At 43.5% G+C, this 71,367-nt stretch overlaps 6 protein-coding genes across 6 annotated transcripts; 3 read left to right on the plus strand and 3 right to left on the minus strand.

Annotated features, from left to right (window-relative positions):
• LOC8069366 ((R)-mandelonitrile lyase-like) lies at positions 6,090–9,902 on the plus strand. Its single transcript, XM_002437347.2, has 5 exons — positions 6,090–6,482; positions 6,583–6,965; positions 7,076–7,391; positions 8,161–9,067; positions 9,498–9,902. The coding sequence occupies exons 1-5, from the start codon at positions 6,374–6,376 to the stop codon at positions 9,556–9,558; spliced, it is 1,776 nt and encodes a 591-aa protein (XP_002437392.2). The 5' UTR covers positions 6,090–6,373; the 3' UTR covers positions 9,559–9,902.
• On the plus strand, positions 19,600–23,976 carry LOC8058451 (CASP-like protein 2C1). The gene is made up of 3 exons (XM_002437348.2): positions 19,600–19,936; positions 20,012–20,162; positions 23,415–23,976. Exons 1-3 carry the CDS (start codon positions 19,773–19,775, stop codon positions 23,655–23,657), a joined length of 558 nt encoding a protein of 185 aa, XP_002437393.1. The 5' UTR covers positions 19,600–19,772; the 3' UTR covers positions 23,658–23,976.
• On the minus strand, positions 24,295–31,436 carry LOC8058452 (probable 4-coumarate--CoA ligase 4). Its single transcript, XM_002438738.2, has 6 exons — positions 30,643–31,436; positions 29,744–30,097; positions 28,860–29,058; positions 25,111–25,324; positions 24,904–25,006; positions 24,295–24,674 (listed from the first exon to the last, which is right to left on the minus strand). The coding sequence occupies exons 1-6, from the start codon at positions 31,300–31,302 to the stop codon at positions 24,531–24,533; spliced, it is 1,674 nt and encodes a 557-aa protein (XP_002438783.1). The 5' UTR covers positions 31,303–31,436; the 3' UTR covers positions 24,295–24,530.
• LOC8069367 (fasciclin-like arabinogalactan protein 14) lies at positions 38,597–39,716 on the minus strand. The gene has a single exon (XM_002438739.2). It carries the CDS (start codon positions 39,661–39,663, stop codon positions 38,797–38,799), a length of 867 nt encoding a protein of 288 aa, XP_002438784.1. The 5' UTR covers positions 39,664–39,716; the 3' UTR covers positions 38,597–38,796.
• Positions 46,801–50,015, plus strand: LOC8069368 (AP2-like ethylene-responsive transcription factor AIL5). Its single transcript, XM_002437349.2, has 9 exons — positions 46,801–47,088; positions 47,221–47,524; positions 47,867–47,949; positions 48,097–48,105; positions 48,205–48,293; positions 48,423–48,496; positions 48,712–48,762; positions 48,928–49,004; positions 49,176–50,015. Exons 1-9 carry the CDS (start codon positions 46,971–46,973, stop codon positions 49,793–49,795), a joined length of 1,425 nt encoding a protein of 474 aa, XP_002437394.1. The 5' UTR covers positions 46,801–46,970; the 3' UTR covers positions 49,796–50,015.
• On the minus strand, positions 65,517–67,535 carry LOC8058453 (cyclin-dependent kinase B2-1). Its single transcript, XM_002438740.2, has 6 exons — positions 66,957–67,535; positions 66,637–66,810; positions 66,457–66,550; positions 66,292–66,361; positions 66,057–66,195; positions 65,517–65,940 (listed from the first exon to the last, which is right to left on the minus strand). The coding sequence occupies exons 1-6, from the start codon at positions 67,362–67,364 to the stop codon at positions 65,848–65,850; spliced, it is 978 nt and encodes a 325-aa protein (XP_002438785.1). The 5' UTR covers positions 67,365–67,535; the 3' UTR covers positions 65,517–65,847.

A 71,367-nucleotide genomic window follows, 5' to 3' on the forward strand; every position in this document is an offset into this window, starting at 1 on the left:
TGAACGCAGAGGGAGCTCACTCCAGGCTCTGTTGTGGTCAGTTTTCTGAAGCCAGAGCCACTTGGTCTCAAAGGCCAATGCCGCGAGCCGCATGTTCGTGATCCCGAGACCCCCCAGCGGCTTCGGCCTTGTGCACACCGGCCATGCCACCATGCATTTGCCTCTGACGTCGCCATCTTTGCCAGTCCAGAGAAATCGTCGACAGAGCGCGTCGATCTCCGCACGAGCCCACGGTGGAAAGCCGTCCGCGATCATGCCGTAAACTGGGATGGCCGACAGCACCGACCTCACCCAGACAAGCCTTCCACTTTTGGCCATGAGCAGACCGTGGGTTGGTGGTAGCCTCCTGGCGACTGCATCGACAGTCTTCCTGATCTCATGCCGTGGGAGCTTTGTCGTGGACAGTGGAAGTCCAAGGTATCTGATGGGGAAGGATTCGATTTTGCAGCCTAGGATGAGCTGCAGTTGATTCAACTGATCCGAAGCCCCGTAGATTTCTGTGATAGAGCACTTGGCCAGATTGGTCCGCAAGCCGGACGCGTCGCCGAAGATCTGCAGGATCCGCTTGATGGCGTTTGCCTCATGGCTGCTTGGGTGCACGAAGAGGATCACGTCGTCTGCGTAGATGCTGCACTGGTGCCGAATCGCCGGGTGTCCAATCCCTCTGATGACCCCGCCCTCCTGAGCCTTGCTGAACAGGCGGCTGAGCACCTCCATGCCCAGGATGAAGAGCAGCGGCGAGAGTGAGTCACCCTGCCGCACGCCACGCATGTGGACAATTGGATTTCCAGGGTGGCCATTCAGTAGGATCCTTGATGTTGCAGTTGCTAGCAGTGTAGAGATCCAACGATGCCAAGAGTCCTCGAACCCGAACGCCCTCAGGACCTCTAGGAGGAATATAAATTATGGTTTTGTTGCAAGAAAAAAAATACTGTTAAATAGTTAACTGATTTGACTGATAAACAGTGGCGGATCCAAAAGAGGGGCTGGGTGGGCTCCAGCCCCCCTATAAGTATGATTTGTCCATTAGATTAGGGTTAATTAGCCTTAAATTTTTATTGATCTCTAGCTTTAACCCTATAAGTTTATTGTTTAGCCCCCTTAGTCTTCATCCTGGATCCGCCACTGCTGATAAGCAATAGCTGATATGGAAAAAATAATAAAAGTATATTTATAGGTTTAAGGGTATAAATTGTAATTTCTAAATGTATGTTTATATTTTTGATAACGCCTATAACTCTCACATAGAGATACAAGCCTATTGTTCTGAAAAAGACGCTATGTTCTGCCGCTAGCAAAACAAAAGAAAAAAAATCACCGTCGTGGCATCCTCCGCCACTAGGATGCAGAGCGCTGGCCAACTCAATTGTCATCACAGACTGTTGGAGTTCGCCGACGCATATTGTGGACTTGTGCTGCTACTCATGGACGTATCTTGCGGTGTAGGCGAGAGCTCAAGTTCTCCTACCGTTGTTGATCCTATGAGGCTATGAGCCCCTAGAGCTTCTCTAAAAAATTTTTCTATGTAAGGAAGAGAGAGACTAGAGATTGAAGAACTTTTAGCCTCCCTGAACTTCCATCCTATATCTGTTACTGTTCCTACTGACACCTCCATCGCCACACGACGATGATTCAAAGAGCAATTGGGAACTCCAGCAGAGCCCCTACTCAAGTCCCAATAGCTAAATATGGATGTCTAAGCTAAAAACATTACTTCAACAGCGCCCTTACTACAGACCCCATATTTGGTTGGGCACCCATATTTCTCCTCCAGATCTCATTCTTGTTGGCCCAACAGGACAACCCCCATCCTCCATCGTGTGTCCTAGCCCCAGCGCATACTCCCTCTCTCTCTCCCCTTGCATGTGCATGACACCCTACGGTAACCGGCTCGATGTTCTAATTGTGTCCCTGTGCAAAGGAAGAAGAAAGAGAAAGAATAAAAAGACAATGACGAGTGGGTCCCTTCTGTCATTCTCTCTAGAAAGGTTTGGGGGGCCCAAATTTGGATGCTACTGTTGGAGTTGAAGCAAAAAGTTGAGCCCTAAAAAGTAGGGGGAGCATCCAAATTAAAAATAGAGGCCTAATTTTGGGGGCTACTGCTGTCTGCTGGAGTTGCTCGGGGTGCCGTTCTTCATGGAGGTCATCATTTTAATATGCTGGACCATTTGGAAGGCAAGAAATGACAAGATCTTCCGCCAGATTTATGAGAATCTTCAAATATCAAAGCAAAACTTTAGAGATGAGCTCCAGTTTTTACTGCTGCGAACAAAAAGAAGCTACCATCCAGGAATTGATCAATCAATTGCAGATTTAACTTAGCCTTTCGGTGGTAGCTTTGCTTTTTCTTATTTCTTTTTTCGTGTCTTAACTCTCCCTCCTCCCTTGCTCTCAGTTTTCTTTTGTTTTGTATCTTGTTTTTTTTCAATAAATATGCTATAGGGGTGCAAACCCTTCCAATTTTCCTAAAAAAAAAGATGATTTGGCTAGGGGCTTTTCAGGTGACCATTTTTTTTGACGTTTCAAACCTCTTTGGCATAGATTTATTTCACAGGATCTGTGCTTGAAACCCAGAGTTGCATGGATCGCAGTGTTGTGGAGATAAGAACAACGATACGAGCTTTTAGCATGAATGCATATATCGTTCAGATGGCGTGGTTGTACTTTCTACGCTTTTGCCCGTAGGCTCCCGAGAAATCTTGGGCAGTAACAACTTTTGGAGTGTTGGACACATGACACAGACGCGGAACCAACGACTTTGATCAGAAGAGGCCAAATAGATGTGATCATATTTTTTAGTGTAATAAAATATACATAATTATATATTTAAATAATTTTTAAAAAAATTACGCTATTTCTAACCAAAATTATAATATTTTAATAAAAATAGCCAAAATTGATATTTTTGTGCTATAAATTCAAATATTTATAGCTCCGACTCTGGTCACACATTGAGATCATAAGGAATCATAATTATTATGATCTAGGAGGACAAGTATATATAAATAAATAACGTACTCAGCCTTTTTCCTGTCCCTTCTGTTCTTTTGTGGTAATCTTAGAATAAAATATATATCTTTCCATGTACAGTCCGTTAGTTGTTGGTTAGATGGAGAAGAAGCTTCTATTTTATCTACAAGAAAAAGAAATACTTGTACGTTGTCATGAGACGCATAGTTTGTAATCCAGTCACCTCGACGATGTGCAGCTTGGAAAACTTATTAAGCAATCGTTCTCATTCATTTTTCAAACTCAATCTGTAACATGTCTGAACGTGCTCTACTTGAATTCATATAGAGTTTGATTCCATAGATAATTCTCCGAGTGTCCTTTGTCCACAGCTACGGAACTTCCGCGTATATGGCGATTTTTCTTTTCTTTGACTAACAACACGCGGTAGATGCACAGTCAATCCTAGTGGATTAGGAGTTCATGAAGGGTTATATCCAGTGCTATTGTTCTGTTTTCAAGGTAAGCGTTGTACTGTGAACTCTGACAATGCCACAGATAGAGTCTATTCGTTTGTCTAAAAGTTATAACTAAAAATACTGTTAAATGACTAAAAGATTTAGTAGATAAACTCGAACGAACAGATCCCTAAGCTCCGTTGCCATGCACAGCGACCGTACCACTCTTACATCACATGGAAGAAGTAACCAAAGCCAGATAAAAAGCCTCGCTCATGGCATGGCATGGCATGGCATGGCTCGCAAGCCCCAATAGTATATTAGTACATAATAATTGCAACAAAAGGGAGTAGGAGTAGTTGTACCAGAAAGGCGGGTGAGAATGGAGACAGGATCATGCATGAGGAATGAGAGCACTGCTGAGTGCTGACCAGATCTGGATCACCGATCAGGCGATCACGTAGACACGTACAAGTCGCGATCTATCACACACAGGAGTGCTACTGCTCCAGTTGCGACATCTCATCTTGACGCGAGAATAATCGCATCTAAAATAATCTGTGACTCGGAGAAATGACGATGAGTGCAGTAGCAGTGTGGCCGTGCCCGCGACAGGTGGACAGCCTGCCAAGGCATATATACGGTCACGCATCATCATCCTCCTCCGCTCCACAAGATTCAGACAGGCATAAAAGGGAGGCAATGCAATAATTGAGGAGGGGAGAGCTCACGATCCCTGGCTTCCAAGTCACATGCGTGCGTCGACTGAGACATGCCGACTGATTGATAATAAACGGCTCCTGACTGCACCCAAGAGCCGTTTTTGTTGTGTGATGAGTATGACCAGGTGGCTCACAATTTTGCCCTTGCATTGGCGATAAGTGATACTGTAACAACAATGACCAGGTCGGCATCAGCATGCATGTCTTTGTCTGTCCAATTCATCCATAGCTGCTCCAAATGGATTAGGCAGGGCATATCATGCCAACAGGTAATCTGATCTGGCATAAGTAAAACGAGGGTTCACACAAAACCATTCATGGTGTGTTACCCCTATAGGTAGAGATGAAAATGGATTGGATACGGACAGATATTGTCAATATTATATTTGGTTTTATATTTCGGATCGAATTCAGATTTGAATACGGATAATAATGTCAATTATATCGGATAAGATACGATTGGATGTGAACATTATAAATGCATGATTTTAATATTCGGATATCGTATGTTGAATATTTGAACTCGAATATGAACGGATCTGAATCTCGGTTTTAAATACAATCACAAAAATATGCATAACATTTTCATCGCTAGCACACCCATGCTTCGGCCGGCAAAACAAACAGGCAGAGCTTACAAGCAGCGTTGCATTGCACGAGGTGGGCTAGACCAGGTTATTGGGCCGTTAGATGGGCACAAGCACCGTGTTTGCACGCGTGTCAGCTCCATTGAGCAAGCCGGCCCCTGGCCGTTTTGTTTATACGGGCCAAATTCGACTTAGCTTTTATTTTATCAGCAAAGTTGACTACAGATTTTAAAGTATATCTAGTAAATATTGCCTAAATAAAAGTGCTTCATTCCCTATCCAAACAAACTTTACATTCCAAGTTTTTTTCCTTCAGTTTTAAAGTTGTTTAAGCATGATTTAGGATTTATTTAGCTAGGAATATTTAAGTCTTTGGTTATAACTTGTTACATTGCGGCCTTAAATTTTCAGTTATTCTCTTAGTGTTTTTAATAAGTTTTATTAATGCTTACACAATGTTCATATAAGCCTTAATTCTGTGGTCTTATCGAAGTTCCTGGATAAACTATTTTATTTTTCTATATTGGCACTTAATTATTGATCATTTTATTATTTTTCTGAGCTAATTGCTTCTTTAAGCACTATTCTCAGTAAGTGGTATATCCTTGGGTTAATTTCCATCATACTTATGAATGGTTTCAGTTACACTATTTAAAAGCCAAAAATGGGTCAAGTATGCTTACAAGAGGAGCACCACACCATGGTCCTAGTGTTGCCGCTGCAGTTCTTCGTTGAGTTCTTCATCACTAGAAGTGGCAAGTCCCAATCCGATGCCGACAAAAATCTACTTCATTTACATCGACTCCTACATCAAGTACACATAAAATTCTTATCAAATCATTTCATCTACATCGACTCCTATAAGCTTTGGTCAATACCTAATAATCTAATTCCGTATAATATTGAATTACTGATTATGTTTAAGCTAAGATAAAATTCTTTTACACTAAGTGCAGTTCAACGAGGAAATATATTGTTGCACTTCCAATATTTGTGACCATTTCGTCAAGGATCCTTCCTTACATGACATCTAAATATCACGCAGAGCGATGTAGTCTATTAAAATAATAAAATATTGTGTGAACATAAACCCACGATACTTTTTTTCTTAACTGACCATGAGAGCAGAATCCAATAGCTAGATGCATGAACATAGTTGAATTTGTAGGTAGAACCTACCTCAGTACATGACTACATGTAGCCTGTTGAGGCAGATATAAAGGTATTGTTTATTTTGGATAGAGTTAAATGTATGAGTAGTCTCTAAACTTGTCGAGGGATAGAGTGAATTTAAATCATTTTAAATCAGGGCATAGAGTGAATTTAAACAAGCCTCGGTAGAATAGTTCTTGTTTGCGGGTCCCTTTCTTTGCTCCACAAGAGAGCTTTTGGGTTGGGTGGTCTCAGTGTCTCACACACTACTACTTTGTTTGCTGTGGATCGGAGGCAAACGAAACACAATGCCCCCCAAATGGAGCTTCCACCTTCCAGCAAGATTGGAACGCAACAAGCGAGCCAACACGTCCGCAATGCCGCCCTCCTTCCTCCTCGCGCCAGCGCCACTCGCATTTCCTCCCACTGCCCAAGCCCCACCTCGTCTTCTCCGCTCCGGCGCTAACCCCACCCACCTTCTCCACAGACACTACGTCACCGCTCCATGGCCGCCATCCCGGCGCGGCTCCACTACCACCTCGTCGTCGTCGTCGTCTTCTTCATCCTCCTCCTCGTGCCGTCCCTCACCGCCGCTCAGTCCCGCGCTTTCGGAGGTACCACTACCACCTCGCACCCAATCTGTACGTCTATGTATGTAATCGGCGCTATCCGTCTGCGGCGGCTGACCTGGTGTGGTTGGTTCGGTTTTCGCAGGGCCGCCGCCGCCGCCGTACGCGCGGTACCTGGTCGATGCGGCGGCGACGCCGGCGGTGGAGATGTACGACTACATCGTCGTGGGCGGCGGCACGGCGGGGTGCCCGCTCGCGGCGACGCTGGCGGGGCCCGGCGGCGGGCGGGTGCTCCTGCTCGAGCGCGGCGGCGCGCCCAGCGAGTTCCCCGCGCTCGCCACGGCCGGCGGGTTCGTGAGGACGCTCGCCATGGCGGACCCGGCCCCGGACTCCGACGCGCCGGCGCAGGCGTTCACGTCGGAGGACGGCGTCCCTAACGTGCGCGCGCGGGTGCTCGGCGGCGGCACGGCCATCAACGCCGGGTTCTACTCGCGCGCGCACCCGGAATGGTTTCGCGGCCACGCCCAGGTCGGTTTCTGGCATTGGCGTTTCGTGTACATCCCCGGCGATTGTTCAGTTTGTTTCGTTCGGAGACTCGATGATTTTTTTTTTGGGTCCATTGTTGCTGGAGGTTTTAGGATGCTGAGGCGACGAATTGGGATATGCCGCTGGTGAACGCGTCATACGAGTGGGTGGAGAGGCTGATGACGTTCCAGCCGGCGGTGCACGGGTGGCAGGCGGCGGTGAGGGCGGCGCTGCTGGAAGCAAATGTGACGCCGTGGAACGGCTTCACGGTGGACCACGTCACTGGCACAAAGGTCGGCGCCACGACCTTTGATGCATCAGGCCGACGGCGCAGCGCCGCGGACCTCCTTGCGTTTGCGCGTCCTAGCCGTCTCCGTGTTGCCGTCCGAGCTACAGTTACGCGCATCATGACCAACCCGATTGACCCTGGTAAGACATTTGTTTGTTACTTCTTGGGCCTTGTGGTAATTTGGATGAAGGTGTCTGTGATGACTGCGCATCATCACATTGCAGAATTGTAACTGAATCAACTAAGGCCTTGTTTAGTTCCAATTTTTTTTGGCAAAATGAGCACTGTAGCAATTTCGTTTGTATTTGACAAATATTGTTCAATCATGGACTAACTAGGCTCAAAAGATTCGTCTCGTCAATTCCGACTAAACTGTGCAATTAGTTTTTTTTTATCTATATTTAATACTCCATGCATACGTCTAAAGATTCGATGTGACGGGGAATCTGAAAAATTGAACTAAACAAGGCCTAAGATAGCCAACTAGAGTCATTGTATCTTTCACAAACAGAATTTTCAAGTCAATTGCATATACCAGAATCATTGCCTAAAGTTCTTTTAAACCTTTAGTAGTAAACTCTGAATCGACAATAACGTCTTGTTTCTGATTCGGCCCCTATTTCTGTGCTAGATTTGAACCGAAATAAACACAATAATGCTAAAACTTTTTCCTGATTTAGTTGCTGTTCATTCAATTCTCCTAAAAAATAGGTTCTGGTGAATAAGACTCTAGGTTTACTTGGGAGAATGCATCCATTTTTCGTCATTGGACTCATTCAAAAATTTTCGTCATTGGACTGTTTTGTACAAGTATACTATTTTAGCTCTATGGGGTTTAGCTTTTTTTCTTTTCCTTTTTCTTGCGAGACTTCAACTGAACAAACTGCTTCCATTTTGTTGTATTGTCAGCTGCGCGCCGTGGAAGGTTTCCGCAACCAACAATAGCAGCAATTGGTGTTGTTTATCAGGACCATCTCCTTGATCAGCACCAAGCCCTTCTGCGCCCAGGTGGGGAGGTTATACTTTCAGCAGGTTCCCTGGGGAGTCCCCAATTGCTGCTTCTCAGTGGCATCGGCCCTGCTCCTGATCTTTCCAACCTTGGTATCCCTGTTTCTGCTGACATCCCCGATGTTGGCAAACATATGTACGACAACCCTCGCAATGGCATCTCCTTCATCCCGTCAGTTCCTATTGATCACTCTCTTATTCAGGTCGTTGGCATCCCGTCAGCTAATGGAACTGCCTCATACCTTGAGGCAGCATCATACATTGTCCCACTTGCTCCAGAGTTGAGATCTTCTAGTCCTTTCCTTGGCTCGTCTTCTCCACTCTATGTTACTGTTGCAACTATCATGGAAAAGGTTCCGGGACCATTATCTGAGGGTTCACTATGGCTTTCATCAACGAATCCATTGGAGAGTCCTGCTCTGCGCTTCAACTACTTGAGCCGTCCTGAGGACTTGGCACGATGTATCCTGGGTGTGCGTCATGTGGCAGAAATACTCGAGGGCAGATCATTGGACGGATTTCGTTCGGCAGTTGGATCGACAAATAGAAGAGGGTCAGTTAGGAGGGATTTCAGGATTGTTGGGACAGCACTGCCAGTTGACTGGAGAACAAACGATATAGCTCTAGCAAATTACTGTCAGCAGACTGTTGCAACGTTATGGCATTATCATGGAGGGTGTGTCGCTGGGAAGGTGGTTGATAGGAATTTCCGGGTAATTGGTGCTCGTGCAATTCGTGTGGTAGATGCATCAACGTTCAGTGAGACGCCTGGGACAAATCCTCAGGCTACAATTTTGATGATGGGCAGGTATGATTTTTAATCATTCTTCGTCCATTTCCAGGTGAAATATGAAATGCTGTTGTTTTAAAACTGTTGAACAATGTTATATAGCGCTGTGAAGTAAATCACTGGATCATCATATTCGTCAACTATCAAGATGTTACCATGTTATATTTGAAATTCCAGTTAGCTCTTTAATCTTACTAGTTCATCAACCCATGCACCCACACATGCTATCAATTTTCGGAGATATAAATATTATTATTATTGTGGGGAAATATTAGAATACAAATTGATGATCGGATGCTTCCTTTGTGAAAATTTTTAGGAGTTCTAGGATAATGGAAAGACTTCAAAAGAAAATTTAGTGGTTGTATACACAACAATGTAGCTGTTTTGTTAACCATGTTATAGTAGAAGTTAACATGGTAACTGTTTTTTTATATATATTAAACAGGTATGTGGGCCTGAAGATGATTGAGGAGAGACACAGTAGAAGGCCAGTTATACCGCCATAGCCCCCAACACATGAAAGATTCATCCACCAGCAAACATTTCAATTAACATGTGTGGAGCGCATCATACTTTTCCTGTAACACATACTTTTAGGGTTTTGACTGAGATTGCTGTATAGATTAATACTAGCATGGGCATCTTTTGCGTGTGTGTGCATAGTGATGTGAAGAGGGGAAGCAGAAACCGAGACTTGCGTAGATATTGCATTTTTTTTTTGCTAGAAGAGATAGTTACCGCAAGACATGTCTTTTCGGATGTTCTTATGGGTCATGGGTGTAAAGACTAGGAATTACATGCTTTTACGAGCAATGATAATCCATTATATTGGTATTTGACCGGTAAAGAAGTCTCCACGCTTATTCCCAGTGCTTATAAATTATCAAATTAATAAAATCAAAGTGGCTATATAATTGTTGATAAATTACCCACACTGCTGGTACACACAAAAAAGAGTAAACTCCACTAGTGGACCAGGAACTTGTCTGGCCTTGTTATCATGGTCCTTAAACTTTAGTAGTGGTCTTCAAACTTGTTCGTTTATATCATCTCAGTTCCTAAATTTGTAACTTGCTCGTTTAGGTTCTCGAATTTGTATAATTATATTATCTTAGTCCCTAAACTTGCAAATTCTCTGTTTATGTCCTCGAACATGTTAAATTCAATATATATTTATAGATCTATCAAAAAATTATAAATCCAATTTTTTTAGACTCCCGATAACATGTACTTTACAATTTTGGACCATTAGTCGACCTCTTCCCTAGACTAGCTTTGTTAGGCATGTTGCTGCCTCAACTTGCCATCTTTGCCCTTACCTCATCTCCTTATCACCCGTGGATGATGCAGCCTTCACCTCGACATGCTGCCCAAAACTCATTATAGATGTGAGAAATGTGTTTTGCTTACAACTCAACTCACCTCGACACGCTGCCCACTATGTAATTATCATAAGGGAAGGCATCATCCAGAAAGGAAGAAAAAGTTGTATGTCAAAACTCTTTGTGTGGTAAGTGTCATTTACTTTGATACTCCATTACGTGGGTGTCAATTACATTAATTAACATCTCCATATGCGAAACAAACATAGTGCCCCAAGCAGAAGCCTAGGAGTCTATATTGTGGATACTACATATGTTATTTATATCTTTTAGTATATATATTATAAAAATGTATTCCTTCATTAACCAACTATGATGCATATTTATACAAATTAGAACAATTTACATCTAGCATAGATTATAGATATATGATCCAATTATAATAAGTATTGAGTTGCGCCCTCTGTATCTCATATATGACTAGTACTCATGATCCGTGTTCATATAAGTTAGAATAACCCTTGTCTAGCGATGACATGGAATCTGATTGCTATAAATATTGGGTTCTATTGCAAAGCATGAGTATATTTTACTAATGATACTTATTATGCATTATAATTATTACTCCCTCGGTTATACTTCCTCCATCCCAAATTATAAGTCATTTCAAGAATCTTAGAGAGTCAAAGCATCCTAAGTTTGACTAAATTTATATGATAAGATAATGACGCATTAGATTCTTCCTTAATTATCTTTTCATAGTATACCTATTTTATGTCACAAATCTTAGTATTTCTTTCTAAAATTTTGGTCAAACTTGAGATACTTTGACTCTCCAAGATTCTTGGAATGACTTATAATTTGGAATGAAGTGAGTATATTATAACTCATTCTATATTTTTTTCTAGTTATATGATTTTTATTATATATCTACACATAATGCAGTACACATGTACTCCCTCCATCCATAAAACAAAGCAATTCTAGCACCGTGTCATGTTTTAGTATCTTAATTTTGACTAATTATAGATAAAAAAAGTATAAATGCTTATGGTATCAAATAAATATCGTTAGAATAAAATGTATTTTTATAATAAATAGATTTGGAGCCATAAATGTGAATGCTATTCACTAGAAATTTGATCAAACATGAATCTTTTTAAGTGTTACGCAACCTATAGTTGTATTCTTTTTTGTACCGAGGGAGTATGTAGCTAAAAAAGGAAGCACAACTTACGGTTTTGAATAGAGGGGCTTGTTAGCCAAATCAAATTTTAAAAACGTTATTAAAAAATGAGAGGTATAGTTATTTGGGGACGGAAAGGGTAGTACTTTACCTCTTCTTAATATACTCCCTATATCTAAAACTTGATATTTTAGTTATATCACAAGTCAAATCATCTTAAGTTTTATCAATTCTATAGAGAAATTTGCTAACATTTGTGGCACCAAATAGATATACTATGAAAAATTATTACATCACGAATGTAATGGTACTTTGTTTGGTAGTATAAACATTAATTAGTATTTTACTGTACAAATTTGATCAAACTTTGATAACTTGACTTAGGGCAGAATTAGAGTATTAAGTTTTTTTTTGTTTTTGTTTTTGTGTGTGTGTGGGTGGGGTGGGGGGGGGGGGGGGCAAAATTAGAATAATACGTATTCCCGTATTCCTGTGTTTGTAGATCTCGAAACGGTTCCAGAACAAACCTAAGATTACGCAATGAAAGCCCCCTACAGTTCACATGAGCGCGACGGATGGGCAGGGCAGGTTCTACGCATCCAAGAGAATGTGATCGGCCAAATCGCCGTAGGCCGTAGCATTGCAGACATTTCATAGCCTAGGCCTTGTTTAGTTTCCAAATTTTACAAAAAAAATTTAGACGTCACATCAAATCTTTAAACATATTTATAGAATATTAAATATAAATAAAGAGAAAAACTAATTGGCAGTAGCCACCACTTGCATCGTAGTCCATCTCCAACTGCATCCAGAGTTAAATCGCCGGCCACTGTATCAGCGAGAACAATAAAAACAAGCCAGGCTGCTGAGTTGCGTGGCGTGGCGTTGCATTGCATTGCGCTGCGCTGGGCGACGCTGTGGTGCGTTGTGTTGTGACGCGTTGCTCTGTAATTAACTCTATAATTATTAATTTTTCTTGTTTTCAATAAATTCAGTTCAGTCAAAAAAAATAATAATAACAAGCCAGCACGCAGGTCAGAGACTCCGAAAATTTCGAAAGACTCATCGCTAGCGCTACAAATTTTCTCATTCTCTCTCTTTCTGATTGGACGAGCTAGTCCTCCTAGCTAGCATGCTGTCAGCCGTTGGAGACGCTCTTTGTGCTGACCAAGACCACTCCGATCCGTTCGTATTGGCCGACGACCGTTCCATCTCCAGTTCGCCATTAACGCGCGGGCGATGGTCTGATGGAGATCGGTGGGACGTACGCATTGAATAGCCACTCGGAGCTCCTTCTCCTCCAATTTCTTCAGATGAGAGCAGGCCACGGCTTTTTTCCACCGAAATCAAAAAGTTTTTAAAATTTTCCGTCACATCGAATCTTGCGGCACATACATAAAGCACTAAATATAGACGAAAACAAAAACTAATTATACAGTCTGCCTGTAAATCGTGAGACGGATCTTTTAACTTTAGTTAGTCTATGATTGGACAATATTTGCCACAAACAAACAAAAATGTTAAAAAAATTTAGCATCTAAACAAGGCCCACGTCGCTCGCCTCGATCGGGATCGTCTTCTTCGGCTGCGAACTGCCCCTGTTTAGTTTCAGCAAAAAAAAAATTTCATTCATCCCATCGAATTTTTGGACACATTAATAGAATATTAAATGTAGATAAAAAATAAACTAATTACATAGTTTAGTTGAAAATCACGAGACGATTTTTTTAAGCCTAGTTAGTCTATGATTAGCCTTAAGTGCTACAGTAACCCACATATACTAATGACAAATTAATTATGCTTAATAGATTTGTCTTGCACTTTCCAGATGAGTTATGTAATTTATATTTTATTAGTTTCTAAAAACATCTTTCGACATCCTTCCGATATACTCCTATCTCATGTGACATCAAAAAAAATTTTATCTTCCATCTAAACAAGGCTAGCTAGAGCGGTCGTCGCCTATTGAGACGATCGAGTGTTCTTGCGTGCACTGGTGCTGCTGGATCCGGGCTCCGCCTGCCAACCACCTGCTGCTCTGCTCATCAGAGTTTGCGCTGTCACTGAAAGTGAGGACAGAGGCAGCGTGTTAAATTCCAGTTTGTTCGTGTGCTGGTAGCCTAGGCCTTGTTTAGTTCCAAAATATTTTGCAAAATAGGCACGGTAGTTTTTTCGTTTGTATTTGACAAATATTGTCTAATCACAGACTAACTAAGCTCAAAAGATTCGTCTCGGCAATTCCGACCAAACTGTACAATTAGTTTTTGTTTTTGTCTATATTTAATACTTCATGCATACATCTAAAGATTCGATGTGACAGGGAATCTAAAAAATTTTGCAAAATTTTTGGGTAACTAAACAAGGCCCTAGTATAAAATACTGCCAAAAACGATACGTATCCGCAAACAAAGATACAAAATGTTCATAGATAAGGCATCCGATAACAAGTGACGATTATTTTATGAGTGAGATATCAGATAGAGCAAAAATGAGGTCCATTAGTTTTTTTCACATGTGTCACTCATTGTAGTTTTCGTTTCTTTTTATATTATGCACTACAGATCCATACTAGGCCTCGTTTACTTCCAAAATTTTTTACAAAATGTGAATAGTAGCACTTTCATTTGTATTTAACAAATATTGTCTAATTATAGACTAACTAGGCTCAAAAGATTCGTCTCGTCAATTTCGACCAAACTGTGTAATTAGTTTTTATTTTCATCTATATTTAATATTTCATGCATACGTCTAAAGATTCGATGTGACGAGGAATCTAAAAAGTTTTGTAAAATTTTTGGGCAACTAAACAAGGCCCTAGTTCGAATTTGGCTACTGTAGCATTTTATTTATATTTAATAATTATTATCTAAATATGGATTAAATCTATTTAAAAGATTCGTTTAGTAAGTTATAGAAAACTATGTAATTAACTATTTTTTATCTATATTTAATGCTCTATGTATTCGTTTAAAGATTTTGATGTAACAGGAAATTTTGAAATTTTTTAAAAATCCGTGGGTGTATATGGTTGCTTTATGAGACCGTCCCCACTCTTTTTTTTTTCTCTCGATTGGAGTGGTAAATGTGTGTATTATCCTTTAGGCTGTCTCCAACAGGAGACCTATTTGGAAACTCAAACCCAAAATAGGTTTCCAACACAATACCTACAGCCTTCAACAGAGTACCCATACAGAAGACCCATTTTGGATATCAAGAGAGGCATAACCCAAATTTGGGTATCCTCTTTCCTCGAGACCCATTTGCAGAGAGTGTTGTCTTTTAGGTCTTGTTGTTGGAGAAGACTAAAAATAGGTATGGAACCTTTTAACTGTAGCGCTAACTAAATGACAAATGAGTCTTGTATTTTAGGTGATGATTGTTGGAGATAGTCTTGAGCAAAGCCATCGAACCATCGTTTCCCTCATTTTCTCCGTTGCCCCGGCCAACTCAACTGCTGACCCGCCTGACCATGATTAATACCCCGAGATGCACATGCACCGATGCACGCGTGGCGCAGCCACATGGACACACACGACACGACGACACACCCTGCGTTGTTCTTTTGGTCAGTTCGATTAAAGCTTTTGTCTGTTTCAGTATATAAATGTTGTTTGTCACTGCTTAACTTTATTACTAATAAAGCTGTTTTTTTAAAAAAATAGTTTTATAAATACTTTTTTAGTGAAACTAAACTGTTTTAGAAAAAGTATTTTATAAATTGCTTCACCAACTAATTTATGCATAGGTGCAGGAGAGAAATAAGGAAGAGAACTACAATAAACTACTTTTTTCAGCTTCATCTCAACTCGTGTGTTTATGATAAAAGAAGAAAAATATTAATGTTTGACAAAAGAAAAATAGCTCATAATAACTCATGAAACTATTGTAAGCTGTATCAAACAAACCCATAGTTTCAATGGTATAGTTTTACAAGGTTACTTTTAGTCTTTGATGGATCTCATTTGTGTCTGGCTGTAACACCTTAAAATTTACTCCTTTTGAAATATAGATAAAATTATTTAATTTTATATTTTTGTGCTCATGAAAATATAGGAAAAATAATATTTTTTTTAATTAAAATTTATCATAAGGCTTAGCAATATTATTATGCGTACATGCTGGTGCATATGTTTTGGTGTGATGCTTGTTGCTCCTTTATGTGTTGAGTGAGCAAAGTTTTTAAAATGCGTTTAGTAGATCGATCTTCCTTGTTGACCATTACGTCTTTATCTTTATCTTTATCAACAAAATTTCTTGTTTCTCAACTCAAGTTTTTATTAAGAAGCTTCCTAAAATCTTTTCTTTGTCACTCAAAGCACTTCTTTTAGTTCCTCGTCCATCAAGTAATCTCTACAAACTTTTCGAGAATTTTTCCATCTTCTGTTCTCACTTTTCTCTGAGCATGATCTAATTTTTAGATGCTCTAAACAATCTTATCATGAGGTCCAAAAACTTTATTCGGGTTCCCCATATTCTATAGTATCTCTGAGAATTTTTCCCGAATTTTCGGAGCTTTCATAGTATTTTTCGTGGCTTAACTACTAATTCTGGACTTTTCTAGAATTATTTTATCAATAAAATTAATTAAATTCAAAATAATAAATATCTCTTTTTAATGCTCAATGTCTATGTAAAATAATTCTTATAAATCTTAAAGAGCCAACACGAGATTAAAAAAACTAGGGTTTTATTTCCTAGTCGTAGACAGCCGCCGCTGCTGCTGCCCTATGCCAACAGTCGGCCATTGCCCCTCTAGGAGAGCGATATGTTTATCCAGCTGTGACTACCCTCTTCTGGTCTTATTAGGACATGCTTTCCTTTATCCAAGGTAAATGTGACTAATGTAATTATCTAATTATTACTTCTTGTCCATTGCCACTCCGGTAGTTCCCTAGATAGAATAGATGTTCTCAACTTAAACTATACAGTATCTTTAGTTTTATGTCGATTTAATTATGTTTTATCTCAATGTAATTTTAAACTCCATTATATAACTCGAAGAGATAGATACCCTCACGTGTTTATTTATGACTTAAATAAGACTTAAATAATATGAGACATGTTTGTAAATTAAATTATGACCTCGTGAACCTTTCGGTAGTTGTTCCCCGTAGCTTCGATTAGCATGCTTTTCGCGTGTGTTCGTAGTAATACGTAGATTAGTTTTCAAACCATTTTATTGTTTGGTGTTTGTTCTAATCTAGTTCTATTGTTTGCTTCGTGTATGTTTGGCTCCGATTGCTTGTGTGTTTCTATTCGATGATCGAGTGTAGACGGTGAGCAATTCGTGGATGACCAAGAGTGTTACTTCGGAGGTTAAGATCAGTACCTTGACAACCAGCAGGACTAGCAGGAGCAACTGGATCAAGGCAAGTATAGCATTTGGATTTTATTTCTGTGACCATGATCCTGTGACTAGATTAATGTTAAGTAATAAATGATAAAAATGACTTTTTAGCCACTTGATGATTTATCTGTACGTGATCATCCGGGACAACAGTGCAACCATGAGGGCTATAATGGCTCTGGCTTTAGCTCAGTATGAAGACCTTTTCTAGCTTGTTAGAGGTTACCCGAAAGGGCGGAGGGGCTGAACCGTTTTGGGTATAGTGCGAGCCCCTGTCCCTATGTGTATAGGCTGCGCGTCATTGTGCCATTCGGAAGGGGGGTATCTATATCTGCGCGCAAAGGAAACCTTGCGGCCCTAACATGTTAGACGAACTTTTGAAAGGCTTCATAGTGATCCCTGCCGACCTTCCTTGGAAGTGGGTTAAGAGATTAGCTACCTCGGGCGAAAGGGTAAATCATGACTCATGGGTAAAGATGTACAACCTCTGCAGAGTGTTAAAACTAGTATACTAGCCGAGCTCACGGTCAGGAGCGGCCTTGGGGACATCTACATTAAGGGTGATGATTCTTGTGTGTTAATATGCTCATTATTTATTATTTAATGCTTTACATTATTTATGTCACATTGATCATGAGATTGTGGGAGCTATACAATCTAGTTGCTATACTTGTGGAGTTCGACATGGACTCACTCTTGCTCTTTCCCCCAAACCTCAGGAGAAGTTTAGGCTTGTGATCAACCAGTCAGTTGGATCCTGTAGAGTGGAGTTAATACCCGAAGTTGGAGTTATCTTCCGTTGTTTGCTGCTTAAGGTTATCTCTAATTTATTAAGTACGTTATATAATTTATGCATTGTCTTTTGATATTACCCCTTATTTGTAGCTATATGTGAGATTTGACTTCTAAAACTCATATATGGTGCATATCTGATTTTGTTCTTAAAATCGGGTATTACACTGGCACGCGCATGAGATAAAATAAACTAAAGATTTTCAGTGGAAGTTCTATGTGGTTTTCAAGTTTTAAAAACAATGCTCACTTATTTCGTTCTCATGAAACGTTTTTCTTCTCTCTTCACCCCAATTGATGAAAAACTCTATTTATGCTAACGTAGCACTCTATTTATTATGTATAAAACTCCATAAAATCTATATAGAGACTAGCCTCAATATCCTACAGTGACAGTACTACCTGACTGTTAAGTGCCTTTAATTCGTTCCCATGGAAAATGATAGGGTACGGTTATGGGTTGAAGTAATAATAGCCACCGAGCATAGGACGTCAACCATTCTGACAGCATAGCTACCACCGAAGGAGTCGACACCGACCCTGAAAGCCTGATCGAGCTAGTGCAAAACGTCCTGATCGAGCTAGTGCAAAACGTCCTGATCGAGCTAGTGCAAACGTGCAACCATGTCATGAGCTGATCAAGCAGTTGCTAGACCTGGATACACGTACGCAATTGCAGCTACTAGCATGGTCGTGGAACTGCTTCGTTCTTACTAGCCATAGCATCCGTAATATTCAAGCACCAACCCTGTAACACTTCTTTTCTTTATTATTTATAAAAATTTGAGCTACTATGAAGAATCATTATATCGATAGAATATAGTCGGCAGTCTACCAAGAGATATGTGATGCGCGAGATACGAAGTAGATAATGACCTAAGACAAACACAAGTGGTTATCTAGGTTTGGGACTAAAGTGCACAGTGGACATAGGTGGGAGAGGAGAAAAAGAAGAGTATTTTGATCATTGTCCAGCAGTTTTAATGTCCTTTAGTCTAGGGACTAAAGGAATCCAATAGGGTTTAGTTCAATTTACTCTCTGCGATTATGTTAGTTAATCTAGTTTACTCCCTTAATAGCATTTAATATATGAGTTGAGTTTTAATATCAAATTTTATGAGGTGACAGACGAAATTAGTAACCGATGATTCGGTGAAGTGACGGACAATGTGGACGGCTGCATTCAGGCAGCGGATTTAGACCTCTCCTCTCCGTCAGCTGTCGTCCGAGAATGAATGAAATGTCCCTGTGCCAATGGCAAAGGCAAACGCAGCACGCGACGACTTGCGTCTGCGTCTGGTCCGAAACAGTGCAGCAATACGTCGTGCTCCGGGCAGTTGCGCTAGCTGCTGCATGCACTGCGTTATGCTAGCTGATTCCGCTTCTTATATTAACACACGCTAGCTGCCTCCACCGTTGCAACTGTGTAATGACTATTGTCTATTGATGGTGATTCCATCCGTTCGTACGTTTGAAACAGACAGAGTTGGCATACGTTTCCCTAGTACTACGTACCTACACTGCACGTGAACTCTGCATTGGTACGTGTGGTCGGTTCCAGTGCCCCTCTCTAGCGCATGGCAACACGACACGGGCACACGGCCATCCCCTGCCGTACGTAAAAACCCTGTGAAATAAGCCCCGAGTACTACGGACATGGCACGCCTCATGAATTCCTACCGTGTCTTCCTGGGATCGCCCATATTCCCATCCACTGTGCGACGCCGTCCGTCTCCGTCCGGGCACCATGCACAGGTTTGTTCGGTAGCGTGGCGCGGTACACGAGACGTGTCGTGCAGCGATCCATGCCTGCCGTCGAGCACCCGTGACCCGAGACGGCCAGCCGTGCGCGCGCGGGCGCCCGCGCCTATAAGACCCGGCCGACCCGTGTGTCGCGTGGGGGAAAACGATCGAGGAGGCCGATCGAAACCACACCACTAGGCTCTCGCGCTCGCTCTCGCTCGGCACGTCCCCCGCGCGCGGCCACGCGACTTGTCCGAAGCGCCGGCGCTAGCGAGCGAGCGCTCGGTTGGCGCGCCTCGCGCCTGCCTGCATCCTAGTAGCAACAAAGCGATGGTGGCGGCGAGGGTGTCGGAGGTGAAGGCGGAGGGCGTGCTGCGGGGCGCGTGCGCGGCGCTGGCGGCGGCGGCCGCGCTGCTGGTGGGGCTCAGCACGCAGACGGAGACGGTGCTGCTCGTCAGGAAGAAGGCCACCGTCAAGGACGTCCAGGCCCTCTGGTAAGCACGCACCAGCTTTCCGAAGCTCCGTTCCGTGCCGCACGGGTCGTGCTGATGATGGCTGCCCTGACGCAGGGTGCTGGCGATGGCGGCGGCGGCGGCGGCGGGGTACCACCTGCTGCAGCTGCTCAAGTGCTTCTACCTCGGCCGGCGCGTCGGCGGCGGCGCCAGCCCCTGCCGCCGGAGCAGCAGGGCTCTGGCCTGGACATGCCTCCTGCTCGACAAGGTAACAAAGCTTCAACAACTCCCTCCGGCACGCCAGTCCGGCCTCCGTCCCTCGTAGGAAGGGTTGCATCCCGCCTTTTCTTGGAAGGATCTTCAAGCTTCCGAAGAGGGGAAATGTATTTTCGGTCACTATCTTATCTTACTACATAAACCAATCAAATGAAATCCTGGCAATCATAGTGAGAAAAGCACACACTGAGATTAGTGGAAATTCAAGGGCTAACTAACCTAGGGTTAGAAAATTAAACGGAAACAACAAACAAGTGCTACAGTGGAGTATCCAACCATGGGTATTCAACTATTCATTTGTATCCATGGCGGCTCTTGTTTAACAAAGTAGATGGAGACCTGAGTACTTGGAGTACTGTTCTGCTTTTACTTGAACATCGACCGTGTATATGCTCTGAAAGGAACATCACCATCGCTTAACTTTATTAGACGATTTTGACTGCTGATAGTACTGGTACTGAGCTCTCGGAGGATCCCATAGTTACTATACTGGTTCATTTTGGAATTAGTGATTAGCACCTTTCATTCGACAGCTGTGTTACCTACAGTACACGGCAGAATGCATGGCACTCTACTCTAGTACTCTACTCCAATCGTACACTTGGTGAGGCCCCATACACTGCATTGAAATCGTACATACCGGTACTGCGATACAAAACATCCAGAAAAGTGCTCATCAGCCCTTCTTTTACATACAATGTTTTTCTAAAAGAAAACTCAATAAATAAAGGTGCTCACCCCTACACAAGGGCAGGGCAAACATGATTGAGATTTGATTAAGATAGCGTTTGCTGCACCTCTCATCTGCATCACTGTGGGTCTCATTAAGCGCACCAAGATCGCCATCAATGGAGGAGGCGGCCGGTTCCAAGCGAAGGCTGAATGAGGCCGAAACACTTATATTTAGGTCAGTTTTAGTGGGAGTTTCATTTGAGTTTCATTCACATTAAATAGACTCCCACATGGACATTTTAGATAACATGACAGTGTATTTAAGAAGAGAGAGAAAAAATGATGAAACTCTCTTGACACGATTACCAACTCTCTATAAGTCTTGAAATTAAATGTCTATGAAACTATGGAATGAAACTCTCCATTGAGAGTGGGTGTTTCATCCAAGTTTCATTTCATTTCACATAACATGGCAACCTTGAAAACAACGCTATGAAACTCTCCACTGAGAGTGGCCTCCTTGTTTAGTTCCAAAAATTTTTGCAAAATCGACACTGTAGCACTTTCGTTTGTATTTGACAAAAATTATCCAATCATGGACTAACTAGGCTCAAAAGATTCGTCTCGTCAATTTCGACCAAACTGTGCAATTAGTTTTTATTTTCATCTATATTTAATACTCCATGCATGCGTTTAAAGATTCGATGTGACGGGAAATCTGAAAAATTTTGCAAAATTTTTTAGAAACTAAACAAGGCCAGGGCACTCACAATGCAAGACTCTATCACAGAGTCCAAGACAATTAATTACATACTATTCATGGTATTTTGTAGATGTGGCAGCATATTTATTGAAGAAAGAGGTAGAAAAAATAAGACTTCAAGTCTTATTTAGACTCTAAGTCCACATTATTCGAGGTAATAAATAACTTTAGACTTTACGATAGAGTCTGCATTGTGAGTGCCCTTAAAAATAGTGTAGAAAAGTTTCATCTCTACGAAACTACCTCTACTTTTATGAAACTCTCATCATCTCTCTTCGTTAAGTTAATGTCAAGCATATTTAATATATATAAAACTTCTATGAAACCTCCATTAACATTGGTTTCATGCAACCTCTTCACCATCCGTCCATTACTCCATCGTCCATTAATAAGAGCGGTTTTTGCGTGCTACTATGTGGTTGTCATTTGGATATGGTGGACTACGACATCGCCTTGGTGTGAGTGAATAGTGACAGCAGTTGGTTAGCCGTTTGAATAGAGTTTATTTCTTTGCAGCTACGATTTGGGGAAAAAAACAGAGGAAGAAATTATCTTAATTACTTAATAAATAAATAAATAAATAAATAAATAAATAAATAAATAAATAAATAAATAAAAACGCGAGGTCAATATCTGGTTCAGTGGCTCCGATGCTCCAGCTAATTTGTGCAATTTGGTTGAGGCCTTGTTTAGATGCGAAATCTTTTTGGATTTCGCTACTGTAGCACTTTCGTTTGTTTGTGGTAAATATTATCAAATCATAGACTAACTAGGGTCAAAAGATTCGTCTCACGATTTACAGACAAACTGTATAATTAGTTTTTGTTTTCGTCTATATTTAGTACTTCATGCATGTGTCGCAAGATTTGATGTGACGGAGAATCTTGAAAACTTTTTGGATTTCGGTGGTAACTAAGACCTTGTTTAGTTCTAAAATATTTTGCAAAATCGACACTGTAGCTTTTTCGTTTGTATTTGACAAATATTGTCCAATCATGGACTAACTAGCCTCAAAAGTTTCGTCTCGGCAATTTCGACCAAACTGTGCAATTAGTTTTTATTTTTGTCTATACTTAATACTTCATGTATGTGTCTAAAGATTCGATGTGACGAGGAATCTGAAAAATTTTGCAAAATTTTTTGGGAACTAAGGCCTTGTTTAGTTCTCAAAAAATTTTGCAAAAATTTTCAGATTTCCCGTCACATCGAATCTTTAGACGCATGCATGGAGTATTAAATATAGATGAAAATAAAAACTAATTGCACAGTTTGGTCGAAATTGACGAGACGAATCTTTTGAGCCTAGTTAGTCCATGATTGGACAATTTTTGTCAAATACAAACGAAAGTGCTACAGTGTCGATTTTGAAGAATTTTTCGGAACTAAACAAACAAGGCCTAAACAAGGCCTGAGCCCACACTCGTGAAGTCTGAAGTGTGGTTGTGAACCACTACTCCAGAAGGAGTGTAGGTAGGACACAGCACATTGATTGCTCGAGGCAATAGAAGCCATAGGAAGCACCTCGAGCTGCACACATCGCCGCCACGCCGGAGAAGGAAGCACGGACCCGCATGCACTGCCGCTCCGTTTTGCCAACAACCGCTGCTACAGCCACAAGGACACACAGCAAGTCATACTACTCGTCACCATTAATAGCGCCATACTCATATGTCTCCCTCCTGTTGCCACAGTAGCACTGCACGCCTTGTCTGTTTGCTCGTCATCTACCATCGTTCCGCTCACGGCGGGGGTCTCTCTCTCACACGCAAGCTAACGTGGCGCCGGCTCTTGTGTCTGTTGTGGCCGCAGGCGTGCGCGTACACGACGTTCGCGACGACGGTGGCGGCGGCGCAGGCGTGCGTGATCGCGCTGGACGGCGCGCACGCGCTGCAGTGGACCAAGCTCTGCAACATCTACACCCGCTTCTGCGAGCAGATCGCCGGAAGCCTCGTGCTCGGCATGCTCGCCGCCGTCGGAACCGCCGTCCTCTCCGCCGCCTCCGCGCGCAACGTCTTCCGCCACTACTCGCCGGGGACCTACGCGGCGCACTAGATCTGGGCCCAAAGGCGTCAGCTGGGCCGGCCGTGCTTCTCCGAAGAATCTAACACTGGGCCCTGACGAAGGTTCAGGCCCAGATGAAGGGTGACCTGAGCTATTAAGGTGGAGATAATAGAGTTCTACTACTACTCTAGAGTGTATGTACTCCTACAGTCCTACTCTCTCTCTCTCTCTCTCTCTCTCAGGTGTGTACTTCTATTTTCTTTTGTTTTTGTTGCATTTGATACACTAGTGGAGACATGAGTATGTACGTTCGTCAGTGTATTATATTGTTGTTGTATAATACACGCTAAGCGCTTATATTGTTGTTGTATGACTTTAGTATAAAAAAACAGCAATTACCTGTAGACTGAAGTGCAGCTAAAGAACTAAAAAAAAACAGCAAATACAGCTGAACTTCGACAAGTCCAATTCATCTCCCAATTTTGGAAGCCACGTTCCATTCAAAAATGGGATACTATTAGAATATTCCCGTACATTCTTCCTCCAAACTCCCCAACTTTTATCTTCCGATCACTCTGTCATTTCATTTCACGAGATTGATCGGTCTGAATTTGGATCCAACACGAATTTGGATCAGTCTGTCATTTTATTTCACCAAAGCGGTATGGCAGAGAGCAGACACAAATCAGGACTGAGGTTAACCCAAACTTGGTATACATTATAATCAGCATTTGTTGTCAAAACGATATCTATACATGATACAAATACATATGTCGGACAGAAACAAACAAAGTATACCTTACCCATCTAAAAGAATCAATATCGATCGCTTGGCCTTTTTATATATACCATTGCCATCTCATGAGTAGTAAATCATGATTTTTGACAAAGGTGTCGAAACTAGAAAAGAAAAGTAACAAAACATTAACTTTTGGACTGTGTGTTGTCACTGCTCGGAATGCCCGCAGCAAGCCGCGCTCTCAGGTCCTTCCTAAGAATCTTGCCGGAGGGATTCTTCGGAATGGAATCCGTGAAGAAAACTCTGTTGATCCTCTTGTAGAACACGACCTATTACATAGTAGAAACTGTAATAAGGTATGGACTCTTTGGAAAGTTTGATCATACTATTTTTCCTTTCTAGTATATAGGCACATGAACTGATGCAAAGCATGTATTATGTTTTTACATGATGCAACCTTAGTTTAGAATCCTTTCAACATCTACTGTTTGTAGACATGCACTGATATGTAACAACTGTGTTGATTATTGTATTCAGAAAGTCAAGATTTGGTATTACCTCCTTTGCAACAAACTGTTTGATCTCGTTCTCACTAATCTCAGAGCCTTCACTCCGTATAATGAATGCAACAGGGACTTCGCCAGCAAGTTCATCTTTCATTCTGCAATTGATCCAAAAGAATTATTTCCTTGACATCAAAGTTTTATGGAGTCATCGACCATGTGACCTAAAGTCATTTCAGGATTTAAGTGTGTGGGAACTTACGAGACAACTGCAGCATCCTTAATTTCAGGATGTGTAATGAGAAGGGCCTCAAGTTCCGCAGGAGGTACTTGGAAGCCCTTGTATTTGATTATCTCCTTGAGCCTGTCAACAATGAATATCTCATCGTCATCGTCCACATAACCAATGTCCCCAGTGTGCAGCCATCCATCCTTATCAATGGTGTTCTTTGTCGCTTCTGGATCATTCAGATAACCTGCACATCATAGGTTTCCATAATTTTCATGAAAACAGTAGCTTGCAAACATTTTGGTGTAATTTATAATTTAATCTGATAACTAGTAGCAGAAAATATGTTTAGTGCTGATCAAAAAAAAATGGTCTAAGCATACGATGATTCAAAAAGAATGTGATAGAACAGTTGCTACTTGCTAGAGAGAACTTCAGGTTTAAAGCCACAATAGTGATAACTTAGGTGGTGAAGTATTGCCATCAATTATGCTGGCTACCTAGAGTAAACCCATATACTGATACCACAATTTCTTCTCATTTACATACTAGAAAAATGGAGACAACAACAAAAAAGATATTTCTACAGAGTCTTAGTCCTTGAGGCTTGAGCTGGCAGGTGGCAATTACTGCCGAAAGCAACATATTGATCATATCCAAACTCACTTATATCTTCTATTGTGTGGATAAAAAATGGAAGGGCAGACCAATGCTTTTTGTTTATAGAAGGGACAATCATATCTAAATGCATAGAAAAATAAATAAATACACCAAAAATTCAATAAGGGCAGTGAAGGAGAACGAAAGAAAAAGACAGAAATTTTGGAATATCCCAATCAACATGCACATGGGTAACCACAGAGGCACAGACCAGCCTGTCGCTATCATGGATGCAACCTATGCACACTCTAAGGCGCACCAAAGGGATATTTCACCTTATTGCATGTACACCAGTTTGCAGAAGGCAAGAGAACCCTCAACAAATCGAGTCCAGAGTAATACACCTACACGACCCAGCTGTCTGGTCCTACGTAACATCTACTTCGATGATAAACAGAGATTACAGCAGAACTGGCTATTAGCTGCTAAACTCAATGATTGAACTTTTCATTTTAAAGATTTGTGATTTTAGAGCAATTATGATATTCTTCAGTTGTTTGAAGTCTGAGTAAACAAAGGTACTTGAGGAAATGCTTCACATGGCCAGCTTGCTCATAGGTAAAAGGTGTACCTTAGCATTGCCCCATCGCTAAACATAGGATATATTAATAAATGCCCTATCCAGAAGATGCCAGCCCTGAAGCTCTGTGACTTTAGTTGCACTTCAGGAGCTTATGTTGAATTGGATATTCTTACTACATAAGATCAGGTAAGGGAAACCTACAATGCTGAACGAATCTACATAATTTATGCCTATTTTCCATTCCTCCAGGTTACTTGGGATTCTTAACCAGTTTTAGATTGTGCTAGAGACCAAGCAGATCAGTGTCACTTCAGAAAGATAATGACTCGTGACCAAATCTTGGTTGTTCAGTAGGAAGATGGATCGCAAATCCTGTAGCGGTAGTCTCTCATAGGCCCGTTGATAGGTCAAGGACCAAGGCTGAAGGCTCATGGCGAAACTTTATTTTGTTAACTATCTGACAAAATGAATTCGGTCTGGTTCAAGTGGCTAGAAACAACCTGTGACCTGTGTTTAAACTTTCAAGGCTAGCACATCTGCACGTGCAGGTTTGGTAGCCGAGAGGATCCTGCCTGACCGACCCATCTCAACACGAGGCAGAGGCAGGAAGCACATGCTCAAGTCAGGAAATGCAGCCATTTTGACTATGACACGAACAGGTCCACACAGCTGCCTAAGAGTCATGGGTTTTCAGGTCTGGGCAGGTGAGAAACAAGCAAAAGGTGCCGGTTTGGTCTGAATTTTTTTCACTTCTGAAAGCTTTACTTTCGCTAGGTACATGCAAGCATATCCAATAATCCATACAGCATAACTAGCGCATGTCTTCATTTTCTCATTTGCTAGCATAACTTCATCTGAGGCCTAATAAGTAACCGATGCTGAGCTGCTCCCACTCCTACATGTACTCATAGTGATAGTGGCAATGGACAAGATGCGCTGCCAATAGGGAAAAATATGACTTCTAGCGCTACATCAACCATGTTGTCACGACGAACTGGCTGGCAATCTGTGGACGATTGGTTACCAATGTGCCTGCCTCTGTGGCAGTTGGATGCAACAACAGGTGGAGATGATTGGCAGAGTGATGATGAGGCGTGTGCTATAAGAAAATCATCAGTCTCTCTGGTGCTTAGGTTCGAACAACCGAACAAGCAGGCAACTACACCTATACTCGACGTGCACCGAACACGAACTTTTGGTGTGCCAAAGGAAGAAGCTTTAATTTGGTACAACAACTACACCTACTTAGACAAGTTAACTTTTCGGTAGATACCAAGCAGAAACAGTAGAATGCTGTTCCAGCATGATAGGAGCACATGCACACCCATGAGCCATGACACAGTTATGAGAAAGGGCCAATTGTTTTATTCCAGACAAAACAAAATTACTGAAATACCCATATGTACAGGGCCACAACCACAAACAGTGTTTTGATGCTAGGTACATGCCGTCAGCCCATCACTAGCCTGATGTCAAAGCAGAAGACAAATGAAGTTTACGTGCTAGTGGGCTCTACCTTAATCTCAGAAAAGCTTATCAAGTTGTCCACGCTAGTCATTACTCATTAGTGGTGACAGCTTTCATCCATCCCGTGAGTTGAGAGCAACGGCAATCGTTGGCAAGGGGATCACTGATTGGCCAACCAAACCCACACATGGCCTTGTTTAGTTCCCAAAAAATTTTGCAAAATTTTTCAGATTTCCCGTCATATCGAATCTTTAGACGCATGCATGGAGTATTAAATATAGACGAAAATAAAAACTAATTGCACAGTTTCATCGGAATTGACGAGACGAATCTTTTAAGCCTAGTTAGTCCATGATTGGACAATATTTATCAAATACAAACGAAAATGCTACAGTACCTATTTTGCAAAATTTTTTGCAACTAAACAAGGGATTTTATACTCGGCTAGTGATGGGCTGACGGCTGCACCAACGCACCCAGCGCTGTCACGTACTGCAGCTTAGGTTCTATTTGGTTGGGCCTCTTAAACTTTACGGGCTATCACATCTATACTATTTACAAAACTAAAAATACAGTTAGAGAATCATTTACGAGACGAATCTTTTAAGTCTGATTAGTCCATGATTAGACATTAATTATCAAATAAAATAAAAATGTTATAGTAGTTATTAAACTTTAACACCCCAAATCAAACATCTCCTTACTAGGGTAAGGGTATACAGTACACCCAACATGTTTAGATTGGAAATAAAAATTTTTTGGGTGTCACATCGAATGTGTCGGAAGGATGTCGGGAGAGGTTTTTAGAAACTAATAAAAAAACAAATTACATAGCTCGTCAAGACAAATCTATTAAGTATAATTAATCTATCATTAGCATATGTCGGTTACTGTAGCACTTAAGGCTAATCATGGACTAACTAGGTTTAACATATTCGTCTCGCGATTCTCAACCAAACTGTGTAATTAATTTATTTTTTTATTTACATTTAATGTTTCATGCATGCGTCTAAAGATTCGATGGTATGGATGAAAAAATTTTGCGCAGGGAACTAAACAGGGCCTAAACTTGGAGTACAGTATAGGTTGTCGTGTCAGGGAAGAGACAGGAGAGCAAAGGATTGGGCGGTACCTTTCATGATTTGTTCGCCGCGGATGCATATCTCGCCTGGCTGGTTTCGTCCCAGCGACTCGCTGGTGTCTGGGTCGACGATCTTGAGCTCCGCGTTCCTGACGACGGTGCCGCAGGAGCCGGACTTCACCTCGAACGGCTCCTTGGCGAAGGCCAGGCACATGGCCAGCACGGGCCCTGCCTCGGTCATCCCATACCCCTGGTGGAAACAAACAGAGATTTCTTTTCAATCCATCCAGCATCGCACTTCTCCACTTCCAAATCAGCTCATATCACATTTGCATTTCAACAAACAAAACCTATCGTTTTGTACAACCAAGTGTGACTCTGTTCATCTGTTGGTGCACCGCCATCCAGAGTTTGGGAGAGGAAAGACCGGAAGAGTAGTTGAACGAAATGCTTTTCTTAGCGAGACGGCAACCGAAATCATGGGGTTGGCGTGTGCCCCCGACCTTTCACCACACTAGGCCCCTGCAGGCAGGCACCCTGCGCGAACACAGCACAGGCGCCTGGACCGCTCGACGCAGTCGTTGGGCGTGGTTGAGATGTCGCCTTGGCATGAGGCACAAGCAAGCAAACCCGAGCGGTCCTGGTCCTGCCCTGCGTGCCTCTCGCGGTCCTCAGCCAAAAAAGACGGCAAAAGCTAGCGCGACGTACGCTAACGCTACCACCACCCACCAACTCTCCTACTGGCTACTACTAGTGTGATTGATCCCTTTCATCAGTGGCTTGCGCGCCCACAGTTTATACTCGTACTGCTGCTACCAATGTGGGCATGCATTCAATCACGAAAGCGGCCATATTCGTTCGGCATGTGATGAAGCGCGTGGTTACGATCGAACGAGGTGGCCGGGGGGTGCGAGATGATGTGGACGCGAACAGACCTGGCCGAGCACGGCGTTGGGGATCTTGGCCATGAACGCGTCCTGGAGGTCCTTCCCCATGGGCGCCGCGCCGGACATGACCATGCGGATGGAGGCGAGGTCGGCGGCGCCCACGCGGGGGCTCTTGGCGATCTCCACCACGATGGGCGGCACGAAGGGCGCCACGGTCACGCCGTGCGCGCGCACCAGCTCCACCAGCGCGCCGATCTCGAACTTGCGCATGATCACGATGGCGCACCCGGCGCGCAGCCCCGCCAGGAGCACCGAGTTGAGCGAGTAGATGTGGAACAGCGGCAGCACGCACAGCACCACGTCGTCGCTGCTGAAGTGCAGGTTCGGGTTCTCGCCGTCCACCTGGAAATAAGTGCACAGAGACAGAGCATCTCACGGTCAAAACGAGACTGTTAGGATTTGAACACTGATGAAAGCTGCCTGGCGGCTGGCGCCATTAAAATCCTACTCCTGTATAAATATCGGCACGGATCTCGCGCCGGATCGTGAGATTGTCAAACAGCTGGCTCTGGCAGTCTGGCCCCTGGCTGCGTAGAATTACTGCTGCTGACAGGTGGGACCCACGTGAGGTCAGTCCAGCCACGAGGCCGGCTGTCCCATTAACGGCTGATGACGCGGTGGTAAATGATCACACTCTTCTCTATTCGCGCCGACAAAAAAGCGCGTGAGATAAAAAAAAAATCCTCCCGAGCTGGAAAGCGTGGGCGCCATCACGGCACTTCCAATCGAAGAAGGCAAGAAACGCAGAAAGGGGAAATCCCCAAAAAATTCGACGCCCCAATAGAAAAACTTTTTCGTCGTGCTCCTAGAGCTAACGGGAATGGAAATGGAGCGGAGCAGGGCCAGTGGCGGCGGCAGGAGGAGGAGCTCTGCTCTCACGGTCTCACCTGCTGCGCGACGCTGGTGACGAGGCTGCGGTGCGTGAGCATGACGCCCTTGGGCATCCCGGTGGTGCCGGAGGAGTAAGGCAGCGCGACGACGTCGTCGGGGTCCACCTCCTCGTCGTCAGCCAGCGGCTCGGCGGCGTCCATCAGGGCCCCGAGCTCGAGGCACCCGTCGAAGGCGCCGCCGTCGACGGTGGCCACGGGCACGCCGCGCTCGGCGGCGAACCCGCGCACCTTCTCCACGGCGCAGGCCTCGGTGACGATCACCTTGGCCCCCGCCGCGGCCGCCTGGCGGTGGATCTCGTGCGGGGTGTAGAACGGGTTGGCCGTGGTGGTGGCGGCGCCCAGCCGCGCGGCGCCGAGGAAGACGAAGGCGAACTCGGGGCAGTTGCGGAGCAGGTTCATCACCACGTCGCCCTTCCCCACCCCGAGCCCGCGCAGCGCCGCCGCGGCGGTCCGCGAGAGGCGCTCCACGTCGGCGTAGGTGTGGACGGCGCCCGTCTGCCCGTCGATGAGGCACGGGCGGGAGGATACCTCCGGGAGACGCTCGAAGCAGTAGGCCTGCAGCGAGAGGTGGCGCGGGATCTCGATGTCCGGTAGCTTGGAGCGGAACACTACCGACGCTGCCGCGGGCGCGGCGGAGTCCTCCGCGACGGAACCCATCGGCCTCGCCGGAGGTGAAGCGATCGACTCCGCGTGGGGGTGGACGACGGAGGGCAAATGGTGGTCGGGATTTTGGTGAGGCTCGCTCTGCTCGGCTCCGCTGCTCGCCTGAGCTGAGGAGTGGCGGAATTTTGGGGGGAGGTCGGGTTATTATTATACCGCCGTGGCGAGGTGGTGGAAGGGTTGGTGGAGGATAGATCACAGAGGATGACTGGTGGGGTCGCAATCTCGGTGGGGAACGCGTCGTAACGAGTTCGAGGGGGGTGTGTGTGTCCACGGTAAGGCTGTCTCCAAGACATTTATTTGGGAAGCCAAATCCAAAATAGGTTTCCAACACAATACCTATAGCCTTCAACAGTACCCATACAGAAGACCCATTTTAGGTATTAGGAGAGGCATAACCCAAATTTGGGTATCTTCTCTCCTCGAGACCCATTTGCAGAGAGTGTTGTCTTTTAGGTCTTGTTGTTGGAGAAGACTAAAAATAAGTATATAACCTTTTACCTGTAGCGCTACCCAAAAGACAAATAGATCTTGTATTTTGGGTGACGATTGTTGGAGATAGTCTAATCCCGTCCACGACGGACTCCGGGTTGGTGACATGGCAAGAGGCAGTCGAGAGAGTTGACTGTACGTAGTAATCTGTAGCACGTCAGAGAAGGTCATTTGACTTTGTTTTCACTTTTCACCGAAACAGGGCCTCGTTAGTTCACCCAAAAACCAAAATCTTTTTAAGATTCTCCGTCACATCGAATCTTACGCCACATGTATGGAGTATTAAATATAGACGAAAATAAAAACTAATTACACAGTTTAACTGTAAATCACGAGATAAATCTTTTAAGCCTAGTTAATTTATGATTAAATAATGTTTGTCAAATAAAAACGAAAATGCTACAGTTCCGAAAACTGAAAAGTTTTCGGAACTAAACAAGGCCCAGATTGCCAGGGCCAGCTCGGTGCGGATGAGCTCGGTGCGTGCGCGTTTCCTCTTCCAGGTTGGTGTCAACCATCCTTTCGAACGTGATGTCGCCGGTTTTGTCAGCGTGCGCATCTGCGTCACAACTCACAAGGCTATACACCGCCGCCCGAACGACCCCGGAAACGTAAACGTACAATGACACATGTGTCGTGTACTTAGGAGGTATTTAGCTTCGTAACTTAGATCAAATAATATTAATATTTTTGTCTAACTAGCATAGAATAAAACTAGCATGTTACCAAGCTAAATACACCATTTCTTTATGAAAGATTAAAAATGATTAGTGAGGAGTGTTGGATTTTGAAAGGATATGGCGAGTATAACACAAGATTTCATCGTGTCAGTTAAAAATGATATAGAGGACATCTCAGATGATGATGTTCAAATAACCACGTCAAGGTATATTGGAATTTGACAAAACCAACTTTAAATTCTATATGCACAACCCCAAAATAGTACAAGTAATTGTCGCTCTCTCACAAACCTACATGACCCTCTCATTCTTTGCCCTATATAAGAATCTAGTGCAATAATATTGTCTAACTTGATGATCCTGTTAAGTGTTCCTAATTGTTCCTTATTGTATAAGTCTTGCATGAGACCCTTATACTGGTTTCAATAATACATATGACTTCTACCCCCTTGTTTATATAGTCTCATCTAAGTCCTAATAGGAGTCCTATTCTAGTAGAACTCTACAATTAAGTCATAATAGAATTAGAGGTTTTAATAGCACACATCTCTTGACTCTTGAGTCCTAGTGAAGTAGGATTTGAGTGCCATACAACAATCTCCACCTTGACTGTAATCCTTTCAAGTCATTGTATTCCTTACACGAATTCACTCCAATGGGCTCCCTTTTTTTACTTATACTCCCATCCTAGGAGTACACATAACCACAATGTGTGCTAATGTCCATGATGGAGTGCCTAGACTTCCACATGAGAGCTCCTTGTTGTGTAGTTTGGTTATTACCTACACCACCTTGACATATAGGCCCTCTTCACTACATGTTTGTACCGTCTCTGAACTTTGTATGCTCGCTAGTACACTGTGTGATCAATCCCAACATGTTTTACTTCTAGCAGCTTACATGTGAGCCTGTTCGCCTGTCTTATAAACCGTACTTTTTCTGTCAGTCAACAGTGTTTGCTCTCATAATAAATCAGCGAACATTATTTCAGCTATGACTTTTCAGACCAACACTCATTAGATTTTGCAACCATATTTGGAGTGTTGTATTTGACTTCAATTGAAATTTCCTTTCACTGATCAGGATTTTTATATACTAAACTTTCCATGGTTAGATCACCCTTAATATTTCCTATATCACTCGGCATCCTCAACTAATCGAGATACATTTCATAACTACTTCATTTGCAAGTAGCACGCATGATTCCACCTTCAATTGTTATCCTTTTTCCAATGGTTTATTCTTTTCATAATTTGCTAAAATTGTTATTCTTTTCCAATGGACTGATTTTTTTTTTCTATGATCCATGACATGGTAGATTGCTTCTTGTGTCCATTCTGCGCCCATCGAAAGCACAGTTTCTTGAAGAAATCTCTGAGGAATTAAATTGAAACTGATACACTATAATGTTTTAACTTTCCCTTTTACCAAAACTGGGTCACACATGATGAGTGCGAGGGTGGCAGAGAAGGTTAGCAGGGACCAAACCTTAGCAGTTTAATAATCATGGAACTGATTGAGATGCATTGTTGCGGGACATGTCATACCCGCGATTAGCTTAGCAAAGGATTCGACGTCAGAGAGCTTTCTTTCTCAACGAACGATCTGAACCGCGTCTTCTCCTTTCCTTTTTCGTTCCCGCTTCCTTTTCTTTTCCCAGCCAGCCATCCAACAACAAACGATAGAGCTTAACTCTCTCCCCTGCGTTGACATCATCGTTGATGTCATGTTGAAAAAAGCAAAACATTTATTTCAAAATGTTATAACTTCTGAATAGTGTATCTATTTTTATTTGCGTCTGCATCATTGTGTTGTATGCAACGAGACGAACAAAACTAGACCCCACTTACATATGTTTCGAAGAATTTTATTTTATTAGTAATTTATGTATATTATAGAATAACATATAATTTATATGCTATAACTTATAAGAATAACTTATAACTTATAACTTAGCATATTTTCTACTAATATGTTGTGATACTAATTTGTACATTTAAGTTTTGAATATAACTTATACACCTAACTTTACATCTAAGCCATTCGTCAAGTTATATAACTTATATATCTAACTTTATATAAGTTGTGTTTCATAATTTTTGTGTTTCTAGAATTTGGTTCATTCATGTGTCTGTTAATGACTTTTGTGTTTGCAGTTTTGGCACAAGTTAGTTAATTCGTTTCTTTGTGTTTAATGACTTTTTATACATAAATGGTGTTTTATAACTCTTAAGATTTTAAGTTTTTCGCATAAGTTATATTTATAACTTTCATGACATAAGTTATATGATGTAAGTTAATATACATAAATTAGTAATCTTCGAAACATGTGCAAGTGGGGTCTAGTTTTGTTCGTCTCGTCGTGCAGAACACATCAGTGCAGACGAAATTAAAAAAGGATACACCATTCAGAAGTTATAGTATTTTGAAATAAAAATTTCTCTTTTTCTATGACATCAGTCATCCTTAAAAAGCGCACATGAATGTGGAAGCGTGGAAGAAGTGCTACCCATGTGTGGCTGGTTGCCAAAAAGAGAAAGGGGTGAGATTTTTTTCCAAATAAGGTATGTCTGATATTGATCGTTTGATTTGATATGGGTGAACGTTCGTAATTTAGTGCATCTTCACAGGCTAGCGAAGCAGAGGAATTGACTCTGGTCCATGAAAAGTTGGCGGGTGCATCAGCCCAGCAGATCTACGGTCCAGAATGGATTGGGCCCAAGTACAACCTAAGCCCAAGCGCGTGAGCGTGAGGTTTGCGTGAGTTTGCTATTGTACAAGGAGTGTTCACGAAAACTGTAAACTCGGGGATGTTTGGAAGCCAGTAGAAACGGCACCAAACACTTCAGGGTCTTGTTTGGATGTTATCGGATTCATCTCAATCTATATGTATTGGAGTGAATTGGGATAAAATTTAGTTTAAGTTCCACTCCAACCTACCCTAACACATGTTGATTGATACATCCAAACAAGTGTGGAACGAATATGCCATAAAACGTATCAACTGGTTCTGTGGTTTTTGCCTGGGCGAGTGAAACGCCTAATGGATTATGTTTCTGGTTTCTCCCATAAGACGTAAGATGACGGCAGGTTTTTTCTAATTATCCTTTTTAGGTGTGAAAAATTAGAATATTTTGTATTTGAGATATTCTTCACTGACAAAAAAATCTAGATTTTTTAAAGCATAATTTTATTTATTTGATTTTTTACATTTATTTTTTGAATTAGAATCTAGCCTCGAACACACCATGGGTCATGTACTTGTGCGTCTCAGCTTGATGCTGCTGCTCACTCTCGTTGGTTTGTAACCGTACTCCTATGCCTCTTGCCCACGTGGACCATAGAAGCAGATAAGGGACGATAGTGAAGCTGTACGTATCCCGTGCAATCCAGCTTCGTGTGCAACCTATGCAACCACCAATTAATGTCGCAGGATTTGGATGCAACGTCTGAGGTTTTTTTCACTTAAACCCTCCCATCTGGATACACACGAGTTAGATTTAAACCCACAGGTGGAGGGGTTTAAGTGAAAAAAACCTCAGACGTCAGATCTAGATCCTGTGACCTTAATTGGTGGTTGAAAAGGTTGCACACGAAGCTGGGTTGCATGTGATACGTTGCCACATGTAAAAGAGGTACAAAGATAGATGAGGGAGAAAGACATTTATCTTTCTTTTTTTGCTGTCATTTTTACTACATCTAAAAAACATTTTACACCTGCTACAACTATTCAAGATTAAACTACATAATTTCTCTAAACATCAGGGCTACGTATCCAATCATAAACTAAGAATGAATAAAAATACATATCTTCATTGAGAAAGTGAGGACTCAGAAAAGGTAAATTAAAATAAAGAGATGGAACTTGATTGTACCACGAATACCATCACGGAGGCTGGGCGGTTACCACCACCAATACCACCCATCGGCTCGGTTGGTTGTCGGTGGGGGAGCCTCGACGTCATCTTCCACCTCCTAGTTCTCTTGTACCTGCTAGGGCGGGCGAGACGACTCGCGAGGCAATTGCCACCTCCCAGGATTTCTTGTACCTCACCTTATCAACTTCCTCTCTACAAGCGTCCTCCTGAGCCCTAACCAGCCAAGACGCGGCCAATACTCTGTTATAAGGGACGAATCCATAGGGGGGCTTGAGCTCTCATACGGATGCCGGACTTACGAGCCCCCATAGAAATTTTTTCCATGGATGCACCTTAAGGAGAGGCTAAAGTTGATTGAAGGTTAAAAAGGCCCCTCCCCCTCAAGCATCCAGGCACCAACTAGGCTCAAGTCGATTATGTTGGTCGTCATCTTGATGACATAATTGCCCATTGCGAGTACTCTCCTTGTGAGATGAGGGTTGGGTGAGGGGGAAAGCTCTTGCTCATGAGGCGCATGTTGATATCATCCTGTCAATGCTATTCCAAGGAAGAAGCTTTGGGTGGCGGCATTTTTTATTGTCCAACCCTGATCGGCATAAGGTCAAGTTTCATCGGAAAGAGATGAGGATGAGAGGGCGAAGAAGGTGATGCCTTGCGGGGAAATAGATGGGAGAGGAGGGGTGGTGCGGTGGGTGGTAGAAGATAAATACTACTCCCTTCGATCAAGATAAAATGAACCGAAGGGAGTATGAAGCAAAGTAATAAAGGGGTAAGGAGAAAGGATCTAGAGTAGTGGAGACAAGGGGTGGAGGAGGCAGCCAGTTGGCGATATGAGGGCCCACCTAAACCATCCATGATCACATCACATTTCACATCTGAGTAACTACTAGTGGCGAAGCTAGAGCAAGTTTGAGGTGGTGCACTTGTCTTATGGGTGCACAGACGTATCTCATAAGGGGTTGCATATATGGTGGAATTCGAACCAAACTCATTGTTTTTGCAAATTTAGAGGTGCATGTGCACCCCCTATATACAAGCAGCTTTACCTTGGGTAACAAGAATCTGATGGATCGAATCCAGAGTGGTGAAGAGCATGGGGGACAGAGTGGAGGACCTAGCCCCCGGGGACCATGTGGTCCCCAAGACAGTTTTGATACATCATGAACTATGAAAGCTAGCTTAGATTGCTACAAGGTGATTGTAAAAAGTTGAATTGGTAGGTTGTTTGGATCCATAGCTTGTAAAAGCTGAGATAGGCTGCTTTATAGAGCAAAATTACCATAATCCTTTGTCCTTGTTTTCTAACATGGTGGAGAGAGAAATAGTGAAGGGCAGAATTGTCTTTTGATGTCTTGAAGCTGAAAAGGTTTGATCAACTTCCTAGATTGTGGAATATAGGGTACTTTGGATTATAAAAGTTGGGCAAAAGCTATAGTTGTTTGAAACTCTTTGTAGATTCTAGAAGCTAGCTCCTACAATCCAATCGAATCCAAATAAGCCCTAACATGAAGAGCACTCGCCTCCGACGGCGGCATCAGGTTCTCCTGGGCAATGTAACCGATACCCATTACCGGTACCCGAATTAGAAGAACCCAAACTCGAAGTACCCGAACCTGAGGTACCAAATCCTTAATTCGTATAGCGATTTTGATTACCCGAAATTAGTTTGAGTAATTCGGGTAATATCCCTCGGTACCCAAACTACCCAAACATTTGTCTATGTCTTTGTATTTATCATGTCTTGTTAGTTAAACATTAGAACTTATCAATTTATTAGGATATAATTCTCTTTGTTTGAACAAGTGACTGTAATATATTATTCTCTACAAAATGCTTTTGAAATTCTATACAAATTGTTGCTGAAACTATATATAAATTGCTGTTAAATTTTTGTGCAGTTTGCTGTTTTCTAAAAATTCGGTTAAATTGGGAATATCCGAACCTGAACCCAAATTATCGGGTACCCAAAATTACGGGTTGTTTTTCGAGACTAATATTGGGTAGCAATTTTCATTATCTAATTACCCGATCCGAAAAAAATTGGATAACCCGAACGCCACTTAGGTGAATTGCAAAACATCTTCTATATACATCTAAAAAATATGGAGGCGAAACAGCCGACTCAATTACTCAAAAATAAGCTAGTTCCAAAAAATCGTTGATGCTGGCTTTGACTCAATTACACAAACGACCGACTGACGTGTGTCCGATAAAGACCCCAGTGTGTGACAAAGGCCCACCTTCAATTGAACGTAGTCAACTTGTTTTTTTTTCCACACTTTGTAATTCTACTCTCCAATTCCAAGAAACGTAACAACAATATAAGATAGATAGATAGATAGTTGACTTAAGAAAAGGGTGCGCAGAATGACCTATATATAGGATCTGATGCATGTGACGATTCCCTCCCGATCAGTTGCAAATGGGCAGTAATAATTAATCTACAAGTACCCGAGCATGCATGCCATTGCCATCCCCACGGCCGCACCAATCCACCAACTCATCATCACTCGCGCCACATGGCCACCCGACGGCGCCGGCGCTTCAGCAGTGTCGGGAGCCTCCGCGGTATCGCCCTCCGAGGTCGGATTCCTCGTCGGAGATAGCCGCGGCGAAGTTGACCTCGGCGCAGGCGCAGGGCTCGGCGCGACGGCCATCTGCCTCACCCTCGGCGTGGGCGGCGGCGGCGGCGGCCGCGACCGCGGCGGCAGCGGCAGCCGCGGCCTGGTGATGATGCCGGGCGGCACGACGAAGTTGCTGATCTGGAGCACAGATATGTTGTACGGCCTCGCGGTCACCGCCCTCTTGAACGTGGCGTTGATCAGCGACCCCGGCGCGGCCGAGACGAAGACGGCGCCGCCGCGGCCCGTGCCGGTGACGTTGAGGAACCCCGTGCGGTTGCGCGCGGTCCCCGTGGTCTGGAACAGCGTGGTGACCACGGTGGGCTGGCCGCCCCGGGGCAGCGCCGCCAGCTTGGCCGCGTCGATGTAGTCGAGCACGACGTGGACGGAGATGAGCTCCACCAGCGCGGCGCGCGGCAGCCTGGCGCTGCGGCGGAGGAGCCAGTCCACGGCGGAGTTGTCCGGGATGAGCACGGTGACGGAGTTCCGGCTGTTGACCTTGCGCGCGACGCCGGTGTTGGAGAGGAGGAAGCTGAAGAGCTCGAACTCCGGGTACCGGCTCAGGATCTCCGTGACGTTGAAGGCGGCGGTAGCCGGTGGGGCAGGGGCGGCGGCGACGACGGCGGCGGCGGGCAGGAGGAGGAAGAGGAGGAACACGAGCAAGGAGGAGGTGGTGCTAGGAGCCATGCGTGCGCCGATGGGTGCACGTACGTACGTACACGCTCGATCAAGCACTGATCAATACCGCATGGCGTGTGGCACGTAGAGTGATATATATAGAGAGAGGGATGCAATTGCATGGGAGGCAGGTCATGGGCGGGCTCCACAGCGCGAGAGAAATTAGAGGACAGGAGGGGTTTAAGGTCTGATGAGCAGTTGGAGTGCGTGGAAACTGATCGATCTCTCACTCTCACAGTCTGACCACTTCTTGAGGCGCAGGCATGGTGCATGTTCCCTGAAATAGTACAGGGGCAAGTTTGATCATGCTAATGGCCAGGAATAGCTGTCATGACCAGCACAGTTCAGTTCGAAGTCGATTCCCCTGTTTTGATTTTTAGCTTCATTCACTTCAGTAGAGTAAGAGAGCGGGTAGGGATTTATGTACTGTCATCAGTAGGCTTTTTTTTTTTTTTTTTGAGAAACAAATTGCCATCAGGAGTTAAGATGAAAATGGGCCTGACCAGGGCCGGTGCAGAATCTGGCCCACTGCTGGGTGGGCTCGTCTGAAGCTCGACTAAATCAGCCCAATATCACGAAGTAGTAGCAATATGCATGAGCCGTCTTATTTCCTTTTCCAGCTGACAGAGTGACAGACAAGGCAACAAGGTAGCTAGTCGAGTTCGAGTCCAGTGACATCAGAAACCAGACATCCGGGCATTCAGCTCACCTCAGAGGTCGCCCATTGTTTCGACGTATAGTAATCTATTCCCTAAAACGTCAGATCATCGTCGTATCGTACAGTATATAACACACCTCTCTCACTCCCTGGAATCCAGTGGATGGCACGCGTGCATGCATGGCCGTGAATTTGCATCCACATGTGCAGCGCGACGAAGCCTTGACCACACGATTTATAACTTTATCGAAGAGAAGAATCTTCCAATCAAATGAAATAATGTCACACACTACCACCACACAGTGCACCACACGTAGACGTAGGTCCAGAGTTCCGCTCTCTAATTCTTCCGCTCTACTTAATCCTCCGATGGAGTGATTTTATTGGATTTTTAAGGAGGGAGTAGAGTGAGAAGCTGATGAAAATTGATTCTATGCTGATCTCACTAGAATATAATAGAAAGTCGGATGAAGTAGTTGTTTTTTAGCTACCAGCTCCTAATGCAAATGGAGAAGTGATTCTCTTTTGATCCCTATATAAATCAGTTGTCATTTTAAGGGTTTTGCTGGTTAGGAGTGATTATCTTCGGAGAAGCGCGCTTAAGGCCTTGTTTAGTTCTCAAATTTTTTTTTGGATTGAGGTACTGTAGTATTTTGTTTTTATTTGGTAAATATTGTTCAATTATAGACTAATTAGACTCAAAAGATTCATCTCACGATTTATAGGTAAACTATGTAAATAGTTTTTGTTTTTATTTATATTTAATGCTCCATGTATATGTCGCAAGACTCGATGTGACGAGAAATCTTGAAAAGTTTTTACTTTTGGATGAACTAAAACAAGGCCTAAGCTGAACCTTTCCCGGCCAAACGCCCACTAACAGGGCACGCACCAAACCCAGCCAGCCAGCAGCTCTGAGCTCTGCGCAGTCTGCACCTCCATATATGTCCATGCATGTCCAAACCCAGCCAGCCGGCCGACACGCATGGATGGGTAGTACGTCGCGTCGGAGCCTCTGGACGACATGTCCTTAAAACCTCGCACGTGTCCCGCCTCTCGGTCGAAGGGGGACTGTACTGTAGCTTGCCACATGCTATCCGTTTTGTCCGTCGCCCGGCCGCCATCCATCCATTCATTCAGTCATGTCACGTTGCATGGAACATGCATGGATTCGTCTATAGCTAGCGAGAATAGGATGAACGTATCGATCTGCATGCGTTTTCTCATGATAGGAATTGAAGCTAGGTAGATAATGTAGTTTATTTGCGAGGCGAAGGAGAAGAAATTATGGTTAACCATCTGGCATTAGGCTTTGGGCAATGGTGGTTTTCTTAACTGAATCATTAGTGTAAATTAGTTTCTACTAGCGGTTCTTAATTAACTGTCAGTAGAGAGATTAATTATTTCCATTGATCTTTCCCACTGGCGGAACTATAAAACACCAATACAAATCTGTCTAAACCGTCTATATAGAGGTTCTATGTACTGGTGTAGGAAGCACAGGTCTGTAGGCGTGGCAGATTGTGCTCCACGGGTTACTTGTATATTCAACTCTCATCACCAGTGTAACGTAATAATTGGGAAAGGATCGATATGTACGACGCTGCTAGTGCTACGTGAATGGCGACACCAGCACCTATCGCTTAATTAGGCCTTGTTTACTTCCAAAAAAAAATTTATAAAATAGAAATAATAGCACTTTCGTTTGTACTTGACAAATATTGTCCAATTATAGATTAACTAGGCTCAAAAGATTCGTCTCGTCAATTCCGACTAAACTGTGCAATTATTTTTTATTTTTATCTATATTTAATACTTCATGCATACGTCTAAAGATTCGATATGACGGGAAATCTGAAAAATTTTGTAAAATTTTTGAGGAACTAAACAAGGCCTTAGTTGGTGTACGTCCTGCTACTGCTGAACGGACATGTATGCATGTGTCCCGGCCCAGCCAGGAGAGATCCTGGGGGTGTAGCTAGTGTGGCTAGCGCAATGCAAAGTCGTTTCGTTCTGACACGCGCACGCTAGCGTTGACGAAAATTGAGTGATTTGCTGTCCGCTACACGTCTGAGCTTACGTTGCGTATATATATGTTTACATGCGGATCAGTTTCTTGCATCACGCATATATTGATATATATTATTTCTTGTATAGATATATACACTCCATATGTATGAAAGATCGAGAAGATTATTGGTGTACCCTACAAATTGCCTTTTCTGACACTAAACGCAACAGCCATCTCGTCAGCTTCTTCTGATGAGCCATTATTTCGTTCATTCTTGCTTCTAGGGAAACACATGCATGTAGATGCAGTCTGCCGTCTGCGTCGCTGCATCCGTGGGCATGCATCGTATGCGCACGTCGCCATCACGTGAATATTCCTTTGTCGCGCGCGTGTGCATATATGTTGCATTGATAGTTTATATCCACGTACGTACGCAACCTGATGACTCTCTTAAGTTCTTCAAATCTATGCACCAGAATTTAGGATGTGTGTTGTGTGTCCATGGATCACGAAACATTTGATACATATATGTGTTCCCTGCTGCCCCGTCATGTTTCCCTTCACCGTCCCATTCTACTGACAGCAAGCAAAGGCCACTGCATGCCCAAAATGGCAATATCTTATTATTGTACAATTTTTCACATTGACATAATCTTCAAAACATAACTTTAACTAGTACATTCTGAAGCATAAGATTCATAAACATAGAGAATTCATATTTTTGAAGCTATATTTTGAGACAGATTTATTTGTAGCTTTTTTTTTTCAAATATCTAACTTACTCCAGATCATCAAATGTAACTAAAGTTGCAATGCTTAGCCCCAAAACACCACTTATAAGGGACTCTTTGGTGGAGCTTCGGGTGGCTCTGGCTCCCTCATCTCAAGTGCTAATGTGTATGCACTGTTTAGGCCAGTCTCAATGCATGTTTCATGAGAGTGTCATGCACATTAAATAGAGTGTCACATAAGCAAAATTGCTGACTTGGCAGGGTCATTAAATAGAGTGCCACATAAGCAAAACATGCATTGAGACTGGCCTTAGAGAAACTACTTTCCTCACTCGTAGAGCCACTGGGGCCATATATTTTAGCTGCACCAACTCCGGCTCTTCTGACACTCATAAAGCACCCCTAATTTGTGTTTTCCTAATACGTAAAGTGTATGCTAGGGGGAGGACCTACCTCATTTTTAAGCATCGAGACAAAAATGAAAGAAACACCACAAACCATTGGGGCAAAGACAGAAAAACTACAAAACTTTTAGAGTAACACACTAATCGTCCTTAAATTTGTCCCGTTGTGCCACATCTACCTAGCTCCATATCCTAAAGTGCACATCTAGATCCCTAAGTTTTATTTAGTGCAACATTTAAGGTTCAAATCACTAATCAAAATAAACTTGACTATGTCCCAAAACAAACACGACATGTGACATGCATTATACACTACAACATCAACAAACATAAACATTTAGTGCAGACTAGGGATCTCTTAGTCTCAATGCTCGAGTGTCACGTGTGTCAATACTTGTTAGTAGGGTGATTAATTTGGAGTAAATGTGACACACTTAAGAACAAAGCTAGTTTAGGGAGCTATATGTGTATTTTAATATTATAAGAATATAAATGACACCATGGGACAAGTCTAAAGGCAGCATGTGAATTTCATTAAAAAATTGAGTGTAATTTTATCTCCTATTAGTTGTGGGCTTGTGGCAAGCCCTAGCTACCCCAGTATTGTCTTACTAATGGTTTCTTGCAAGGAGCCAGGAGGCAGAGCCATTTTTTATATAGGACTATAGGAGCCAGAGTAAAAGAAAAGTAGCTTCTTCTGACTCCTCATAAACCTAATACAAAATCTTATAAAACTATCACTAGAGCATTTTGCTAGATGTTTTTAAGCTCCACCAGAGAAGCAGCTCCACATGAGGACATAGAGCCGAAGCACTGCCATATGGGACATTACACAGACCAAACCTAAGCACTCCTAGTGAGATAGTAGTACGACTTGCACATGAAAACAACTTTAATTTGGAAACCGCACACATGTTTTGGGCCTATACTACCATAGACATAATTTATACAACAATTAATTTAGTTGTTATTTCTAAAGAACCAATACCATACATTGTAAGCTTTGTATCATTATAGTATTTTGAGTAAGTTTTAGCCGCTGTTCTCAAACTTTTCCCAAGTTTTTATCTAGGTCCTAGTACTTTCAAATTGCATATTCATCTCTCTAAAAACTTGTCACGACTGTGGTGCACATTTAGCTATCTAAACTTGTCTCGAGTTCTCATCCGGCCTAGTCCTGACACTTTCAATATACACACTCAGCTCCCCAAACTTGTGTCATTGAACCATCCCCTTCCCCCACATTGTGTTGCATTTGCCCACCACACTCGTGTAGCCACATTCCCACTACACCATGAGCACACGAGGGGCAAGACGTGGGGTAGGAGCTCAGGTGGGATGTGCAGATTTAGCTTCCTAGGACCTACTACGCCGCTTGTCCTCCCTTGTCATGCTTGTCCTACTGTACATCCTAGTTGACTCCATTTCTCTACGTTTTCAATCCCCACCCCAGTCACATTCAACACCACCACCGCCACCACACTCCTTCCTCTCCCCATCGAGCAAGAACTCATGCTCATTTTCGCTATCTCCTCACACACAGTTCCCCTAATCTCCTAGCCTTCCTCACCTTCCTCGGCCATCGTATTGCTATTGTTGCATGGCGTCACAGAGAGCAACATTGCACCAGTGATGCAACATAGGTAGGCATGGGGTAGCAAAGCGAGCATGGTGTAGCGCCAAATGGCTACATGGGCAAGGCGAACATGTGCAATGTGCAGAAGTGAGGATGATTTTGCGGGTGTCGATGGTCCATAATGGTACCATAATAAAGTGTTAGAGACATGAGTGTGCAATATGCAAGTACCAGAACCGAGATGAGAACTCGGGACAAGTTTAGGGAGCTAAATCTGCAATTTGAAAGTACCATGACCTAAATGAGAACTTGGGACAAGTTTGAGGGCCACTAGTAAAATTTACTTTGGTATTTTTGTATAACATGGCATCCCTAAGAGCTAACATGAAACAATGGATTCGGAATAGCCCAACTGATTTTTGAAATGCTAGGCATCTGCCTATGTATTACATCGACTTTGCACTTCGGTGGAAATGAATTTGACAAAAGCCTGTGATGGACAATACTCAATGAAGAAAGAATTCTTCTTAAAAAAAACAAAGGAAGTAGAGACAACTAAAAAATCATCAAAAAAGTTGGAGCTCCAAGAGATTGCATAGAGAAGATCTCTCCAGGTAATAAAAGTTAATGATATGGTTTAGTAAATTGCTTGAAATCAAACAATATCCTTTATTTGTAGTTGTGATTCCTGCAGTTGTGTGACTGGAAGGTGGGCCTGATGATATATAACTGCAGAGGAACTGCTTCTGCTTGAAACATGTCGATATACTGTTTCACACGGTAGTTCGTTGTAACTTTCACAAGCAGGAAGTGGCTCCATATTTTGGGGAAAACTGCATTAATTTCCAACGGTTTATTTTCAAAAACCAACGTACATTAAACAGCACTATACTATAGCCACCACCACTATTCCCCTAGCTTCTCTATAGGCGGCTAAACCGTAGCGTCCACCTAATCAGCCTCACCCGTGTATGTCTAGCACTTTTTTAACACGCTAACTTGAATGGAAAATTCAAATACGGTAGTATACTAGAAATTGATCAAACGTACACCATTTGGTATTTTCACTGCATTCTAAAAACAAAGCTGCTAGCTAGGAGCAGAATTTAACCTTCTCATCAAGAGGTAGCATTTTTTTTTGCGAGACAAATGATTTTGAGAAATGATTTTGTAAGGTGGTGAATTTTGATTAACCGAGACGGTTGGGCTGGATAAACTCTGCAACTCCAAGTGAAAGCAATGCAGCTGTTGTTGTCTTGTTGAGCAGATCATCTCCCGATGGAATATAGTAGTCCTAGTCCTACTGCTGTACTGCACCACTCGAGAGGGTTTTGCGTAGAGGGCAAACAAAAAGGCAGCAGCTAGGGCTGCATGCGGGGGAACAGCGGCCTCCATTTCGGTCAAGGAGACCGCCCATACGGCCCCATGGAACACCTCCACGTTGTCGCCCATTACTACTCACACATCTCCTCGCCTTTGGATTCTCAAAACCAGGCTGCCCCTTAAACTATTCGCTCTTTGCTCTTATCCCTAAATCACTCGCTTTAATTACTCCAACTCTTCTTGGCTCTTGTGCTCTCTCTCTCTTTCTCTCTCCCTCCTCTCTCTCTCTCTCTCTCTCTCTCTCTCTCTCTCCTCTCGAATTTTTGGCCGTATTCCAACCTTCAGTCTCCGTTCTCAAATGCAGTGGCTAGCTGCATTTTAAACAGGACAGCTGGGGGCTGGGGCTACAGTGCAACACAACACATTCAACTTCTCTACACAAGTCTATATATATACTATTGCTCATAGTATTCACACATTCTTCTCCTAAGCACGCACACAACACAGGTCTACAACATCTGTAGTTCATCACATTCCCTTGCACGGTTGCACTGCACCTTCTATCATAGGCACATTCACTGCAGGTCAACAAGGCCGCAGCAGATCGATCTCCATGGACATGGACATGAGCTCAGCTTATCCCCACCACTGGCTCTCCTTCTCCCTCTCCAACAACTACCACCATGGCCTTCTTGAGGCCTTCTCCAACTCCTCCTCCGCTGCTCCACTCGGTAAGACTACTATACCCCCATGGCCCCATGGCACTAAGAACCTCGACATGCATGCTGAGTACACTACTGGATCTTTTATTTGTCACCATATACTCATCAACGATCTTCTTCTCCATTTTCTTATACAAGTAGGAGACGAGCAGGGTACAGTGGAGGAGTCCCCGAAGATGGTGGAGGACTTCCTCGGCGGCGTCGGTGGCGCGGGCGCCCCACCGGCGGCGGCGACGGCTGCAGAGGATCACCAGCTTGTCTGCGGCGAGCTGGGCAGCATCACGGCCGGGTTCTTGCGCCACTACCCGGCGCCTGGGACGACGGTGGAGAACCCCGGCGCGGTGACCGTGGCGGCGATGTCGACGGACGTGGCGGAGTCCGACCAGGCGAGGCGCCCCGCCGAGACGTTCGGGCAGCGCACATCAATCTACCGTGGTGTCACCAGGTAGAGACGAGACGACAGCCGATCCACACGCATGCATGCATGTCGTGTTCTTCTTCATCCCAAGTTTTTTTTTTTGAAACCTTTTTCATCCCATACCTAGTTCAAGTAGTACTTCTTATGAGTCTATGGGAGCGGCGCTACTTTTACTTGACATTCATATATGGCGATGGGATGAAGACTAGTAGTATTTGACTAATAAAGCATCTAGCAACACATTTTTTTCAACTTCTTGGTATTAATTTCCTGGTTGGAATCAAGTCGTTATTAATTCCATGTCATCTGGATTCAACTTCTTGGTATTAATTTTCAACTTCTTTATATTTATCTTGTGGAACGCCTCAGGCACCGGTGGACAGGGAGATACGAGGCGCACCTGTGGGACAACAGCTGCCGCCGGGAAGGCCAAAGCCGCAAAGGTCGCCAAGGTATATATGCATGCATGTCACAGACTTGTCACTGATCCAAGAAACCTGCAAAAGGCATATATACACATACCCCGATCACTAACATATATGATTTCTCCTTTCTTGCAACTTTCTCTTGGTGGTGCCATTGGTGGTACATTTCATCAGTCTACTTAGGTACGTCCGTCAATTGGACACTTACATTTAAAGTCAACATCATCATATCAAAAGGTCTTTTTTGAAACTAACTGTGGAAATTGGGGGAAAAAAATGTAGGAGGCTATGATAAGGAGGAGAAGGCGGCTAGAGCTTACGACCTCGCCGCACTCAAGTACTGGGGTGCTACAACCACGACCAACTTCCCGGTAAGAACACAAGTCATCAATCTCGTCAACACATTGCTACTATATATTCTTAACGCATGCAAGCCGAGATTGCTGATGAGGCGTGCGCACGTACGTACGTACGTACCTGAATGAATGAATTCATGGTAGGTGTCCAACTACGAGAAGGAGCTGGAGGAGATGAAGTCGATGACGCGGCAGGAGTTCATCGCGTCGTTGCGCAGGTGAGCAGCAGCCCAAGTGACTCACATGCGTGGCACAGGGCTCACCGGCGCATCCTTTTCCACGTACACACCTTGCCGTACGCGTGCATGCACGCACAGTCGCATGTGTGCCAGTGCCTGCCTGGTGCCTGCTCGTGCATGCGGCTATCCTTGGCTCTCACATGTTGACCTGACCCCTCTGTGTCTGTGTGCTCGCTCTACTACCCTTTTGTCAGGAAGAGCAGCGGCTTCTCGCGAGGTGCCTCCATCTACAGAGGAGTCACAAGGTTAGAATCTTTCATGCATGATTCATGGTAGTGACTAACGAGCGAGCACGCGAAAGAAGAAAAATGCAGGAGTCTCTGAACATAATTTGAAGTTTTGAACAATGGTAGCAGTGCATTCTGGTCAAAGCTTTGTAACAGTGGGATTGTTTATGTATGTCCTGACAGGCATCATCAGCATGGCCGGTGGCAGGCAAGGATCGGCAGGGTGGCCGGAAACAAGGACCTGTACTTGGGCACGTTCAGTAAGTGTTCTTCACTGAAAATGCTGGATTTGAAAATCCTTATATATAAGAACCAAAGCCACTGTACACAAGCTAATTTTTTAGTTGATTCATTATTCATGAGAACCAAAGCCACTGAGATATGGCTGACAAAACATGACCTAAATTCTGATTGGTTCTTCTGCACCACAGGTACTCAGGAGGAAGCAGCGGAGGCATACGACATTGCTGCGATCAAGTTCCGCGGGCTCAATGCCGTGACCAACTTCGACATGAGCCGCTACGACGTGGACAGCATCCTCAACAGCGACCTCCCCGTTGGGGGCGGAGCGGCCGGACGCGCCTCCAAGTTCCCACTGGACTCACTGCAGCCAGGGAGCGCTGCTGCGATGATCGCCGGAGCTGCGTCACAGGCCATGCCGCCGTCCGAGAAGGACTACTGGTCTCTGCTCGCCCTTCACTACCAGCAGCAGCAGCAGCAGCAGCAGTTTCCGGCTTCTGCTTACGAGGCTTACGGCTCCGGCGTGAACGTGGACTTCACGATGGGCACCAGCAGCCACAGCAGCAGCAACACCGGCAGTGGCGTCATGTGGGGCACCACTACGGGTGCAATGGGACAGCAAGACAGCAGCAGCAGCAAGCAGGGCAACGGCTATGCCAGCAACATTCCTTATGCTGCTGCTGCTGCTGCTATGGTTTCTGGATCAGCTGGCTACGAGGGCTCCACCGGAAACAATGGAACCTGGGTTACCAGTAGCACTAGCACCAGCACGGCTCCCCAGTACTACAACTATCTGTTCGGGATGGAGTAGGTGCACTGACAAGCTAGCTAGCTGAAATCAGGTGATAGGCCTAGGAAGCTAGGACTGACATTGAACTGATCACAATTTTGGCTGCTACATATGCCCATGTATGGGTATGGCTGGGGTGCATCCTTCTGCTATTCATGATATTTCCTGACTTACTGTAGCAGAGAGCTCATTTACCATCAACATTTCTAAATTCTAATTCAAGCTCGTTTTAAGCTATATTTGGTCAAAAACAGTATGCACATTATGAGTGAGTGAAAGCATTTACAGTTTGCCTGCTGAATAACAGTAAGGATGTTAAAAGATAAAGAGAACATACTTGGGGGGGGGGGGGGGGAGGATTTAAAATATTGTAGTTCCTGTGATGTACCTACACAGAACCGAGAGGGGATTAATGAAAAGAAAAAATCCACAAAGGATAATGATGACAAATTATTTTCCCACACAGCAATAGCAATGATTGCAGAGAATGCACAGAATTAAGCAAAAAACATGCTATAGAATCAGGATAACTATCCTCTAGATTGTCAAGGGCATCTGCTCTTATCTGATAGATATGGTAACAAATAGTTGAAACATCAAAGGACATGCCTCAGACTTGTCCTTATCCAATTCTGACGTATAAAATGTGCATAGGTAGTAAAACTCACATGCATGTTATAATTTATTCTCAACTAGTTGCACCAGGTACTAAATGTGCCTAGATGGTTGTAGGTTACAACACCTATACTGCAGAAGTATGGCATGTTATTGTGTATATATAGTATAAAAGAACAATCCAAATCACCTGTAAAACGTTCAGAATTTGTCAAAATAGTAATGAACACTGCCTCCGTTCAAAACTAAAAGACATATTTCATTTCATTAGGACAAGATTGTGAATGATTATTGTAATAATGTCATTTATGAATACAAAATCATAGTCATAAGTATTTTTCGATACGAATGTAATAACATCAATTTGTGCCAAAAAAGTCATGTATTAATAAAGATATTATTAGTCAAAGAACAAAATATGTCAAACTAAGGGAGCAGTTGATAAGATCAGTTTGGTGCCCCCTCTCTCCTCTAATTCTGAAAGTTTTGTAAGTCTTGAATCTTGTAATTTCTGAACCTTTTTTAATAAATCTCTGCAGGGGCGAAAGCCCCTCTAGTTCACTCAAAAAAAAGATCAGTTTGGTGCAATATCAGGGTTCATGACTAACAAATAACAACCCAACTCTTTCATATCAAAATATAAGGACGAAGCCACAAATTTCATGTGTGCTATACTGCTATTCCATTAATCCTTTTGACCACATAACAACACTAAGTCGAAGTTGCAGCAGTCAGGAGATCAAGGCTGGTAATCGTGTTAGTTTTCACTGTAATTTTTTTTTTACAGCAATCAGAACATGGAGAATAAAGTGAAGAGCTCCACATGGGATCAAGGACAAGCACTCCAAAACTTAAGCTGCCAACTCTAGCTAGTCTTCAAGATTCTCACTGGGATTGCACACATTTGTAGACTAACTAGTCTGTGAGGGGCCTAAAATTACTACTTAATTCGCTCCTTTTGATAAGCTTGCTGGAGGGTGTCTGTTGCATGAAGACGCAACACAGGGTTCAGATTACCTCTCTGTCCCTCTCTAAGCAGTTGACCAGTCAAAAAATGAGGCAGCGTGTATCAAACTACATGTACGAACAGTTGGTCCTTGTTTCACCTTTGCCCCCATTGGACCAAACCATCTTGCTCACAACTATCAATGAACTGGAAAACACGCTAGCTGCTTCACGCATGGCTGCAGTTTTTCCTTTCTGTGCTTGTCCCCTCTCTCTCACACAGATCCTAGCATATCTCTCTTAGTTAACTAGACACAACAGCTCTTTCCATGGACACAGAGACAAACAGGACAACCCATTGACTAGCTACATAGCATACTTCAAGCAGTTGTTTCCTGAGGAGGTAAAATAGAGCTGAAGAAAAGGAAATTTACTGGCAGGTTCTTGGCAAGTGTAGAAGTGAATCAGATTATACTAGTAATTCTCCACCGCCCATACCGGTGTGCGCTACAACTTGCAATGGTGCACAGAATTATTTAGAGTCCCGGCGTAAATCCAAAGGGCTAAATATAGTTTGTAACAACCACACCTAGGCACCCGTTACAAGGAGTCATGGAGAATTGAATCAACGCTGAGTTGATGAAATGAGATAGTGTGGACCAAAGTGTTTTATAGGATAGCTAAAAGAAAACAGAGCTATTATTTATTCAAATTGATTGCTTGTGTTTGTTGATATTGTTAGTCCTAGGTAGCTACCAGCAGTCGACAAATGAGTATAAAACACTAAAACAGTGAAACTCAAAAGGTATTACATATTTCACTTTTCACACGATGTGTTACATGCTATTCTTCAGCCTTTTCTGAGACAAATATATGGAAACAAGACCTTTCGTTGTTTATGAAAAGCTAAGTTTGACCAACTGGCAACAAGCAACAAGACAAAAATTATGCTACTGATAAAATATACTTTATGATGTCTTTTTCAATATAACAGATTCACACCCTGAAGATTCTCTCATGAGGGCAAAAGCTTTTGTATTCCACACTCCATAAATTAAGGCAGATGCTGAACCCTTTTAGTTAAGGAAAAAAGGATGATTGCTAACGTGGGCCTTAGTCAAATACCGCACTGTAAAAGGTGCTTCCTTTGTTAGTATGTGGGAGCCTTTTCCTTGGTTTTAGAAATAGTTGTTTCGTTGCCCCTTTTTGTCATCTTTCACATTTGGAAGTTATGTCGGGCCAGCATTTCATTTGAGACTTTGAGTTGCTATCCAACCATCATACAGGCTGTACCAAAAGGCTCATAGTAGGTGATTGAAAAAGCTGAATTGTTGTGTTAGTACGCTTAGTGTCTGTTGCTTCATTTTTCATCTAATAGCTCCATTGGTATTCTGTAAGTGTTCACAAGAAAATAATAATAATGCAAGCTTGAATGATGGAAGCCTATTAGTTTGTCTGTATATGGATGATGGATCCGTTGTGTACTTATAATGGAGGATAAGGAAAATTGTTTATGAATTGATAGCAGATTGCATATATATAATATAACCAGGAGAACAACCAAGTTCTGCCAAGTAAAAACAGTCAAAACTCCTTATTGTGCACAAGAGAATCCAAACAAAATGCACTTCCAAACCAACTGACAACTAATATAACGAGGCCCATTAGTATTCTGGTGTTACCTTTCCATTCTGGGACCACAAAGTGAGCGAATGATACACATTCCTTAATCATGGACCATGGCATGCCTGATAAAAAATATTATAGTTGATTAAGCACCTAATAAACTATAAAATTGGGTTCGCTAGAAGAATCTCAGACAAAGAGTATGCTGCTTGATTTGATATTAACGATGCAGCATGCCGTACACATCTTAGAAGAGAAAATGGTCATTACGCAGCCTAAAATTTAGTAGATCAAAGATATACTGTTTAAGCTCCATGCACAGTTTCCTTGAGAGAAACTAGATGCATGACAGGTTGCTTAGTGAATGTTAAAAACAATACTAATGATCTTGTTGAATGGCTCCAATAGAAGAAAACTGTAGGTCATCCTTTAGTTTTGACAAAATAAACTTATCCACACCGAAACGCCATGGTAAGCTGACCTATTCTTGCATAATGCCGGCTTCACTATTTGTATAGAAATCACCGACTTCACTGACTTATTAATTTGACACAAGTATGATTAGTATAGGTAATTCAAGGCATGACTGTATGGGGCTTAGTTCACTTTCTGCATTGAATGAAAATATCATTTTGATTATAGATAGTCTAGTCATTTTGTGGAAAATCAGGAAAGACATATCCTAAAAAACTGATATTGAATAAGGTGAGTAACCGACCAGTAAAAGGTGAACATTTTTTTTGGGAACACAAGTAAAAGGTGAGCAGTTGAGCCATGAGCCCATGATATGTGAAAATTGAAGCCTGAGTATGTGCACATTGGTTGACAACAGGCCTGCATCAGTGATTCGATCACATAACGGTGAAATGTTCTCTAGGGCATATGTTTGATAAACATTAGTTGATACGGTTTATGTACATTCAGAATAACAATAAACTAGTTAGTAGACAAGGAACCATAAGAAAGATGGTGATGGTCTAATGAAAAACAAAGCAGCATGCTTAGAGACATTTTTTGTTTCTTTTGAAGAAAAGATATATAGATCAGTTTGAAGCTAATGACTTTAGTTGATTCAGATATAACATATTATCAGTTGAAGTGTCAAAAAAAAAGTGTTGATTCATAGTTTTACACATAGAACAGCACCTCTCACCTGAATCGTAGACTTCTGAGAGTAATTGATTCATGAAATGCAAATCGTGCCTTAGATAATTGTACCAACACCGTAATGTGCCAAAGTAAGGAGTGTATATATATACTTTTTTTAGGGATAGTAAGAAGTATAATTACCAAGTGATGTGAATATTACATCATGATGCGAGAAAATTACAAAGGTAATTTACACCATTATAATTTGGTCAGGTTTCGCTGCACATTTCAGGATGCTCTGCAGCTCATGTGGTTAAGCATAAAACATAAACTACTACATGGCAGCTCATGATATACATCTCAAATAGAAATGGAGGCTACAAGAAATTCGCCTAAGAAAAGTTATATGGATCAAACAGAGGATTTAGCAGTTGCTACAGGGTTCAAGTGAAATGCACTTGCTACCTGCATATTTGAGCATTCGGCAAGAGTCCTCAACTAAGCTAACTGTAACCACTCACCAAGATTCGGACATAGGTAAAAAACTGGCAGATGAAACAACAAGTGACAACACTTCATGTGAAACCACTATTCCACCAATTAAAGGGCTACCAGTAGTAGTTTGTTAATTACTTCGGGTAAGTTCTGACATGTTTTGCTGCTTAATTTACATCATAATTTTCAGTTAACCAGGTACAAAAAACAAAACCATATAAGTTATTACGTGTAAAATTTTGGGCAATATTGTTCTGCAGATCCCCTGACCTTAACCAAATGATATTACTAAAATGACCCCCCTTAAAAAAATGTCCAGTGGAAAGGACAGAAATTCCATGCATCAGGTCAAGAATAATGGACACATTGATCTTCCCCCTATATGTCAGTAGTTTTGATCTCGTACGGCTTATATAACCATGGAATTACCGACCACATGATAAAAAAAATGGGCATCTCCATCAGGTGGGCTCACAGCAGAGTCATCAAACTCATCACTGTTTTTAGTTTCTCTAATGCTATTGGATAGAGCATACAACACTCAATCTCTCACGGAGCTACAGAAAATCTATCCCAATCTTGTTGAGTAGGTGCAACATGCTTAGCATGCTACCATAACTCTGAACGTTTAACAGTACATCAGCATTCATAATTGTAACAACCCAAGTAAATCCCCAAATTACCGGATCTTCATTGATGAGCGTGATGCCACACTATGAAATTGTACATACAGGGTGTTCTCTACTATTGAAAGTAGTAGTAAAAGTTTTCTATAAGGAAAGTACTGGTAATTTCATTTTTTCTACATCCATAGGAGCTGAACAAGGTGGTGCTGGAGCTGGAATTACTTCCTGACGCAGCCTGGAGGCTCATGTGAATCCATTCCAACTGACATGATAGCCTATATCCAAACAGCAGCCTGAGCCGTTTACTGATGACCAAAAAAAATGAGCCTCTACACCTGACAAGCGCACGCACAAGCTGCACATTGCAGCCTAAACCCTAAACCGAATTTAAACCCGAGAAATCTGCGGCCTCCCTCGATCATTGTTGGGGTACAGCATTTGTTTGAAAAAAAAAATACTATCTAACACCACCTGTTCACCCGCGATTTCAGCTATGGTTCAGACAACCCGATCGGATCATCGGAGCATGCCGTCAGGGGGAGATGCGGAGGAGGGATTCCGGCGCACCTGGTCCAAATGGGGGGCTATCTGCTTGTTGGGATCTTGGAGAAGTGGAGACGAGGCGGGGCGCGCACCTGCACCGCGCGGAGGCGGAGGCCTCCAAATTCCGAAGGCGACGAAGCCAGTTGGGAGGGCGCGTTGCAGAAATCAGAAGTGGGCGGTTGGAGGCGTACTTGGCTCGGTTCGGTCGTCGTTTGGCTTTTAGTTTTAATTTACAGTTTTATGCCCGTGCGTTGCTACGGGATTTGAACACAATAAGAGAAGAGAAGCATGACAAAAATATGATATTTTAAAATCATCGGACACACTATGATTTACCTGATTTTAGCATCGTTGCTGGTTTGAGCTATATGAAGATAAATAAGCATCAATTTGATATAGCAATGTCCAAACAAAAAGTGTAAGCAAATACAAACACTCTTCAAAAATTCGATTACAAGCAAGTTCAGAACATGATATCCACCAGTTTAAATTGTTTTGCATGTGTAAATAATATAATATTTTGATGAATCAACACTTGGAACAGTGAAGGAAAAACCATTGAAATGTGGACCTCTCGCCACCTTTTATTATAACAGCTGTCTTTTTTGTTTCCACCAAAAAAATGGACATCTCTCCCTCCCTCCCTCCTCTCTCTTTCTCTCTCTCATCCTCACATCTCCAATTTGATGCATACAAGAACATATCGCTTGAAGTACATTTCTGAAGGGTGAGTCTTGTCAAAAGAATAAGTCAACCATTACCTAAAATAGCTTCTCCTGCCTGCAATTGTTCAGTCTCTTGCACATATTAAAAAGACACTAAGTTAACACGGGAAAAGTTTTAGCCATGAACTATCTATGAAACTTACCTGATCATCATTACAGATTGTGCTTATCAAGAACCTCTATAGACAAAATAATGATCCTTATTCCATTTGGCAACGATTTGATAATTTTTTCTAGCAGTGGATCTAGACAGCAACATACAACTTGCCCATGAGAGAAGACCGGCCCAGGCAAGTAAATACTGACTGTTAGGGATAGTGTGCACATGTGCCTTCTATCAGGAAAACCTCCCCCTACGCGACATCTCAATCCTTTCAACAAGAAAATCCTCTTCCCTATATGTTGCTTGTTACCCATGTCATAATCTCTGCATCGATGACATTTTTCTAGAACCCTGCATTCTATGGTAGTCTTTCTGAAAAATTTGCACATCTGACTAAAGAGAAAAAATATTACATGAGCTACAAAGCAGGTGTTAACACATTCCCAATGTGAGTATCATGTTCTGCATTCTTATTATCCTCCTAATATCTACAAATTAAGATTTATGTATTACTAATGCTTCCAAAATCATGTGAACAGATATATTATTAGCAAAATTTCTTAAAAGCGGGACATATTATGTAATTTTTGTAGTAAAACATTTGTAATTAGTCAATGCATGTATGAAACCAAGTTCTCAGATAAGAGACATAAATGAGAACCAGCTTTCTAGTAAGAATGGAACCAATGCACCGCTGTTAAAAACAACAAAAGTATATTCCTTAGGTAACATTAGTCTAAAGCATAATGTATGGAAATGTGCTTAAACAAGTGAAGACTCATGTCTACGTGATATCTTACATGTTGGTTTGTTTGAGACCCAATCAGGACAAAAAGAAAACTATCTGTTTATGCAATTGCTATGATAATTGCAGATCTAATCATGGACAGATAGAGCAGAGCAAATGGCAAGCATCGTGTAAACAATGATTCATCAACAAAAAGCTTATTACTACAACTGAAAGCCATGTCAAGCCAAAATCATAATTTCACATTTCTAGTGGTTGTAAGAATATATGGCATATCCGTAAGTGGTAAGGCCTGTATTGCTTGCTGGCATGAAAAAACTATGGCATTCTGCTAAGCAGGTTACGAGCATAAGCAACACACTTGAATGGGCTTGGTGTTGAGGAGCCCCTCGGTGTAGGCGCCTTTCGTTAATCATGGACAGATAGAGCAGAGCAAATGGCAAGCATCGTGTAAACAATGATTCATCAACAAAAAACTTATTACTACAACTGAAAGCCATGTCAAGCCAAAATCATAATTTCACATTTCTAGTGGTTGTAAGAATATATGGCATATCCATAAGTGGTAAGGCCTGTATTGCTTGCTGGCATGAAAAAACTATGGCATTCTGCTAAGCAGGTTACGAGCATAAGCAACACACTTGAATGGGCTTGGTGTTGAGGAGCCCCTCGGTGTAGGCGCCTTTCGTTGTTGACTGATTCTCAACAACAGACACCAACCTATACTAAATGATCACGCAACACCACCAGCATTCTCAACGCACCTCCTCAGTCGCCTCTCTGCTGTCAGCATGACTAAGAATAGGTGGGCGCTTCAAACCAAACACGCTTGGATCACGGTGCTGAATACGGTGTTGAATAGTGGTGGCACGTGTCTCATCATGAGCAACAATAATAGCAGTTCTAATATCATACTTCCTGAAGAAAATACCAGGCCTAAACAGATTACTCAACATACTATAGAGTGCAATAAAAAGGCAGATGATGATATGTAAAACAGCAGACACTGAAGAAAATACCGTAGAGTGCATTGCAATGGACATAGATTCCATGACACATCTAAGAGTCATCCCTTTCTGCTGTACTCTTTGATCTATGTTACCTGCAGAAAAGGACTAAGATTAAGAATCAGATACCAATAAATGGAGCGCTTTCATAAAGATCGAAATGGGCCATAATATAATGATATGACTTACTGCCCTAATAACTAACTAATACTAATTACAGTAAACAGATTGCTGATGGCCATGCTCATTTGGTTCCTGTATTTGTCCATGCTGCCAGCTTCTGGCAATAAAAAAATTCATGTAGGGGTGCTTGCTAGTCATTTTTTCTATGGAGTTATGTTTTGGCTTGATTATCTTGTCTTGGCAAGGATTTCAGATATTCAAGACAGATTTACTTCAAGAAACTACAATTATATAAGCTACTGGAGGAATGAAAATAAAAATACCTTCATGAGATTGGTGGTATAGCCTGTGATTCTGAGTTCACATCTCCCTTTTAATGCTGGCAATATGTTTTCCACTGTATGTTCCATTCCTGGTTTCCAATCATAGAAAATAGACTCTCAGTTCAACCTAGAGAAAGTGCTAACCTCATGTCGCTGCATCCATTGCAGTAGTAGGCTCCTCCCCCTCCACATGCTCAGAAGGCAAAATGACAGGATTTGTCACACCCTGGCTTTTAAAATAAGACCAGAGTCGTCATATGTGTGCCCAGGAAGTCCACACATACAACAAAGAATAGAAATATCAGAAACAATGTTATATATAGCGGAAAATATATTTATAATAACACTTACTAACATCAGAGTACGCTGAAACAGTAGCTAAACTTCTTAGGCTCCAATCTTCCCAGGGACGGTTGACTGGGGGCTCCGTACGCCAAGCACTTCCCATAAGCTTCTAGAAAACTCCATGACATCTATGTCCTTCTTCTGAGCAGCACTTTACTACACATTGGGGGTGTGGGGGTAATAGCAAGGGTGAGTTCATGTCGAACTCAACAAGTACAGACGGAAAGTATAATGACATGCAAGGCTTAATCAAAGGAAAAGCTGACACTGTTTAACTGCGGGTGAGCTTTTTAGTTGGTACACTTTTATTACAATTTTTTTATTAAACAACCTATTACTAAATATGAGTGAAGCATCCCAACCCTTAATTAGATGAAAGTATATTAACAATATCATTACTCATCATTATAATTATTATTATTATTAAGATCTCCGAGGTAGCAACCTCGGATAGTAATTCGGGGTAGCAACCCCATTAAGGTTATGGGATAGCAATCCCAATTGAGAGCACAGGATAGCAATCCTGCCAACACGGAATAGCCATTCCGCCAAAGCACGAGGTAGCAACCTCAACCAAGTTTCGCCACCAAGTATCCAGTGAATCCAATTTGCTCATCAAGTGAGGGTCTGGGCCGCTCGTGACCGTGAGCACGGCTGATATATCAGTTTTACACTCTGCAGAGGTGTGCACGTTCACTCCAAGTCGTGATTCCCATTTGCCCGGGGTCATGACTCCCCAAAACACTGCCAAGGTGAGCAGGCAGGGTCTCACTACGAGACCTTTCACAGGGTCCAACTAATAGGATGCCACTCGTAAGTTTTTGCCGGGGCGCGCGGCAGTCGTGCCCATAGCAATGGGACCCCGAACTGACCGACCTCTTAATATGAATACCCAAGCTACATTCCTTACGCCTACCCGGAAAGTAACACCCTACCAGTGGAGGTCCTGCTAATTAGTCAAGCCAGAGCCCATATAGCTTGGAGCTGCACTGTAAGTCCCAGGGGGCCGCTCCCTGACTAAGTCCTTACGGAGAGCAGAGACGGGTACGCCCGGCAAACCGGACCACCAACGGTACCCGCTCCCCCTGTCCTCAACCAAACCACGATGCTCGCAAGCACCGCAACATCTCCATCACCGAAGTGACCATTGTTCATCATTTAATCATTTATCATCATTGAAGAATTTATTAAGCAAGATCATTATTTTTATTATTATATAGATTAGATGAGTAGAGCAACTAAGCATATCTACTGTTCACTATACTACCCATGTATAAACCCAGGTATACAAGGAATATAGTAGAAGACTAGTCATGTCCTTAGGGTTTGCAGTATTAAGACACATGCAATGGAAAGTAAATGTATTTAAAGTTCATAGGTACAATATGATCAAAGGGTGTCTGCACTTGCCTTAATTTCCAGTGTATATCTGCTCAGAATTCTTTGACTTCTTTCTTGTGATCTGTATCTTCTACTGCAACTGTCGGTCCTCAGCTCCTGGTCTTCACTGTTGACGAACCACGCTTCTTCTACTCAAAGCCAACAAGCAATACAAACAAACAAACAACAATCACGACTAAGAACAAGCATCAATCGAAAGAAAAGCTTAGAAAGAGCACACTAAACGACACGGCTTATTGCTACAATCGTGACAACGCAAGAACAATTAAGAACGGAGCTATCGTTAAACGGACACGACTATCGAGGCTCGAAGTGAAACGGAGAAGACCACTATACGTTGGTCGTATTTTAAGAAAACAGGTGATGGATTATTCAAAGAAATATCAGAAAGATGAGTTGACCAAACTATAAATAATTATAAAAGTAGGAGTTAAACTTTAGTCATAATTATAATTATTATAAATAATTATATACCCTAAAGCCAATTAAGCGTTTATAGTTTTAAAATATGGATTATATGAAAGCGACTAATCAAGTGATTATATATCAGGTTTAAACTAATCAAGGTATAATTAATAAAGAAACATTATAGTTAATATCAATAACATGAGCATTTATTTATTTATAAAAGATCAAATTATAAATGTGATTTACTTTTAGTTCAAAAAGACTTAGACAAGTATTACTAAATTATTCATGTGCTTCATGTTTATATAATCAAATTATAATTAAGAAGTATTAAGTTCACATTTGATTATAAAGATACCGAAATGTAATCCTATATTGTTTTTATCTTAATTAAATAGAAATGCATTCAAAACACTAGTCAGATTAATTATACTCATAAACAGGAGACAATGAAAACAACATTGCTAAAATGTAGATTACACCGACATAGTCACAACACAACGAGAACCGAATTACAAGCCTAGATTGTTTTTCTAATTTAAAAGCTATTCAATAGATATTAATCAATTTATACTTAAATCAATAAATTTAAGAAAAAGATATATGATAAATATTTATACTACTGCGTAGAGCACGGCGATATGAAACTAACGCAACTGGAACGGCTCGAATCGGAATTAAAACGCGCATTCTATGACCAAAACCAAATCGGTGGCAAAACAGTGAATAAGCAGAACTAATTTTCGTATTTTAAATAACCAAACTGAATTTTAAATGCATTCTGGACTGCGGGCACTATTTTTTTAAAGCATAGGGGCTAAAACAGAAAAGAAAAGGGCGTAAATCTAATTACTTTTGAACTGGCCGGAGTGCGGGTAGGGAGCGGCGCGGGTGGCCGGGCGGGCTGGCCACGTGGCGTCTCGCGAGTGGCGGGTCCACGGCGGGGCTGTGGACCGCGCGCACGGGGCAGGGGAGGCCGCTGGGCGGTGGACCGGGTCCACCGGTCCATGGTGGACCGGCCACGCGGGCGCTGAGCCGCGGTCCATCGTGGACCGCGCGCGGGGCAGGCGAGCGGCGAGGCTGGGCCGCGGCGGGGCGCCATGGCCGCGGCCGGGGGGGCTCGACGGGACGGCGAGCCGGGCCATGCGGAGGCGAGCCGAGGGTGGGGTCGCGTCGCGCGCGATGCGGGGGCGCTACGCGCGGGGCGGCCGCGGCCGGGAGAGGCCGGGGCGTGCGGTCCACAGCCGCGGGCGGGTTGACGGCGGCGGTGTGCTCCGGCGAGCGCCGTTCGCGCAGCAGGAAGGGGGAGAGAACACGCGGATAACGCCATCGCACTCGACATGCTCGCGCGGAGCTCTAGGGAACCTCACCTTGGCGAGAGAGGTGGCGGAGCGAGAAGTCGACGGCGGCGGCGTGGGTTCGGCGAGCTCGGCGGCGGCGCTGCGAACTTTGCTGCTCGGGTTGCGCTAGGGTTTCTAGGGGGTCGCGAACGCGGACGCGGGGGCACTTAAATAGACGACGGTGATCATTGGGAGGCACGCACGGTTCAGATAGAGGCGCCAAGCGCGGAAACCGGGGCGGTGGTTGCGCCCCGAGTCCGTCTCGGCCGGAGGTGGGTGATGACAGGTGGGTCCCACCTGCGGGGCCCACCAGTCAGCGGGCGGCAGCGGCAAAAGGGCAGGGGGACGCTGCGGCTGGAGCCGCTGCTGGGCTGGCGCGGCTGGGCCGTGGCCCACTCGGGCAAGAGGGGAGAGGAGAGGGGTGCGGGGTGGGCTGGCCAGGTGCGGGCCTCAAACTGAAGCAGGCCGAGATTGAGGGATGGGAAAGAAAACCCCTTTTCTTTTTATAAAACAAGATTTCTAAACTATTTTACTAAACTAAATTTCAAAACCCTTTTTGAATTCCTAATTTGAGATTATTTAAGAGCTTGTTTTCCTTACTACTTTTGGAAACAAAGCATATTTTGTTAAAAAAACTCATTTTAAAATTATTTTTCAACTCAATTATAAATTAGTTTTTGAATAGGACTTTTAGTGTTTTATTTTTCCAAAAACCGACACAACCTAAACGTGGCTCGCTAGGAATTTTGAAATTCATTTTCTTTTCACAAGCCAAACAAAGCTAGGGCACAAAACACACATCAAATCAAACACCCTCCACTTAATTTAATAAAAGTTTAAAATTCCACATTTTTCTCATTTTATAAAAGCATCAATGAATAAAATCTTGGAATATTTTACAAAAATTTTAAATCCTTAATTAATTTAGTGTTTTCCTAATAACAATCCAAAATTAAAAATTTTGGAGTGTTATAGGATTGAGAATGGCATGTCACTGTGCAATGTCTTCACAGCAAAGAGCAAATGCATAACTATTTCTGCGGTAGGATATGATAAACACCAATACAATCAGAATAGCAATCCGTGTGTCTGAATCCTTAGTATAATTAATTAACATATGAAACTGAATTTGTTGGAGCCCTCCCCAAAATAATTTGCAGGTTCCCAGACCTCTTTATCAAGTACATGCTGAAGCTCAAATTAAAACCTTTTTTTGCAAACAAGAATGTGGGTTGAATGTGATATTGGCGCTAAAAAATTGCTCACCTGTACTTATCACCCAAACTTTTATACATGTCTTTGTCTTTATTCAAAGTAGAAATTTGTACAAAATGAGATACACCTCAATCTCTTTGCTTCAAGACATTGCGTCTGTGATAGAACTAAACACCATCATCACCACAAAATGAAAGGAAATCCAATATTCATGTGTGTGAGTTTTCAGTAAGTATATAAAATAACTGTCAGACTTTTTAGTAAGCAATTTTCTACTACTCTTTTATCATTTGAATTGATGAAAGCAATTGATTAAAATACTCCTGACAAGCACTTCCTTTTTTTACCAAAATAGCAAATAAGCAGCAGACATCAACTTCTGAGCATGAGGTGATCGAAGTGCATTAAGTAATCCAATGAAATTCTGCTCAGAAGTTGATGTTTGCTGCTTATTTGCTATTTTTTTTCATGCTCATAAGCTGATGCTCCTCCTCGCGCAGCCATCGACGACACGTTTTCCGCGGCCTTCTTCTTGCCGAGCAGCCATGCCTCAGCCTGCTCCAGCTCCTCCACCCACTGGAGCAGCTCCTCCACCTCTTTCTGCTTCATGGAGGACACCATGGATCTGGGAGAAGGAGAAATAGTGAGGGAGAGAGACATGGACAGGGAGTGGAGGAGAGGGAGGGAGGTGCTCACATCGGCAAGGGTTTGGCAATGGTGACGAACAGATCCCGATTGTGTTGCATGTCGAGATCCTTCCTGCTGGACTCTACCGCAGGGATGCCGCGCCGCATCTGCCTCCAGGACGCCGGACGTTGCGCTACCTCCGCCATCGGGATGCCACACCACAACCGCCGTCGTGGAGATTGCTTGCGGTTCCTTGTGGAGAGGGGAAGCGGCGAGGGAGGAACTGTTTTTGACCGTAGGTTGACCACGGGAGTCGGAGGCAGGCCGATAGCGGAGACGATAACATTTGCCTCTTTTTAGTTGTAGAGATTTTATAAAATCATATATAAACACTTTATAAGTTGTACCAAATAATAAGCCCCAAATAAGATCGATGTTAGAATATTTGCTCACATGAGCACTGAAAGTCTGAAACCCCATGTGCTCCAACAATAGCCAAGACTTATCTTGTTCAGCGACTGCACTGATTCTTGAATCTCTTTTCAACACTTCCTCACTGGTTCCTGACTCGCAAACAACACAATTTCTACGCTCTTCAATCCAATTCATGACAGCTAGCTTCTTGTCAGAACAAATGTCACCTGATTTCAAGAATAAGATCAGCTAGCCTAGGAAATTAACGGCAACATACACGCAGAAAATGTTGGAAGCTCTTGTATCAACAATTATGTAGTCGTTTGATGCACAGAACTGCTCTGATGGAAGGAGTAGTGGTAAAAAAAAACAAGACATTGATGGAACATCAAAGCTGTAGCTTGCCTGATAAAGTAGTGGGATGCGTCCGCTTGAACATTTTTTCTTGTGGTTTTATTATGCTGATGACACCACACCAGGAATTTATTAGCACGGCCGAATAAGAAATACACAACAATCAAAGTATTTAACTTCTGTAACATAAGTACTCATATGGCGCTTGAAATCATGTTTCTAATAATCAGTTTGTGTGCTTTCTCGAACATTTAGTAGTATGCATAGTCCAAGAAAAGGTAGTTCTAACTTCTCAGGGCAAGTATTGGTCAAAGTCAGCATTGGATTATGTGTTGTATTTGTATTAAAAAAAGATTTATGGCATCTTGTATGAAAAAGCAGTTTCAAAAGCCCTTTTTGCCGCTCCTCCTATTGCACAGTGTAGTGCAAATGGAGTAGTACTCGAACTTTCAAGTTCCTATGCCATGCCAAGTTGGTTCACTGACCATCTAATCTAAGTTTAATAAATCCTCCAGCTTCCCTCAATGATTCAACAGAAGTAGTAATTGGTACTGATACTGCTGAAGATGTCGCAAACCTGCTTCAGAGCTGCTTGACCTGTTCACCACATCATGTGCTCAATCATCCTACAATAATTTTTGAAACCTTACAAAAAAAATGATGTAACAGATGACAGAATTATTGGCTTTGATTAAGACAGGCATCTTGTGCTTCAGAGCCATAGAGTGAAGCTTTATAAAACAATTGGAAGATGATCCCAGGGTTTCTGGCTACAAATTGCAAGAAACAATGTCAACATAAGTTCACTTATGCTGAAAATTCTCCCTACTATCCATTACAACCAAAGTGGATGGCACAACACAAAGGAAAGTAGCAGCTTAAACACAGAGATACTGCCTGCCTGGAAGCAGAAGCACTGATTCAGGGCAGTCATGTTAACACACTAAGCTATGAGCAAGGTGACAAGGATCCTCTCGACGACTCCTACTACTGGGATTGCTTCAGTACACCTCCTTGTTCACACCATTGAAGTACGGGTGCTCCAGGGCTTTCTTCGCAGAGATCCGCTTCGCCGGCTCATATGCCAGCATTTTCTGCAGCAACCGCATCAAGTCAAGTCAGAATGCAATCCTCACAATCTCTAACCTCTTCTTTCCCCCCTCTTCTGCAATGTTTAGTAAATTTGCACAAGAGGTAACTTTTCACTGACCTCAAGCAAATCATAGCCATCGGAGTCAAGACCAGGGACAAGAGTGCACAGCTTAGTGGGCTTCCACTGAGGATACACGTGCCAGTTGGGCAGCTTGCCTACTCCTGGCCACATCTGCTCATTTGGGGTGCCCAGCAACCTTTCATCCAAAGAACAAGATGGATAGCCATTAACATGAGACACTCACCAAGAATTTCAGCAAGCAAACAATCAACTAATGCACTGGAGGTATTACTTGAAGATGTGGAGGAGCTGCTGCAACTCAGAATCGCCAGGGAAAAGTGGCTGGTTAGTGACCAACTCAGCTGCCATTTACAACCAAATTAGAAACTGTATGTGTTGGTTTGAATTCTTAAGCAGTTTGCATTGACAAGAATCTCTGAGCTCATCGAAATGGTACCAAATATGCAGCCCACGGACCAAATGTCAACCGGCGTGGAGTAGTGTGTGGCGCCAAGAAGAACCTCAGGCGCCCTGTACCACAGCGTCAGAATCTGCAGAAACAGTTCAGACCGCTATTAATCAGACCCAAGAGTCATGAACATCCATGCGGATGATAAACACCAGTGGGGAAGCAGACCTCGTGTGTGTACTTCTTCATAGGGACGGTGATGGCACGGCTGAGTCCGAGGTCAGCGATCTTGAGCGCCATGGTCTTGCGGTCCATGAGCAGGTTGTGGGGTTTGAGATCACGGTGCAGCACCCCGCGGCCGTGGACGAAAGCCACGCCCTTGCACAGTTGGTACATCAGGATCTGCGGACGCACAGTCAGCATCAATCGAATCAGGCGGGCGTGAGAGGAGACATTCACGCAAACACCTCGCGTGCACAGGGTATGGTTGGGCCATTGGGGAGGGTACAGAAAAGAGAGAAGAACAACAACAAGAAGAAAAAAGTCACCTTGACGGTTTGTGCGGGGATCTTCTCGTGGTTGGCGCGGTAGCCCCGGATGAACTTCTTGAGGTCGGTGTCCATGTACTCGAAGACGAGGTACAAGATGGTCTGCCCTTCCTTGTTGACGCCCTGCTTGAGGTCGAGCAGGCGCACCACGTGCGGGTCCTGCGACAGCATCCGCAGCAGCGACACCTCCCGCAGCGCGGTCGGGGGCACGCCCTCGTCGTCCTCGGGGAGCCGCGTCTTCTTGAGCGCCACGATGCGGCCCGTCGCCTTCTCCCGGGCCTTGTACACCTTCCCGTACGTGCCCTCCCCGACTTTCTCCAGCTTCTCGTACAGGTCCATGGCGCGCAGGCCGCCGCCCGTCGTCGTCGACGGCGCCGTCGGAGCCGGCTTGTGCTGGATCGTCGCCATCCTATCCCGAACGCGGATCCGGTCTTCTCCCTCGCGCTTGAGGTGGATTTGGGCGTGGTAGTCTGCAGGTAGAGGAGGCGGGCTGGCGGCTGTGGATGGATCTGGGAACTGGAATGCGGCGAGGATTGTGTTTTGTATACGGTGTGGGAGCGTGGGGGGAGAGGGTGACCGTTGCGATTTCAAATTTCGCTTGTATATCCGTTTACATATGCGCGCACACACAAAAGTGTCGGTTGTGCATGTGGTCTTGGAGTCCTTTCATACAACTGTTGGGCTTGGGCACTTGGGCCCAAAGGGAAGCTCAAAGTAGCCCAGGCGAGCGAAGGGCCGTACAGGACCTACCGAGCTAGGATTCCCTCGGTGACAAAAAAAAAGGTCTTTAAATCACAAACCCGAAAATTGACATTTTTGTATGAAATTTTCAAAAATGAGTTTGCATTTCAATTTTTCATTTGGTTAGAGCATCTCCAAGGGCTTTGCAAACAAACTTTGCATTGCCCTATTTGCAAAAAAGAGTATAAAATACCCTTACAATGGTTTAGCAAATAAGGTTTGCAATTTGGTTAACTTTGCAAATAGAGGTTGAGGCTTTACATATATGCAAACCTTCCCACCACTTTGCATCTACAATTTCGGCCTTCCACGTCAGACTCCGTCCCCCCGGCACCCCCACCCCACGCGATTTCTCTGCGCCCGTCCGCCTTTCCTGCCGCGCGCGCCCGCCCTAACGGAGGTGGACGGAGCCGAACTGACGCGAACGACGACGGCAACGAACGACGACGGCGACGAACGACGAACGCGGCCTAGGCTGGCGGCGACTGGCGTGAAGACCTGGGCTGGGCGGCAACTGGCGACGACCTGGCCTGGGCGGCGACTGGCACGCACGACGTACGTCGAAATGGCGCGAAGAGAAAAAAATGCGCAGGCGCGATCGGTGAAAAAAAATTCAGGGGTGGAGTCCACACTTTGGGTTTGCCAAGTCTAAATGCAAAGTCCCTTAGAGTTGGACTATTTTTAGACTTTGCAAATGAGTTTGGGACTTTGCAAACAACACCAAATGCAAAATTTATTTGCAAAGTCCCTTGGAGATGCTCTTATGGTGCTCCGAACGAGTACCCATGGTTCGGGGGGTGCTAGGATCCGAATGGGCGGACAGAATTCACCGTCCGATGGTTTCTCGCTGAAGGGTCGAGATGGCGGACTAGAGGAGGGGTGAATAGTCCTTTCTAAAACTTATTGCGCCGGCTAACCGAAACAAATGCGAAAATAAAACTATCGGTCTAGCCAAGACTACACCCCTCTATCTAAGTTCTCTAGCACCTTGTAAAAGATCCTAAACAAGCAAACAAGGTGATACCTTAGCAAGAGCTCACCTAATCAATTCTAGGAGCAAGGTCACACAAACCTATGCAACTAGTACTTTACAAACCGAGGGAGCTCCTACACAAACTAGTGAGGCAAAGCGCACAAAGCCTAAGCTCACTAGCAAGCTCAATAACAAGGCAACTAATGCCAAATTAGAGAGCGCAACTTACTTAGCTACACAAACTAAGCAATGTGACTAACAAGGTTACACAAACCAAATTAGTCACGCAAGGGGAACTACTTCTAGCCACACAAGCAAGAAGGTAACTAGCAAGCTACACAAGCTAACTAATTATAAGAGCAACTACACAAGCACAAATATATGAATATAAATACAAGCTTGTGTTAGGGACTTGCAAACCAACGGGAAGAACAAAGTTGACACGATGATTTTCTCCCGAGGTTCACTTGGTTGCCACCAAGCTACGTCCACGTTGAGACAAGCTCCAAGGTTGCCGCCAGTCCTCTTGCTAGTGGTGACCCGCAAGTCACACTCTCCCACGTGGAGTGCTTACCACAAGCTCTAGCACTTGACCCGGCCGGACCACTTGTCGCTCTTCATGTCTCGCTCAACTAGAGTTGCTCTTCGCGATCCCCGCGGGGTGAGCACCGTACCCCTCACAATCTCTTCTCCGGAGCACCGCACAATCTCCTTGCGTGCTTCGACGGAGTCACAAGCCACCAAGCCGTCTAGGAGGTGGCAACCTCCAAGAGTAACAAGCACCACCGGCTTGCAACACGAACACCTAGTGCCACTCGATGCAATCTCTCAATGCAACGCACTAGAATCGCTCACTCACACAATCGAATGATCACTATCAAGCATATGTGAGTTAGAGGCTTCACTAGCACTCCCCAAGCATGGACACTAAATCCCAAGGGTGCTCAGCGCTAGCCAAGGCTGGCCACAACTTCTATTTATAGCCCCAAGGGCTAAACTAGCCGTTACCCCTTCACTGGGCAAAACACGTGGGCACCGGACGCTCACAGAGAGCCACCGGACGCTCAACACCCAGCGTCCGGTGCTCAGCTAACCGCCACGTGTCACTAGCCGTTTGAAGTCGACTGTTGCCGCCAACGGCTACTGCGCACGCGCGCCTGCACAGCACCACCGGACGCTCAACTAGTCCATACCGAACGCGTCCGGTGCACACCGGACCCGTGCGCAGAGAGCTCCACAAACTTGCACGGTCACCGGACGCAAGCCACCGGACGCACCCTGAGCGTCCGGTGCTCACCGGACTCATGCGCAGAGAAGGTAGCAAAACGCCCTCACACCGGACGCTGAGCACCGGACTCTCTCTGGTGCGTCCGGTGCACTCTGCTGCACCCGACAGCACACCGGACGCTAAAGGGCAGCGTCTGGTGCCTCCGCGCAGAGCGTCCGGTGAGTGTTTCCTACTGAGAAACACTCCCGCGACTTCTCCAAAATTTCCACCGGCGCAATAGAAAATATGCACTTATTTTTCTCAAAAGCGCCGAATCCCGCCGAGCAAGCTCGGCGGGAGGGAGAGAGAAACCAACACCTCTCTCAACTCTAGGAACACCACCTCCTTTGTAAAGTGTGCCAACACCAACAAGTGTCCACCACCAAAGTGCAAGTGTGTTAGCATTTTCATAAACATTTTCCCAAAGGAGTTAGCCTCTCAAACTTGCCACGCCACTCGATCCTAACACGTATGCAAATTTAGATCGCTCAAGTGGCACTAGATGACCGATATGCAAACGAGTTTGCCCCTCTTGATAGTACGGCCATCTATCCTAAATCCGGTCATAAACTTCTCTACACACCTATGACCGGTGAAATGGAAATGCCCTAGGTTATACCTTTGCCTTGCGCTTTCCATTCCATCTCCTCCAATGTTGATGCAACACATGCACCAACCAATCACCAAATGATATGATCCACTTCATATCATCACGTGACCGTATTGGTTCATCGATCTTGACCTCACTTGCTCTTCACCGCTGCCTGGGTCCATCGGCGCCAAGTCTTGCTCAAGCTTCACCGTCACACGCGGTCCCTCGCTTCAAAGCCTCCGACTTGCCCTTCACTCTTACAACCGGTCCATCAAGCCAAGCCTCATCTTGATCTTCTCCACCTTGGTCACATGACTCCATGTCATGTCTCATATGTAATGAGCTCCTCCATCATCACATAATCATCTGTGGACTAAACTCATGTGTATCTCACATAAACACTATTAGTCCACCTAAGTTGTCACTCAATTACCAAAACCAAACAAAGACCTTTCACCCGCCCAATCTGAGTAGCACGCATGTGAATAAAGTCTGTCTTATAGGACCAACATCAGTGTAGCATAGCTAACAGTTGGCAGATGTTGTCTGTTCTATAGGGCCCACCTCATCCATGCATTCTCCACTTCATCAACAAATTTTAAAAAGTCATAACTCCTAAACTAAATATCTAAATTAAAATCCGATTACACCATCGTATTTCTTATAATAAATCCTTCAAAACAAGATCTCACATGGATGTATTTAGATAAAATTTTATTAATGAACATTTATCTTATAAAGATAAAACATTTTTATTTATGAGAGACAATGTTCTAGGTTCAGAAAACAAATGTTCCATATTCATAAGAAAAATATTCTCAGCTTAAAAAATAGTGTT

Source organism: Sorghum bicolor, chromosome 10, assembly GCF_000003195.3.
Source record: "Sorghum bicolor cultivar BTx623 chromosome 10, Sorghum_bicolor_NCBIv3, whole genome shotgun sequence".
NCBI lineage: Eukaryota > Viridiplantae > Streptophyta > Magnoliopsida > Poales > Poaceae > Sorghum > Sorghum bicolor.

Coding starts and splice junctions, on each gene's coding strand:
- LOC8058453 (XM_002438740.2), bottom strand. CDS start 67,364: ATGGCGACGATCCAGCACAAGCCGGCTCCGACGGCGCCGTCGACGACG. Junction 66,811..66,956: donor TCCCCGCACAAACCGTCAAG/GTGACTTTTTTC, acceptor GTGCGTCCGCAG/ATCCTGATGTACCAACTGTG. Junction 66,362..66,456: donor GTCCGTGGGCTGCATATTTG/GTACCATTTCGA, acceptor TGTAAATGGCAG/CTGAGTTGGTCACTAACCAG.
- LOC8058451 (XM_002437348.2), top strand. CDS start 19,773: ATGGTGGCGGCGAGGGTGTCGGAGGTGAAGGCGGAGGGCGTGCTGCGG. Junction 19,937..20,011: donor AAGGACGTCCAGGCCCTCTG/GTAAGCACGCAC, acceptor GCCCTGACGCAG/GGTGCTGGCGATGGCGGCGG. Junction 20,163..23,414: donor CATGCCTCCTGCTCGACAAG/GTAACAAAGCTT, acceptor TTGTGGCCGCAG/GCGTGCGCGTACACGACGTT.
- LOC8069367 (XM_002438739.2), bottom strand. CDS start 39,663: ATGGCTCCTAGCACCACCTCCTCCTTGCTCGTGTTCCTCCTCTTCCTC.
- LOC8069368 (XM_002437349.2), top strand. CDS start 46,971: ATGGACATGGACATGAGCTCAGCTTATCCCCACCACTGGCTCTCCTTC. Junction 48,294..48,422: donor CAACCACGACCAACTTCCCG/GTAAGAACACAA, acceptor AATTCATGGTAG/GTGTCCAACTACGAGAAGGA. Junction 49,005..49,175: donor CCTGTACTTGGGCACGTTCA/GTAAGTGTTCTT, acceptor TCTGCACCACAG/GTACTCAGGAGGAAGCAGCG.
- LOC8069366 (XM_002437347.2), top strand. CDS start 6,374: ATGGCCGCCATCCCGGCGCGGCTCCACTACCACCTCGTCGTCGTCGTC. Junction 6,483..6,582: donor TCAGTCCCGCGCTTTCGGAG/GTACCACTACCA, acceptor CGGTTTTCGCAG/GGCCGCCGCCGCCGCCGTAC. Junction 6,966..7,075: donor GGTTTCGCGGCCACGCCCAG/GTCGGTTTCTGG, acceptor TGGAGGTTTTAG/GATGCTGAGGCGACGAATTG.
- LOC8058452 (XM_002438738.2), bottom strand. CDS start 31,302: ATGGGTTCCGTCGCGGAGGACTCCGCCGCGCCCGCGGCAGCGTCGGTA. Junction 25,007..25,110: donor AAGGATGCTGCAGTTGTCTC/GTAAGTTCCCAC, acceptor GATCAATTGCAG/AATGAAAGATGAACTTGCTG. Junction 24,675..24,903: donor AACAGTTTGTTGCAAAGGAG/GTAATACCAAAT, acceptor ACTATGTAATAG/GTCGTGTTCTACAAGAGGAT.